The 72089-nt window shown below is 32.6% G+C and overlaps 7 protein-coding genes across 14 annotated transcripts in view; 4 read left to right on the plus strand and 3 right to left on the minus strand.

Annotated features, from left to right (window-relative positions):
• Window positions 1-5822, plus strand: part of LOC119631720 (arylsulfatase B) — a 10487-nt gene extending 4665 nt beyond the window's left edge. The window contains exon 7 of the mRNA XM_038024170.1: window positions 5779-5822. Within this exon, the coding sequence (XP_037880098.1) occupies window positions 5779-5780 (2 nt within the window). The 3' untranslated portion in view covers window positions 5781-5822. The remainder of the gene's footprint in view (window positions 1-5778) is intronic.
• LOC119631719 (arylsulfatase B) lies at window positions 2623-7988 on the plus strand. Its single transcript, XM_038024168.1, has 7 exons — window positions 2623-2747; window positions 5654-5916; window positions 6009-6168; window positions 6241-6467; window positions 6524-6785; window positions 6852-7009; window positions 7077-7988. Exons 2-7 carry the CDS (start codon window positions 5818-5820, stop codon window positions 7899-7901), a joined length of 1731 nt encoding a protein of 576 aa, XP_037880096.1. The 5' UTR covers window positions 2623-2747; window positions 5654-5817; the 3' UTR covers window positions 7902-7988.
• Window positions 7989-9871: 1883 nt separating this feature from the next.
• LOC119631754 (arylsulfatase B) lies at window positions 9872-15083 on the plus strand. Its single transcript, XM_038024237.1, is given in 7 exon segments — window positions 9872-10041; window positions 10732-11001; window positions 11065-11224; window positions 11292-11518; window positions 13411-13666; window positions 13720-13877; window positions 13952-15083. Coding segments are annotated over 6 exon segments (1770 nt in total). The 5' UTR covers window positions 9872-10041; window positions 10732-10845; the 3' UTR covers window positions 14765-15083.
• A 208-nt stretch (window positions 15084-15291) lies between these two features.
• Window positions 15292-22259, minus strand: LOC119631755 (CD151 antigen). 6 transcript variants are annotated; one of them, XM_038024241.1, is made up of 7 exons: window positions 22237-22252; window positions 20551-20640; window positions 16536-16625; window positions 16239-16430; window positions 16080-16175; window positions 15721-16011; window positions 15292-15657 (listed from the first exon to the last, which is right to left on the minus strand). In XM_038024241.1, the coding sequence occupies exons 3-7, from the start codon at window positions 16611-16613 to the stop codon at window positions 15610-15612; spliced, it is 705 nt and encodes a 234-aa protein (XP_037880169.1). In that variant the 5' UTR covers window positions 16614-16625; window positions 20551-20640; window positions 22237-22252; the 3' UTR covers window positions 15292-15609. The 6 variants fall into 6 exon arrangements, with proteins under 6 accessions (XP_037880169.1, XP_037880171.1, XP_037880170.1 ...); XM_038024243.1 differs by lacking the exon at window positions 20551-20640 and adding an exon at window positions 22088-22097 and having other exon boundaries at window positions 22237-22240; XM_038024242.1 differs by lacking the exons at window positions 20551-20640; window positions 22237-22252 and adding exons at window positions 18582-18853; window positions 18921-19129.
• Window positions 22260-28395: 6136 nt separating this feature from the next.
• On the minus strand, window positions 28396-34931 carry LOC119631767 (solute carrier family 26 member 10). 3 transcript variants are annotated; one of them, XM_038024263.1, is made up of 7 exons: window positions 34698-34931; window positions 34485-34590; window positions 31522-31790; window positions 30904-31456; window positions 30090-30833; window positions 29887-30035; window positions 28396-29827 (listed from the first exon to the last, which is right to left on the minus strand). In XM_038024263.1, exons 2-7 carry the CDS (start codon window positions 34509-34511, stop codon window positions 29263-29265), a joined length of 2307 nt encoding a protein of 768 aa, XP_037880191.1. In that variant the 5' UTR covers window positions 34512-34590; window positions 34698-34931; the 3' UTR covers window positions 28396-29262. The 3 variants fall into 3 exon arrangements, with proteins under 3 accessions (XP_037880191.1, XP_037880190.1, XP_037880189.1); XM_038024262.1 differs by having other exon boundaries at window positions 34485-34931; XM_038024261.1 differs by lacking the exons at window positions 34485-34590; window positions 34698-34931 and adding an exon at window positions 33799-33921.
• A 7999-nt stretch (window positions 34932-42930) lies between these two features.
• Window positions 42931-44278, plus strand: LOC119632007 (WD repeat-containing protein 92). Its single transcript, XM_038024674.1, has 2 exons — window positions 42931-43318; window positions 43401-44278. Exons 1-2 carry the CDS (start codon window positions 43044-43046, stop codon window positions 44254-44256), a joined length of 1131 nt encoding a protein of 376 aa, XP_037880602.1. The 5' UTR covers window positions 42931-43043; the 3' UTR covers window positions 44257-44278.
• LOC119632006 (tetratricopeptide repeat protein 27) lies at window positions 44268-46901 on the minus strand. Its single transcript, XM_038024673.1, has 4 exons — window positions 46814-46901; window positions 46388-46755; window positions 45818-46320; window positions 44268-45741 (listed from the first exon to the last, which is right to left on the minus strand). The coding sequence occupies exons 1-4, from the start codon at window positions 46866-46868 to the stop codon at window positions 44292-44294; spliced, it is 2376 nt and encodes a 791-aa protein (XP_037880601.1). The 5' UTR covers window positions 46869-46901; the 3' UTR covers window positions 44268-44291.
• Window positions 46902-72089: the final 25188 nt, after the last annotated feature.

Here is a 72089-nt window from a genome sequence, read left to right on the forward strand (position 1 = left end):
GAAGGCATCCTAGTGTTTAAAAATAAATAAAATCTTTTAAAGAATTATAAACATATATGTGGTTTTTATACGATGGGTATTGAAAATATGCGAAAATGCACCCATTTCTCTTGCAGAGAGAAAGCAGAAAACAATGACGACCCGTGTAGCTGCTAATAGGTAATAATAAAGCATAAATTTTCCATGGGAAGACAAAAATTATTGTGGGCTTAAAGAAAATTATTGTGGGCGAAGATATCAATTTTCCAAAGCTTGAACAAATTAGTCACCGTTATTATTATTACTATGGTGGGCAAACCGTACCACATCTTAGGGGTTCTTTTGTACTTAAATTTGTCTAAATGTCACGTTAGCTTGGTCATGGATGGATGGTATGACCTTTGAAGGATGTGTGTGCGACGAATATCAGAACAGAGCTAGATTTTATTTTGTGATTCCCTCAAGCAAACTATTCGTCAGATTTCGTCTCCTCGGACTAGTCCGGTGGTGACAGAGCTATACATAGTGAAAAGAGGTAGTCCAAGATTGACGGTTATTTTGAGGCGAGCTCAATTATTCTCACTAAAAGGGAAGACTTGAACCCTTTTAAAACCACTGGTGATAGTGCATCGAGTTAAAAGGAGATATAAAGCCTTTTTTAAATGCCGGGCTTAGATATAATTACTAAATATTTCGTGAAGGTATCTCCTTTTTAAATTTTACATCGATGTTTGCCAAAACGAATGATGTACAACTTTAACATTACATACGTGCACACAAGCACAATCCATTAAAGCTATCCAAAATTATTATCATTGATGTTCTTTAAAATTAACATTTCGTGATCGAATTATCTAATTCCATTAGACATTGTTAAGCTCGGTTTACTATTTCTTCCTTCGTATCTTTTCTTTCCGATGATAGTACATCAACAATAATCTTCAAGACCTGTACTGAGTTGGCAGACCATCAACGCGTGCCATGTAGCTATTTTCATTAGCTCAAACAATTTCGGTTAAACGAAAACGATTCGTTAATTAGCAATCAGAATAAAAAAGGAAAAAAAATTGATTATCATTTCTCACTCAAAGTCGTCTTCACCGATGAAATTTATTTTGCGTCATGAGGATTTTGTTAAGAAAGAAGATAATCCCCGAATAATCCTAGAGAAATTGTTAGAACCCAAAGATGCTATGTTTGCTCTGAATATTAGATTGGTGCACTCATTAGCATTGATCTAAGCTTGAGGAGACTAACATCAATTCATCAACGCAAGCCTTAGTTACTGGATTAGAAGTTTTAAGGTCGAGTAATTTCATAAAATTCTGACATTAAAGAGCCATCTAAATACCGGCAGTTGACTCCACTTGGGATTTTCTTGGGATTTATTGAAAAAAATGAATTTAATGTGCGGAAAAGGTGTTGGAAGTTCTGATGGTCATGATGGACATTGGCGCGTATTCTAGACAAGCTTGTAGACTTGCCTTTCAAAAAACTTTGTATAAAGGTATTTTTTCTAAAGTTTTTGTGTTTTCTTTGACATCCCAGATATTTATTTGAGTACCTCTGTAACCGTTGTACATACGTTGAGTGGAGATATTTAATACTTAATCCAAAATATCGGCGCACATGAGTATGCGTGCAATAGAAATGAAATTAAAAAAACACCTTTGAGAAACTCTAGGATCAATCTGTTTAGGACATTTCAGGTAGTCTAGACTAGGGCAAAACCACGAACTGTTATTTTGTAGTTTTCTTGCTGCCAGTCTCTTTGTCAAGATTAGAGATTCATGTATTTATAACCATTCTACACAATGTCGACCATTACGCAGAAACTCCAATTTACAGCAATAAGCGTAAGCTAAAATGCTCTATGAAGTACTAAGAAATGCACGCTGAAAAGATTTTAAATACAATCAAGGGAAAACTATCTAATTTGAAAATATTTTAAATCTTCTTTCTTAGGAAATTCCACATATAAGCTATTTCTGCGGTAAGAGCCCTCTCTTTCTCTCATTCAGCTCCCTGCCTTTTACTCTCTTTCAATCAAGTTAAATCTCATATATACTCGTCCATGTTGTGATCAATTTGGTTACGTACTTGTGTGCTGATTGTTAGCAAATAAAATGTGTTTGAAGTGTCTCCACAACTTTCAATTAATGTTACACCTTCGCATGGAAAGCACTAAAAATACAAAAAAAAAAAAAAAACAAAAATAAAATTAAAGTAAAAAAGAAAAGAAAAAATAGACAAATAAAATATCTAAATTAATAAACATAAAACCATAAAAAAATTTTTCGAATGAAAGGAATCATATAAAAACATTTCAAAGTATTTTGTTTAAAAAGAAAAGTGAAAACAATTGCACATTCATTTATGTAATAAATAAAAAGGTTTAGTTGAAAACGATTAGCCGCATAGATATGTAGGCATGTATTTAAAAATTTGCAAAATAATTAAAAATTAATTAAATGTGCTAAATTATCTCTCACGCCCTTCGTTTCTTTCATGTGCATGGACAAAAGTCCAACATACCTACAAAAAGTTTAATGCTGTGTTATTTGTTATTATTGAATTTTTTCTTAACAATATTATATGTGATTTTGAAATACTTTTGAGATAATTTAAAAATCTTTTGTGAGAACTTGCAGGTTTTTTTTTTTGTGTAATTTATTGGATACATCCAACGATTTAAGCAAACCGCTGATTAAATATCACACAATCGGCATCTTCTACTTCATTATTTCATGAACAATAGAGGTTCTCGTGTATGTTAAATAATTAACGAAATTAAATTCAATTTAATTACATGTATTACGCGTATTTGTTTATACATAGGGGAATTCACTGAAAAAGTGATCGTAAAAAAAAACCAAGGGAAACAAAGACGGAGAGACAGAGAGAGAGAGAGAGAGAAAGAGAGAGAGAGAGAGAGAGAGAGAGAGAGAGGGAAAGAGATACTTTTATATAATTTATCAAATCTCCAAGTATCACTCAAAAACAATACATATTCTTTCATAGGCGCGTTTGAAACAATATTAAATATTTTTATTAAGTAGCATAACCACCACCTAAAACTAGGGCGGTGATAATTTTGTGACGTGACTTGGAATATCTAGCATCTAGAATCCATCACATCCTCTTTTTACAGGATGGAAAAAAAATACCAAACCACACAATTCATATACCATAATATTCATTAAAATGAATAGGGTGTGAGAAGAAGATTCGTTCTACGAAATTTAAGTAAATATCATATATGTATTATTTTACTTTACTCGTAAAGATATCGCTAATAATTTGTCTATATCAAGGAAATAATTATTTACTTAGTTAATTATGTAATACGCCGCAATAGAATTTACTATAACTTCATTTTGCCGTACCTCAAATACATAATACAGTTATGATTCTGTGATTTATTCATTTTATATAATATGTAATATGTGAACATTAATTTTGTTAAATATTCATGTCATGTTAGGGCGAATACTTGCTAACCGACTTCGGTTGAATAGAGACTAGATCTGTAGTTTGAGTGTGGCAGTTGGTTGAGAGTAACTTTTCAGCGTTTCAAAATTTCTTGTAAACTTTCACTCCGATCCCCACATGTTTATGAACGGTAATCTCGTCCATTTTTCAAAATCTCTATAAATTGTAATTGACAACCAATTGAGCGAACATGGATAAATAGGCAAACGCGTCGGCAAATGTATCGACAGATTGACAGGAGGCGAAAAGTAAGCGGGTCAAGAAGACGAACGCAGCTACTTGAACTTTGCTCTGATCGAAGATATATACACTCTATCGGCTCTGCAATGCTAATATCTTGACGTTATAAAAAGTAGCCATAGATTTACTATACCCTCATTGTCAAGAAGACAGATATAAAAAAGCGACAGTTTGTTGACTGAGAGTCAACCTAGGATCTCTGTTATATATTTGGGTCGAATGTCAACTCAGATTTTCTGCAGATCGTAAATTTAAAATTTTTTCTATTCTTTTTACGATTTTTAGTTTTTGTGATTGCATTTGTGACCGTTCGTCTTTTATAGAGTACTGAAGATCAGAAAAGATGAAGAGAATTTTTACAACATGTATATATCTTATATATACAGAAAATAAATTTTAGACAGGTATATTAGGTCGTAAATGTGACTGGGTTAAAGCCAGGCCAAGCTTGGCAAACGTATTCTCTGCGCGAAACCACATATACTAAATTATAATTTTGCACGCTATCAGAATTTCAAAGGCAGACAAACACACCCGTGCACAATTTGCCATGTCATTGATCTTGAGTGCTCAAAGCAAAGTAAAGCGATTGTTGTATCTGATTTAATAATGTTGTGCTACAGCTATTTTACATTGTGTAAATAAAAATTTTTGGCAAATTTCACTGCGAGGAATATTCGCATTAAACGTTAAAGACTGTAGTTACTGAAGGCGCACTTTCCTTTTTAGGTTTTATAAATTTTTATATTTTCTACACACTACAAGATCTCATAAATAATATATATATATATATATATATATATATATATATATATAATATGTATATAATATGTATATATATCTAAATTAATCAAGCTTGAAGGTTTCCGCAAAAGTTCTGCTTAAAAAACCGACTAAATGGATCTGTAGTTCCATAGGTAACAAGCAAAGAAACTTTTCTGTTTCTTGGATTGTATTTTTGGTCATGTAGCATTTCTCATCAAAATTGGAATTCATTGTTCTTATAATTTATATGCATTGTTCTTATAATTTATATATACGACATTTTGGCTAATAATCTGTTGTCATATTCTTGGTAAAATAGTTACGCCATCATTTTAGAAATTTTTGTTGGAAAATTGATCTGAGTGAAACATAGCAAATGGTTAAATGATAGTTGGGACAGTGCAAGGCCTTGGTTATAATGTGCACGCATAAAAACTTCTTGGCCAAACATTTTATATACATTTTTCATATATGCAACACATAGCGCATGGAAATAATTTTCGAATCGAACATCGTATGTGTGTATTTATTTATAAACCATGAAATCATATAACGATTTATTCAAAAGTTTTTCGACACAAAGCAAGATAACGGTACAAATACTAACGTAACTTTCCTCTCGGTAATATTAATCCCGCATACAGCAGGAGGGCAGATTACCTTTTTCACCTCGTTCACCGTATAGCTCTTTGAATTATTATGAATAGGTAGACTTGTTTCTGTATCCAGGGTTTTGAATAGAAAAACAAGTGTGAATTTCAATTTGTGTATTCACAAAGCAGTCAAAGTTTTTTTTCAAAATTATATCCCAATTCTCTGTTGATTGTCGTCCATTTGGGAAGCAAAAAATATTAATTCCGCGAAGCGTCACTATGCGAGTTGCTACCCCTGGGATGAGTATCGAAAATTCGATTTAATATCCTTTGATGAGGCATCTTTGAAAATCGTATCAATCAGATGAAATTGCAAAGTTGACCTTTTGAGGAACGTGTGAAAGAATTTTATCGCTGGAACTCATTAAGTGAATTCGTTTAAAGATAAAAACGCAATTATATGATATAAGAAATGCATTTAGTGCATTAGGCATGATAATCTTAAGATATTTTTCGTTTATAACAAAGTAAGGTTATTTAATTTTATAATAAGTACTTAAAAAAACTTTTAATTCTAATATAAGCAAAAGCGAAACGCTGAAAACGTGATTTAAACCTGACAATCCCTTCAAACCTTTTCGTATAAATAAAAAAGTTAATCAATAATATCGCAATAATAGCACATAATAAATAAATGAATTAACAACAGAATCTAATGGAAATTAAAAGGGTTTCATAAACGAGTAAGATGTGGAAGTTTTTGGTAATTATTTTGTCACTATTAACGAAGGAAAGGCCAGCGGGGGCAACTAAGCCAAATATAGTTATAATAATTTCAGATGATATGGTGAGTTAAACTGTATTCTCCAATATTCTACTTAATTAATTATTTGTGTTTTGCTTTTTCTTTCGATTATTGTTTTACATGAATAATCGAAGGGTTTCGATGATGTCAGCTTTCGCGGTTCAAATGAATTTCTAACACCCAATATTGATGCTTTAGCTTACAATGGCGTTATTCTAAATAATTTGTATACGCCCGCTATGTGTACCCCTTCTAGAGCAGCTCTATTAACGGGCAAATATCCTATTAATACCGGTACACTTTCCGATTTAGTGATTTTCAAAATTTCATAAAACGACTTAAATTAACGTCTTCTGTATCTTGCAGGCATGCAGCATTATGTTTTAGTGAACGATCAACCTTGGAGTTTGCCAGTAAATGAGACAACTATGGCGGTGATATTTCAGGAGCATGGTTACTACACCAGCTTGATTGGCAAATGGCACTTGGGAATGTCGCGCAAAGTTTACACGCCCACATTTAGGGGCTTCGACTATCATTACGGTTATTTGGGTTCCTACGTGGACTACTACGACCATACTTTACTTCAAAGGGTGAATCTCTGATTTTTAAATAATTTTTTATCGCTGACATTTGCCTTCTTCTGCAGAGCGAAAACTATTCACGAGGCCATGATTTTCGTTTAAATTTGGATTCCATACACGATCAGACGGGTGCCTATGTCACCGATCTGTTAACGGAAGCATCAGTTAATCTAATAAAACGACATGACTACGATGCAAAACCTTTATTTTTAATGTTAAGTCACTTAGCACCTCATTCAGCGAACGAGGAGGATCCCTTGCAAGCGCATGATTTAGAAATTGAAAAGTTCTCCTATATCAAAAATCCACAGCGGAGAATCTATGCAGGTACGGTAGCTTTTCAATTTGTCTTTTCTTTCTATTGTAAGCTTCTACTTTTATTTCAAATTTCAGCTATGATGTCAGCTTTGGATAATAGCGTGGGTCAAGTGATCGGAGCCCTGGCAGACATGGAAGTATTAAAAAATACAATTGTACTTTTCCTTTCGGATAACGGTGGTCCCACGACGGGCTTGCATGCTAACACTGCCTCCAATTATCCATTAAGAGGAGTAATCTTTTTCTTATTAACATTACATTCGTATGTTTGTGAAAAACAATTTTTAAAACTACTTTTAGCAAAAAAATTCACCCTGGGAAGGTGGGCTTCGGTCATCGGCTGCTATTTGGTCAACGCAGTTAGAAAAGTTGGGTTCAATATGGCAACAAACATTCTATATAGCCGATTTTTTGCCAACTTTGGCATCAGCTGTAGGCATTTACTTGGATATAGGCTCTCTAAAGCTAGATGGTTTGAACCTGTGGTCGGCTTTAAAATATGGTTACGAGAGAGTTGAACGCGAAATCTTACATAATATTGACGACATAGATAACTACGTATCTTATTCGAAAGGCAAATGGAAATTCATTAACGGTACTACCCAAGAAGGAAAATATGATGACTGGCTAAGTGAAAGGATCGATAGTAGTAGTTGGGATCCCAGGTCTTTGAATTATGAGGAAATAATTAGAAATACGACAGTGTGGCAAAATCTTCATTACCTCAACATATCTCCATCTGTGGTAAACATTACAAAGCTACGCCAAGCAGCCTCAGTAAAGTGTTTGGAAAAAGATCCTGCATTGTTGCAAGCATGCGAGCCATTAAAAGGACCCTGCTTGTTCGATTTAGATAATGATCCGTGTGAACAGAACAACTTATACGATGAGCAGCATAAGAATTCTAAAATAGTTTTGGAAATGCTTGAACGCGTTGATATTTTACGCCAGCAAGTTCATCCTATGAATAATAAGCCGGGTGATCGGCGTTGTGATCCTATAAATTATAACAACGAGTGGACATGGTGGGAAGATATACTAGAAAATGGTGCTACAGAACTTGCATCATTTGCAAATAATCTCAAACTCTTATTTGTTTTATCTACTTTAGCATTATTACGTTGATACAAAGTAATCAAATAAAAATATTTGTGATACAAGAATTTAAAAAATTAAAAAAAAGGAAAAAAAATATTTTTCATAAAATTAAGAAAAAAAGCTATGTTTGCCAAAGTTAACCCGTTTTGTTAAAGAAATAATTAAAATAATTCACGAAGTGATAGACTGTTCGCTACCATAAATCATATGTTAATAAACAAATATTTTACAAAGACAATGAATACTACAAAGGTTCAATAAATCAATTTGTGACATGCCAGGCTTAACATCGGGAATACATTATGCACTGATACGAATTGGATCCCGGATTTGACTTTGCTCGTTAGCTGTTGTAAACAGTTAACAATGTTTTTTCGAGAGTTTGAGAAAACTTAAATAATCCTCTAAAGAACTGAAGAACTTTTCTAACTATATGTAAGATATCCAGTTCGTGATAACGGTTTTTCTCTGCTATTTGTTCTATGTATGTGATTTTATAAACGAAAGTGTACATTTAATACCATCTTTGAGAAATCGCTTTTATTGGTTTGTTCGTTAGTGACATTTTGCACAGGTGTTAGTAATGTAATTAATTTTTTGTTAAAATGAAAGTTCAGTAAAGCAACGTCAATCATTGGCTAATACTTTTCCCATCTCTCTGAGAGTGCACGACTTCCGTATCGAAAGAATAACTTGTCCTTCAAAGCTACCGAAAAGACCCACTTATGAATGTCTTCAAGATAAAAGTGCTGCTTACATAGGCCATAAGCCATCTATTGAATGAAGTAATAATGATAAAGAACAATGTAGCACATCTCAATTCTGTGCTTTTAACGTGATCAACTCAGCAGCTTTGCTAACAATATGTTATCGATTGTTATGTCTGTAATCTATTGTCGCCGTTACATTAAGCCTAGTGAATCCCATTAAATACGTCAGCCTTAATTTTATCAATTAAAGATGTTCTCTGCTTATTATTGTACTATACGAATATATACATATATAATATTATTTTATATATATATATTGCATTTTTTGCCATATGTTTGAAATGTATAGAAATTAACATCTAAGGGCGTAAAGTATATGCATTCTCGATCGTTTTATGAACACTTCGCTCATATTTATCTGTCTTTCTGCCTTTGCGAATTAAAAAATGTTCTCTAGCGTGAAAAACTCCTTTTGAAATCCAGCAATATTAACTCATACGTTTTTCTAGAGTTAGGAGAAAAGATGTACAATTTTTTGATTAAAGTTTAAAGCATGATCTTAAGTTTTAAGAATTTCATATGAAGTTCCTTAAGTTCTCAAGATGCAAAATCTATGTAATTATGCGGTGCGTAGTGCTGTTATCTATTATTATTTGAAGAAACACGTTCCAAGTATCGTATATTATGAGTATTTTACGTTTTTCAAGTATTATAAGTTAACGATACAATTGTATGCATTATTTGCTGAATTGTGACATTTCATCAATTCATTTAAGATTATTGCTTTACAACAAATATAGCAGTTATGAAAGATGATCTTGATAATGATGAACGCTTTATAAACACCATCGTGACGAATATGTCTGTGCAGCGACTCATGTTATTGTATGCATCCCAACATCGTATAGATGGTAAAATCTCTATTGTCGGCTTTAAGGAAATATTATTTTTAATGAATCAGTTGTAATCAAGCACTCGAGCATAACAGAGCGAAGCATTTTTTCAATTAACTATTACGATCTTCGCCTTATCTTTTAATAAATTACTATGTAATTACAATAATTACTATTTAGTGAGACGATTTTCTTTGCTTCGTATCGACATGATGTAGGTGTTCAAAGAATTCGTTCCAAACTGAACATAACTTTATTTGTTGTTTAATACCGGTTTAAGTTATGACGATTTACGTAAGAATGACGAGCAAAACGATAAAAACATTAGAAGCAACTTTAATGTTTTAAAATAGATTTTTGCTGTTAATTTGAAACAATCAGGTACTGTTAAGTTAAACACAAAAGTGGGTTTTCAGCTTACGGACATTGCAGCCAAATTATTTAGTGTACATAACTATAAGTATAGAAAAAAAATTTAAATAATTATTTAAAACGCTTGCATACAATTGCAAACGTAATCGTGTAATCGCGTAATAAGCGAGATTAAAGACTATAAATAAACGCGTACGTATTTGCTTTGGTGCGAACCTTTGATGCCTGCCAAATTAAATTAACATATAAAATTTGTATATTATTTTGCTGATTGAAGACATGTCGATGGCAGCCAAGACCAAGGCCAAGACTATTTTGAATGAATGAATTTAATTTCGTCTAACGTGTGTACACCTGTTTGATTATTATGGTCCTATTGCGCATATTTTCAGAGTGGACCTTTAAATGTAAGCTAGGTGCATAGATTGCGTACATTGCAACAACAAACGTCTCTAGAATCTTGCACTAATCAGGAATATATATACATTAGGGGGTCCCTAATAGGTATTTCTGGAATGACCAATCTATAACACACTACAATTTCCACAGTGTAAAGCAGCAAAGTTTTCAAGCTTTAAGAGTTTATTCGTTTTTTTGTAGGGAGTTACTGATGAACCTCAGTATTGTTTGCGCATACCCTTCTTTAACAATTGATTGCTTACAGGACCAACTTCCCTTTTATTCGAACAGTGTTATACGTGAAGTTTAGTATCTTTCCGCTTTTAAAATATATTACAAAATGCAATCATGTGTGTGTGTGTGTGTTTGTAAAACTGTGTGTGTCAAGTAAGCAAATTTTGCGTTTAAGTCCGTCGCACTTTAACTTGACTGTGTCTTTGTTTCTAAATCTCTAACAGCTTCACTACATATTTTACATTTCAGTGTATATGTTTAATATCCAGCGTTCGAAGAATGGTCGGAAAAGTTTAAAAAGGTGTCGAAGAATAATAATTCATTGACGGAATAGTAAATTTTATTTTCAAAACATAAATCAAAATGTCTCGTCGCTCAAGTTATTTATGTTTCTTCGTCATATCCTTTTTGCTCGTGAGTCCAACAAAAAATATTGATATTCAGAAAAGTGCCTATCAATTTCAAGAATCTAAACAAAATGCAAGACCAAACATAGTGATTATGTTAATTGATGACATGGTAAACTTAACGAAGGCAAAACTTAACGTTTGAAAATTATATTTTCGACTTTTTCCCCTTTAGGGTTACAATGATCTTAGTTTTCATGGTTCCAATCAGATACTGACGCCTAATATAGATGCTTTAGCCTATAATGGAATTATATTGAATAGACATTACGTACCAAATCTCTGTACTCCATCGAGGTCGGCCCTGCTAACTGGTAAATACCCAATACACACGGGTAAGTGCATAAATGGTTTAATTACCTTTTTTTGGGTCATTTGCACGCATTGATAATTACATCGTAGGAACTCAACATTTCGTAGCAGTAAATCAGGAGCCATTAGATGAGCCATTAGATGAGCAACTGATGCCAGCGTTTTTTCGTGATGAAGGTTATTCTACTAACTTGGTGGGTAAATGGCATTTGGGTTTCTATCGAAAGGAAATGACTCCAACCTTTAGAGGCTTTAATCATCATTATGGCTACTATTCGGGTTTTATAAGCTATTACGATCACACTTTCGATGTAGAGGTGGGTAAATTACCTTGAAATACAAAGAAATACGCATTAGATACGTACGCCTCAAAGCCACTTCCACTTATCCACCCGTTCATCTCTCTACCTGTCCTGAATATGCTATTTAGAATCTTCGTTAGGAAGGCAATTCTTTGCATTTCTATCAAATAAAAATCGGTACTTTATTTTTATACGAATCACCAACTATCATCTAATCCTAAATCTAATAAGGCAGTCTAGTAAATTGATTAAACCGCGTCCATATTCCGTCTAACCGCCGCTTCTTCCAACTTTTGTTTACGCTTAATAACTTATATAACGATTATAAACAGGCCGCCACGATCGTAAATAGGCCGCTACGGTTTGGCTTGCTAAAATTTCAAAAAAAAGAAAACTCCAAAATGTTACGGTTAATAACTTGCGTCAACATAATAAAAATATTTTCGGTGAGTCCATTTTTATTAGGTTTGTAGAAGTCTTTTCTGACTTTCCGGAGATTTCCACACTCGTATCGAGCGAGTTTCCCCCTTTCTCCCTCCTTATAATCTTTCCTGATGGCAACCTTGCCTAATGGTACATATAAGGACATTCGTTGAGTGGCTGGTCAAATTTAAAAAAAAAAGGAAAACAAATTAATAAACGACTTCGTTCTTGGATGATAGACATAGACGAGTTAAAAACAGTTACATTTGTTTATATCATATTTTAGAACCAATATTTGTTGCGGTCGTTGTAAAATTACATAAACGCCAAAATTGGTCGTCTGACGAAAACTTCGTTTGTAATAAGTGACCTTAAAGTAAGTATTCATACACTCTGACAAAAATCTATGCTAAACAGCAATAACCATAATAATAACAGCAATAACCGAATTAACAATATCAACAACAACAGCAGCACAAAAGCAATAATAAATTCATCAAAAATTCAAACATTACTAATATTTACATATTATATATTTTAGATTTGCTTAAAATGTCCTCGATCCCGCTTGCTTAATATATTACTTCCCGCTTCTCCATCGACTTGAAGTTCATGTAAAAGGTTTCAGAAAACTGCATTATTTCAGAAGTAGTCTTGAATCAAAACAAAAATAAATAAATAAATGAAGTACGAAGAAATAGTAGACATATAAGAGAGAGAAGGCTTTAATAGCGGTGAGAAATAGAAAATGTTGGAAGGTTTATCTTGATAAGGGAAATTTTGAAACGTTTATTGCAATGCGTACAATTTTTATTTCCAAATGTATATAACACAATAACGAGAAAGGAATAATGTTCGGCCCAAGTCGAATCTTCATATCTCTATATTTTGATTAATTTGATTTTTTTCAATAAGGAAAACAAACTCATGCTACTGTCAAACATCTTTAATGATTCTTCAAAATTTTAATTTCATTGTCTTTATAACACTCAAATAATATTCCCTATTAACAGTTTAGCCTGGCGGAAGAAATTCATTATGCACGACACGGCGACAAACGTAGAAAACTGTCGACATGACTTCGATTCTTGAGCGACGTTAATTTGATTTTTCGGTCTTTGTCCACCGTTTGCACCATATTCACACATAAGAGTCCGTTGCAAGGCGTTCAGAGAATGAGAAATCATTTTTCCGCAGTTATAGGAAAAATCGAAAAATTCGCTTCTGTGTATTCGCAAAAATACCCGCTACTTCGCAGCAGGATTCGAATAAATTCATATTTGAACTCGTATTGCTGAAATTGTTCTAATAAGGTTTGACTGTGGCGAACTCTTAAGATCGTAAGAATCGTAAGAATCGTTTTACCGTTTACCTATTAACAATTTATTTATATAGAGCTTAAGTGGTTGACATATGCGATCGCATTAAAAGATCACCTAGTTAACTTGCTTATTATTAGTTTATGCTATTCTTTTTGTTTATAGAAATTCAATTATACAGGCTTAGACTTTCGCCGCGATCTTCGGCCATGGCCAGAAGCAAATGGTACATATGCCACTGATGTATTTACTGATGAAGCTGTACGGATAATTAAATGTCATGATGAAAGTAAACCGCTCTTTTTGTTAATTAGCCATCTCGCGGTACATACCGGAAAAAACAAAAATCCTTTACAAGCTCCTGAAGAAGAAGTGAAAAAGTTTCCATATATTAGTAATCCAAGGAGAAGAACATACGCTGGTGAATTACTCAATTTATATAGAAATATTTCAATTTAATTCCATCTCGTGTAGGTATGATTTCACGTTTAGATGAGAGTGTTGGTAAAACTATGGAAGCTTTAGCTAAGAAAGGAATCCTTGATAATACGATAGTGCTTTTGTATTCAGACAACGGAGCTCCCACTGTTGGCTTATATGCTAATACCGGTTCAAATTATCCATTTAGAGGGGTAGATAAACAATTATATTCTTTACTAGAATATTAATATAAAAAAGAGGTTTTTTGTTTTTTTAATGACTTTAGTAAAAGGAGTCCCCTTGGGAGGGTGGCATACGTTCCACAAGCTTGTTGTGGAGTTCATTACTGAAACAACGTCACTACGTATCTCATCAGGTAATGCATGCAATCGATTGGTTTCCAACTCTAGCTGGGGCAGCCGATATAAAATTACCTAATAATTTGCATTTGGATGGTATTAACTTGTGGCCATGTTTAAATGGCAAGCACCCACCTCAGCCTAGACGGCTAATTCATGTGTTGGATGATATTTTTGGTTACACATCTTATATGCGTGATAATTACAAGTACATTAGCGGTACTACCTTCAACGGTCTTTATGACATATGGTTGGGAGAGTTGCCGTCACATGAAATTCATCGTCTCTCTAAGTATTACGTAGAAAATGTATTGAATTCAACCGTAAACCGATTACTGGGCAGTAAAAATTTACTGGGTCAACATGTATTAGAATTAAGATCACAAGCCACTGTACATTGTCCGCGAAATTCGGAAGATTTCAATCAATCAATTTACAAATGTGAGCCACTAAGAGCGCCTTGCCTTTTTGATGTTGTTAATGATCCTTGCGAAAGGTATAATTTAGCCCGCGTACACTCATCACAGATGGAAATTCTTTCGCAGGAAGTGAACGAGTTACGCAGACAAGCTACACGCAGCGCACGGATAGCAACAGCTGATACTCGTTGTGATCCCAAGCGATTTAATGGTACCTGGCAATGGTGGTATAGCAGTGCAGCCCCAGTATTTAGTTTTAATAATAATCTTTATTTCATTAACACATTCCTTTCATTTTCTCTTATACACGCTTACAAGTAACAAGAAATTGTGAAGAGATTCAAAATAATGCTGAGACCAATTATGAAAAGTTTGCAATTAATTATCATCGCCTAGAAATCAAAATTTCGATTATTGAAAATTAATTCATCAGGTTTGCCTATAAAGATATTGCGATGCAAAAGCTTTGTATGAAGAATATTCAAATACTTGAGAAGCCATTAGGTTTTCTTCTACTGTGAAGTGTATTTTCTAATTACGTGGTTCATGGGACTTATATTTTTGTAAAATGTGATAACATACATACAAATACCTTTAGTCCATTCATTAACTTGTAAGAAAACTGAAAAATAACCTCTTGAACAGTAATATATTAATAATTAGCTTGTTGAAATGTTGACTTCGTAAGGGATTTGCGACGAGATTACATTTTTAGAATTGGGAAGCTTATCATTAACACAAAATGATTGCGTGACGAAACTTTTAGGAAAAGCTGATATTCGAAGAGTTTCTATAATTAAAAATTTCCATCGAAAATTTATTTAAGAAAAATGAGAAAGGGGAACGGGTATTTAAATAAGAGAAATAATGTGAAGTGATATAAATCGTATGAACATAAACTAATAAATTTCGGCTACTTATACAGTAATTACGTTTGGAATGCGAAACCAATACTTCACAATACTAAAATGATTAATAATAATGCCAAGCAGAAGAGATGACAATTTGTGCTTTAAGTAAATTAAAGTAAACGTAAGTACATAAAGTTAAGTCTTAACAATAAATATTAGCGAAATTAACGTTGAACATAAGTGCTTAGCAATTAAAGGCTTCCGCATGGAAAATCCATTGAAAGATATTCTGATTTAAATAAACGAAGAAAAACATCATTCGATCATAGTGAATAACAGACAAGAAAATATCATTCCAAATATCTACAAAGGTAAAAAAATATTTCAATAATAAACTGGCTATAATTTAGAAAAAATTACTATTACCATAATTATGGCCACCGCTATGGCTGTGCCTCCAATGACGGCGGCATGATCTCTCATAAAGCTAGTAGTTACATATAAGCAACCTTGACTATATAAATTTGTAACACCTGGTAATAAGGTGCATTCTTTACGTTGGCCACCAAATATCTCCTGACAACACGATTCCGGTATGAGACGATTCCAATCATGCCAGGAATCAACGCCACAGCATTGAAGTCGTTCTTGCGTTTGATCCCAAGATTCAGTTATATCACGACGGCTACCATACAAGCTCATAGATGATCGCAATTTCTTAAAGTAAAAGAACAATCAATTAAATTACATGATGATATTATATCATATTACTCAGTTAGGCACACCTGTCTCATAGTCTGTTGTACTCGCTCTCTAAAAACGAAACCCAATATACCACCGATAAACATAGTAACAAAAATCAACACTACTATAATAAAATACTGAAAAATTATAATTTTTATGATTTAGTTTGGAATAAAAGATGAAAAAATAAATTATCTTACGGTTAGCAACAAACATTTAACTTCTTTGCTCGCACCTACACATCCCACGAACGATAATACACATATAGTCAACGAGGTTACTAACAAAACGTAAACTGCTCCCGAAAATAAATTTGTATCCAACAAATCATTCATAAAATTACGATCCACTAGGGTCCATAAACTTAGGCAGAATAGCGTTGCGCCACCGACCTGACAAAGTTAAGAAATAATACAGACATTCTGATATCCCCTTCAATTCTTTTGTAGTTCATTAAAAAAATAAAACCTTATAATTACTTGCGAAATTATACTTACAAAGATTATAAAATTTGAAACGATCAAACTGTACTTGACGAACTGCCTACAGCAATCCATACGCGAACCAAATCCCATTTTGTCGTCGTCCTAGAAAAAGGAAGGAAATAAAACATCGCTTAGGGGCTGTTAAACAAAACCATAAGACTTCAATTTCTAAGCGCGTTAAAGCCAACGAATGAACTATGACACAAACTTGAATGAATTATGAAATATTATTAATTGATTATTTCCCTTTCTCACCATAAAGCAGTTCACTTCAAGTTTTCAAAAAAGTTTCTATTCGTCTTACTAAACTGTGGCAGCCGTCGTAAAGTTGTTGTTAAGTAAAACTTTTAAATTGTACGCAAATGTTTGTTTTATATTAATTAGATAAATCGTGGCATCAGCTCATCAGATGTGTCTGATGATTTTTTCAACTTTCAATCGTTTTAAATGAAAAACAAAGCGGCAGTGCGAATAAATTAAATCGATTAAATTAAATAAATTCTGCACGATTTTGTTATCATTATTAACAAAATTAATGATATCAAATTATTTTTAATTCGATATGAATTCCGAAAGAGGAAAATATTAAACGCTATTCCGCATTATTGTCCTATTTTCATTTAATTTTATGATTTATGTAGGGAGAGGAAAAGCTTATTAGAGATTAGAAAACTGGTGCGTTCTGCAAGCAATGCGCACCACAAACATTTTAGTTATCCGTGGAAAGGTATAAATCGATTATGATAAGCCTTTAGGAGCTTGACCGACATTTTACGAAACAAGGTTAATGCAAATCTTATATACAAGCAAAATCTAAATGCGTTTAAAAAAGTTTGCATACATTTGTTTGCAGCCATTATAAAATTCTAATTACTTTCAAATATAGGGGAATATTCTCTTGGACCTCAGACGGAAGCTCATAAAATCCAAGCAATATAAAATCGGTCCTTGGTGGTAACTATTAAATTAATTTTTGAGTTTTTCTTAAACAAAAAAAGGAAAATTATATTGAATCGACTTCTTTTAGTAGAGAGCTACAACTTTTTCAAACTGAATGCGTAATTTCGATTCTTTCAAAAACCTAATAAGTAACCGAATTCAAGTAACGCTGAGGTTATAGCGAGTTTGGATTTAAATTTTTAACTATTAAAAGTTCACCTCACTTTTTATTTATTAAGTGGCAGATGGTTGAAAGTTCACACCTCATTAAGGATGTGCTGAAAATTATGATAATGATGTTATATAACTCGATCCGCATGCCTTTAATATGTAAGATGACTCGCACTAGACGGCGGTATATGAATTAATCCAATTTTCGGCTTATAAAACCAAAAATTTACAAAATATTGGTTTTTATTAGAAAAAAGAAAAAACTATGAATCATAAAACCAAAATCTTGAATGATTATTGAACAGGGCTGCTAGGTTATATTCTATGTAAGGCTACTAAAATTTTAATTTATAATTAATTAATAATTAAAAGCTTAATATTAAAAAATTTAAAAACTTGTCGATCAAAAAATTTTTAAAATGGTTTGATCAAACAGATAACAGCTAATGAATATGAGAAAAAGTTACAGGAAAAGCTTTTGCACATGCTCAAATGGATGTTTACCGCTGTTTGATAGTTAATGGAATAACAAGTAGGTCAGGGTTAAATGTATTTAAAAGTTTGCCAGTCAAATAATAGTGAATAGCAAACAATTACTTGAAATATTTTCATATTCTGTGAAGTTTTTTGAAGCTTTGATAAAATCAACTGCAATGGAATTTAACAAAGTATGTGTTATTTCGTTTACAACCTCTGAAGTTTTCATTTCAAGCAAGCAATGTACGTATGCATAAGCGCTTGAGTAACAAACGTTGCTCCCAAAGATCAGATAATATTTTACATACTATATACATATAGCTGATGTTTATGGTGTATCTGATATCTATTGTCAATAATGTAAAATTTGTGAAAGATGAGAGAAACGAAAGAGACTTATATGCCCGTAAACATCCTTTAGCTAAATCAAGTTACAATGAAAATCAGTTTTTTAATCGATATAAATCTTACGTAAGATATTTGTAGCTCAGCATCTTTATCTCATGTCGTAAATTATTGCAATTGACAACTTGAAGTGTTCGCTTTTCTTTCACCAATGGTTTAGTTGTCATACAATGAGCGGACTTGTGGGCGACATGTTTCACTTTCCACTTTTGAACGTAGTTTTGTGACCTTGCAAAACGCAACAATAGGAAATCACCATATACGATTCGCTGGTCATTGAATTTTGAAATAATCCATGTTATAATCGCTTAGACAGTAAATAAAAAATTGGAACAACCCTTAAATAGCAGAAAATGAAGTATATGCATGCAAAATGATATGAGTAAGAATTTAGTCTCAACTTACACCGAATATTTTAACTCCCTACAAAGAAGTTGAGCCTGCCGATATAAGTGAGTAGAACACATTCATTGTACGCAGCACCATGTACTTTGTATATCTTAATAATTGTACAAGCAAGCGTTACGATTACATTTCTATATTCTAATCTACTTTTTAATTGCTGGCCCGGGCGTACTTTTGACAATAGAGTAGCAATTTCAAATTTAAAAATCCAGTAGCATCCAATTTATATATTCCTATTATTTAGAAAATTTGATGTATCGAGTAGTGAAGAATTTAATGTAATTTACGCATATAAAAATCGTAAATGCTTTTGATTTTACACAAAAATGTGTAAACGGTTTTGCGATACACTTTTGATTTTTAGCTCTTCTCGACAAGTTGCTTCTTCTCTTTTTTGAAAATTCGATCTATAGAATGAGAGATGTCAAGAATGTAATTTCGAAAACTCTGACAGCAGTTGAGCAGGCTTGGAGACATATTAAACTAAATTGATTTTCAACTATAAGTCTTAATACGCGAGGTTCTTTATAGTCTTTTTAGTGTTTCTTTAAGTCAAAAATACGATGCATCTTTTTATGGATTCGTTCACAACAGCGAAAGTTTTTAAGTTAGATATCTGAGCTTAGATATCCATGAGCTATTATTTTCTTAAACGTTATCACTCATCTTACGTTAAAATTAGACAAGATGGTATTTTACGTGCAAACGAAGTTAATATGTGGGTTATATTTTGTTAGACATTTATTACATAACATATATGCAAAGAACTCTCGGATAGAAAAGTAGATAAGCATCGCGTCTACCAAGTCGGTGCTCACGCGGGTTCAAATCTCAGTCGGTTTGACCATACTTCGTTGTGGCTTATTAGTGAATGATCAGTCGGCATAGCACTTAACTATCCCCTACACTGCAGCCACCACCGACTTCCCCTGAAAGTTTAGTTTGAGAATGCATTACATTTTTATTTTAATAAAATGATCAAATATTATAACCTATGACTTTTTATAAGCGTGTTTAAAATTACAAAGAATATAATAATAATACTGTGAACAAGCCATAAAATTTTTTTTTTATGGTCAGAGTTTGTTTTCCTTATTGAAAAAAATCAAATAAATCAAAATAAAGAGATATGAAGATTCGACTTGGGCCGAACATTATTCCTTTCTCGTTATTGTGTTATATACATTTGGAAATAAAAATTGTACGCATTGCAATAAACGTTTCAAAATTTCACTTATCAAGGTAAACCTTCCAACATTTTCTATTTCTCACCGCTATTAAAGCCTTCTCTCTCTTATATGTTTACTATTTCTTCGTACTTCATTTATTTATTTATTTTTGTTTTGATTCAAGACTACTTCTGAAATGATGCAGTTTTGTGAAACCTTTTACATGAACTTCAAGTCGATGGAGAAGCGGGAAGTAATATATTAAGCAAGCGGGATCGAGGACATTTTAAGCAAGTCTAGAATATATAATATATAAATATTAGTAATGTTTGAATTTTTGATGAATTTATTATTGCTATTGTGCTGCTGTTGTTGTTGATATTGTTAATACGGTTATTGCTGTTATTATTACGGTTATTGCTGTTTAGCATAGATTTTTGTCAGAGTGTATGAATACTTACTTTAAGGTCACTTATTACAAACGAAGTTTTCGTCAGACGACCAATTTTGGCGTTTATGTAATTTTACAACGACCGCAACAAATATTGGTTCTAAAATATGATATAAACAAATGTAACTGTTTTTAACACGTCTATGTCTATCATCCAAGAACGAAGTCGTTTATTAATTTGTTTTCCTTTTTTTTTTAAATTTGACCAGCCACTCAACGAATGTCCTTATATGTACCATTAGGCAAGGTGGCCATCAGGAAAGATTATAAGGAGGGAGAAAGGAGGAGACGCTTTTTGTATACAGTCAATACGAATCTGAAAAATTGGGAAAGACTACTATAAAATTTGGAAACTAAATAATTCTGAGTTGATGGTGCCTTCTCCTTGTCAAGAATTCCAACTCTCTCAAACGTTGACAACGAGACGAAAAGCGAAGAATTGACGCAAATATTCGCATTCGATCAAGTTCTTTTCTTAACCGGACATAAAATTTTGGAGTGGAATAACTTGGAATGCGGAATCCCCCTATTGTAGGTGCTTTTCTTTAAAATTCAAAATATATATGAATATAGAATATAGCAAAAAATCTCAAGCTCTCCTGTTAATTTTAACCGCGTTATTGGCCTAATTTTTTAGAAAAATTTTGGATGAGATTACTGAAAATTTATTTTCGAAATCCAATCTACTCAAAACTGCTAGCTTCTATAGGATTAAAATATTTTCTGTGTTTTCTTCCTTTTGTACGCATTGTGGACAGATGACGTCAACTTGAAATTAATTTTTTTTGGGATGAATAGGCGAATACGGCTAAATTGAGGTAGAATAATACGCACTAATCAAAACCAGTTATGCCTTCTGCAGTATCCGATGCAGATGTCAACATATTACGAAAATACAAAAATTATGTGAATCTATACTGGGATGATAGATTTAGTACATTAGCATACACTTTAATACTGAATAGAAGTAGACAATACTTGAGGGAAATTGAATTATATTTTATTATTGACTCAGGCAGAATATTATTTATTTATTGCTTTCATTTTCATGAAGTTTGTACTTTGTTTATTTAATTTGCATCTAAATTAAATTAAATTAAATATTTTAGTCAGCAATTGATTATCTTTCACTTATTCTATTATGTTTTGGTTATTGGACTTCGTTTAAAATAAAAAAAAATTGTTTGAACTTATTGTTAAAATAGCAAAGAAGTTTTTTTTTTCATCTCTAACTTAGCGTCTCGAAGGTTAAGAGTTATTTTATTAAGAATTTTTCGCTTCCTTTTTATATCATTCATTTTTTTTCGTGTTCGTCTTGAATCAGTTGAATAACATTTTAATACTCTGAAAACTAGTTTTATTACAACTGAACCAACTGAACCGTTAAGCAAATCAACTTAACATTTGATTGCTGTCGCCATTGCCGTTCTTGTTGTGCAAGAATGTTGCCTTAATTCTCAAGTGTTTCTGAATTTAACAATATTTGAAAAAAAAATTGAAATAGAAAAATTATATTTTTGCAAAGAGCGGTTAACTGTTTCCATTACTTGATTTCTTCTGTAAATTTTATATTTTACAAAGGTTAATTGGATAAAAGAGAACTAAGAAGTGTTTATGTTTATACATATATGTACATATGCGTATACAAATATATATAAATATATATATATATATATATATAAAAAAATACACGCACACACATAGGCACCTCTCCCTTTTTCTTTTGTTTCACAAACACTGTTAAATTATTTTATGTACAGTAAATTTATTTTTTCTTTTTGGCTTTGTCTATTTTGTGCGATATTAATTCCGACGTGATGCGTTAAAGTTAAGCGCACTGCTCGATCTACTAGTGGGAACAGCTTGACTGTCTGATATGCTTTTTGGTGTGTTTTTTTATTAACATTTAACACAGAGCTTGGCTTTATTTTCAAAAGAGTTCGAACATTAAACGTTGAATTACTTCATACAAATCAACCACTACATGCTTACATTGCGTCTGCCTGTAAGCATACAGCTATAAACGAATATATGTTATTTACTAACTTTCATTTAAACCTTTACATACTAACGTTTCCAAAATAATAGTATGATATTTCGGGTCTTTTTAGTTGAGCATCAAGCGTAGCGGTTATATCCATGCTTGTCAGAGTATTTGTAAGTATGCAACCATGAGCACAGGAATATTGACAATTTCAATTAAAACGTTCAGTAAAGTAAACCGTAATTGTAAGTTTGCTCTTAAAACAGTGTTGACAAAGTGAAACATAATTAGTCAACAGATTATATTTATCAACACGCATTTTACCTCACCACCCACTTTCCCTTATCATTCCACCCTACGCTCTGTGAGGTACAGCACATACTAAGCTTATGAGAGATATATAAAAGTCAGAAGAACTTAAGGTTTCCCATCGGTCCATAATACATGCCTGTCTATATGTCCTTGAGACATCTGCCTACATATTCTTATGTCCAAGATACAAATCGTATCTTTTAAGATGTTTAGACGAAGCTTGGTACCCTTACCTCGACAACTTAGGACCAACTCTTTTGGAAATGAATTGGATTGGACCAGTTTTCGAACCATTCTCCGTATAACATCTTATTATGAACAGCGTTATGTGTAAAAAGTTACATTATTCGAAATATTTCCATCAAAACCCGCCGTGCATAGTATTTCGGAACTATAAATTGATGTAAAAAATTTGCATGAAACGCAATTATTGGAACCCTCTTCCATATAACCATTCCCACAAAAATAGGTGAAGAATAATAGAATCTTTAAAAAGAAAATTAAACTTACTTAAGTTGGGCCACGCTAGTTGAAGTTTTGGGTGTTCATGAAAAGTATACTTTAACCTGAAAGAAAAGCATTAAGTAAAGCATATTACGAAAGTGACGAAATAATTGTATTAAGCACAACGGTTCAGAATATTTCTTGGTGGTCCTTCCTACAGGAATAAAAAGTTTTTACCTGTTTTTCCTCTATAACTTTTATACTTTCTATACTACTTTTACTTTCCGTAAAATTACAGATCAATAAAATCAGCCAAAGAATATACAGTACTTCAAGATTATCACGCCAAGTGGGTATGCATGTGAATGGACATGGAATTAAATTGTGAATCCAGATGCTTGAGGGCTTAAAGTGAACGAGTAAGCAGAAGGGTGTACAAAATACAAGATGAGGGTCCAGATAAATATGAATAGTCCAACTGAGAAGAGATGAAATCAATATTTTGCTTACTATAGTTATCGTTGTGAATGCACCTTACCCAAGAGTGACATCGTCATACTAAATATCTCATTTCGTTTGTAGGTCCTGAGAATTCCCCTAAACTCTTCCGTAACTACAATAGATGAAAATTTTAGCGTGATATGTCAAATTCACGCCCACGATAACTAAAACACTACAAAGCTAGAAAAAAGAAACTAAAAGATTATAATCGCTCGAGGTCGACCATTAAACGCATTAAGCCAATTCGTTTAAAGCGATTCTTCACCTATTTCCACCAAAAAATGTTGAAAAGCGTACTTTGTTGCCACATAAAAAGTTATACTCTGTGGTAATTCGTGTATGGGAAGAGATTTGAAAAAACGCACCTACGTAGTCCAAACATAACACAATGAATATGTATTTCAAACAGTTATACATTGGGGTCTACAATTAGGATCATACATTAGTAACAATTAGATCTTGTTGGCATGTGAAGACTTATTTTTTACAAAAACTCTTATATGGGAGGAAATTCAAAAAATTGATCTATTCGATCCAAAATTTCCACATTTATTTGGTATTCCAAAATATGGTTTTTTGCCGATTTTCGTTTAGGAAGACAACAAATAGAACATTTTTGCAAATAATAAAAATAAATCGTCGTATGGGTCGTCAAAGTTCCTCAACATTGTCTTGGGGTTAGGCCAAAACACATCAGTGCACGGAATTTCATCAAATCGATTCAGAAAATGGGTAGAAAATGATTCTGAGTCGACCGCTATAATAAAAGGTGGATTTTAAGTCCTTCCAAGTATTGCACATATCTGCGCAAACTTAATTTACCATTATTTCAAATATTATCTGCTAAATGCTACTAAAATTATTAGTTTAAAATTCGACTTTAATATATTGAGGAATTGCCTGCTGTATCGATTAGCTCCATCTATTAATTCAGTTAAAACACTTTTTAACAAGCAATTAAAGCTTAAATATATATGAAGAGCGTTTTCCATCTCTACTCGCACGAAGCATATTTCTATTTCAAATAATAATGGCAGTTGCTTGCATTGATATTCGCAAAAATTAAAATAACGGCTTAAAATAATATAAAGGCATTGAAATGAGGTAGAGAGGTATGGGGTGGCCACTAGTCTAGTGGGTATGTGCCCCATCGACAAGTTTTAGCGCACTTGAGATTCAAACTCACAAACTTTGACTTGATAGTCGCGGATCTCGGCTCCTCGGGTCTTAGGCCTTGAAACTGAGTTCAAATTTTTTAATTATAATAGCATTCTTACTGAAAATTATTACTTTTCGCAGTGTCAGTCTCATTGTACAATTTTCTTTATATAATTCATCACAAACATTTCTTATTTAACTTTAACAGTTTAGTGTTAATCTTAACATTAAATATGTATTGATATAATTGAATAATTCAGTTAATTATGAAATTTAAGAAAACAAAGAGCAGTCTTTTAAAAATTTCAAATGAATATTTTTTTGTGCAACCAAAATAACTAAATTGTGAGCACATTGTGAATATATAAGCCGAAGACGTATTCCCCAGACTGATTAACATTTATTCTTAATTTTTTGCGCTTCCTCCTGAAGGCTTTGAAATGAAATTTCGCCAGAAATTCAGAGTGAGCCTGAATTAAAGGAATTAAATTATAGATGGGTGATTAATTTTACACGAAATGAATGCAATAAAAGTAAATATTAACTTGTGGAATACACGTTATATTTCATTTTTTTTGCGCGAAATGTTTTAAGTTATAAATTAAAGTTTCCCAGTTGTAAGTGATTATATATGTCTTATTATTATATTATTATTATTATTATTATTATTAATTTCGCCAGAGAAATAAATTCTAAGACTAAACTCTTAAAAGCACTAGCATCTAAGGCTATCGGCTTTTATTAAAAACTCTACCGCACTTGAGATTCGAACCCACGACCACTGAGTTGCTAGTCGAGACTCTTGCCTACTCGGCCACCCAGGCGGATATGTCTTCTTACATTTAAGCTAAGTGTAGAAATCGCTTCCATAGCGAACTGACAGATCCACTTACTTTAGGGTGCAAACTACCTCACCGTCGTCGAAAAGCCGTGAGCTTCAGTACATCGTCAAGAAATCTCGTTCGCAGGCGTCAAGGTTGGCGAAACAAAATTTCGATTGGTGATGGAAAAAAAGTGTTCAAATAAGAAACGCTGTGTTGCAATGATCAACGTTGGAAAAGTTTAACAAACTTAAAATGTCTCCATTTTCCCATGGGTTTGAACAAGATAAGACACAAAAAAGATTCATGGATGTTGTACAAGATAATTGCAGGTTTTCGAAATTTCTTAATCAACCAAATACGCAATTTTTTAAAATGTGCATGTTTTCGAAAGCGGCCACCTAGTGTATTAACCATATTCATAGTGAATCCACGCAATCGACGACTAGCAAAAAGCCATGGTAATACTCACCCATTCTACATATAATTAGGAATTATTGAGAGTAAATTTATGATTGCCGGAAGGTTATGAACGACTTGATTCACACCGTTCCCTTTCAACAAATTGTTGTTGTTTTCTTTGCGAAGGATATTCATTTCATTCATTTGTCCTTGCGAATATTTCTATCCTAGTCAAGATTAGATCTGCTTCATTGGAACCAGAGGAGAAGTAGGATAATAGTATGCAGCAATTAGAACCAAAAGCGCGGTCCAGCATTTACAATCACGTCTTTAAAGATTTTATGTCCACCACCTGTATACTTCTCATTTATGGATTATCTGCAACACGTAGGCTTACATAAATGAAAGAGTCAGAGCTGCGACCCCAAATAAAACAAGCGTAAGTAGGGCTTGCCTTTTTCTTTATAATACAGTTCACCTTAAATATATTAAAATTTCTATAACAAGCTTAAAACTCGCCTTAACCATAGCAAGTTTTCGTTCATAGGCTAACTAAAATCACCTACAATAAAGCCGAGCCACGGTTTCCAATATTTTAAACTTCCTATGCATTGTGGGCAGCCAATCAAATATGTTTTTAATTATGATGTATACCACATACACGAAAGTAAAGTATGGTACATACTTAAATGTTCAACACCTCAGTCTAAATCAAGCCTACGTAAATTCTTTCTTGTTTGATGTTCGAATTTTAGATAGTTATAGCCAATATTTGCTCATCGCATGAACGTGATTATAAAATAGTAAGCAAGATGCAACTGGCGATTATTATAATATCGATTTACCTAAGTAAATCGAAAATTGAATTAAATGTCGAGAAGACACAAACTGTCTTTTTTACTCAAGAAATGAATAAATCTTCGAATTTTTCCTTACCCTTCCTTAACAATTCAAGGCCAAGTAATTCCTTTTTCTGATCACATTTAATATGTGGCAGTATGAGTATTTGCGAATTCGGCATAAATTGTATGCCTTTCATCCAGATCCGTCACTTCTTTCACTTCATACGTTATTTATAGCTAAATCGTTGTTATTCGTAAATATATTTGCAAAACATTTGTTTTGTATAACTGAACAGAACTGTTTAGTTATTTACTTTAACGATGTCAGAAAGTCGCTCACTGTTAATATGCTTAAAGAGCTACATTTGAGCGTTTATGAAATTTTCTTTTATATTTAAAATTCGTACAATTATTCTTAGTAAAATTCTAGTCTAAAAAGAGATAAAATCATATATGTCTTGAGTAGTGTACATGTTAATGGCAGCACCACATGTGTAATATTACATATCAGGAGGAAAGAAGTTATATTTTCCTTTGTGTATGAATGCCCCTCACCAGTGTTTATGCGCTAATTCATAGCTAAGTAGGGTAACGATCAAAGTAAGCGATATTTCAATCCAAATTAGTTTTAATTTGGCAGTAGTTTATAGGATATTGTTACCTTTCCTGTGATTTATTTGTATATGCTTCTTTTTTGGTCGTTGTATGACAATGTTACTAAGAAAAAAATGTTGGTGCCAATTTAGAACTTGAACTTAAAAGATCTACAACTTTTCATACCAAAAAGATGCAAAAGACAAAAATTTTTATCTTTGTAGAAACTGTCGACTGATTTAGTAACCTCTTCTTTGCTTGAACTGACGAGAGTAATCCCGTTTTCTTTTCTAGATAAAAGTTTTTGTATTTTTAGCAGAAGCATGAACCACTATTCTCAAATTCTAACAGCTCAATATATAAATAAGAGTAAAGTTCAAGTATAACAAAAATGTGTAGGAGAAACTTAGTCTTCCTGTCTGGTAGCAAATATTCCTTCCATTAAAAGACCGGCCATTATCCGGACTTTAATGTTTTGGTTTACGTATAAATTATCTGCAGGACTCGTGTTTTGTTTTCAATGTTTGATTGCACATCGACCGTTCTACTGGTACGTACTTCTTATGTACGCTCAATGTTATGGAATCGTTAAAATGTATTTTTTTAATATTTATTTTCACATATGTTTAACAAAAAATGCACTTTATCTATTGTAATAATAAAAAGAAAATACTTTATATTCTCGTAATTTTTCATAAAACTAAAATTAATTTACAAAATTTGTATTCATAATATAAAATTGTTCATTTAGTAGTTGTTTCCAATCATTTATCTTACTCGAAACTAAGCTGTCATGTTACTAGATTTTGCTGATTGTGTGACCGTTCCTTATCTTCCGATTGTTTGATTTTTGAGACGGTTATTTAAAAAAATATGTATTGGACATTGCTTTTTTTAAGAGAAATTTGTGTTCTTTCTTGGTTGTCTAAAGCTTGTATTATAAGTAGAAAAATACCTTCGTAAATAGTGATATATTTAAATTTCCCTTATGTCAGCATCTTTTTTTTAGAGTACTTTATTTCTATCGTTTAGTAAATAATGAAACAATTATCTTTCATTTCAGTCCGTCGCAGTATTGAAGCAACGGTTTATTCTTTCAAAGTTTAATGAGAACTTGAAAAAACAACTTTCGTTTTTAATGATGATGTAATGAGCAAAAAAACTTTAATTTAAAAGTTATAATAGTAGTTAGTCAGGACAATAAGAGTTAAATTTAGCAAAAAAAGGAAAATGTATTCTCGGTAAATATGAACATGAAGTACTGCTTGAAAGCTTGAAAATTTTATTCAGTGACTGCTAATATTTTGAAAAATTTAATTTTTAATGAAGAAGATCAATGGCGAGGAAAAGTTGGGATGGTTTTAAAAGAAAAGCTCTCTTTCTTTGCTAAACGGAGTAGAAATTTGCCTGAGATTAAGTAACAATTTACAAGACATACGTATGCATACATATCGATATATAAATACATATATAAATATACATATCTATACCCTACACTCACATATTGTCTATTTAACGCTGCGACTGGCAACTCTTACAATGTGGAATCGTATTTCAATACGTACGTTAATATTTTTCCATACTTTATAATACATATCGACACATATAAACATAGATCAAGATTAGATTTGACATATGCATAAACTTTTCTTTGGTAAGGCGTATCACGCCTTGCGACAGGCATTAGCGTATTCTACAGCATCGTGTAGAGTGGGAAAAATTTCAAAAGGTCCTCCACCGAACGCCATACTATGCACAAGGCTATCATATACTCGGTCCGCTGGACTGGCTATAAACATGCGTATGCCATATTTTTTTAATTCATTCATAATATCACTAAGCATTTGGCCACCGGCCATATCGATGTGGGATAAGGTACTAAAATCCAAAACCAGGAAACGGAAAGAAGTATTTAAATGGCTATGCGGGCTACCATTAGTTAAAATAGTGCCATTTTGAGCAACAGGTACATAAGCGCTTCTTTTACTTTTACCAATATCCAATTCTAACGCTTTATATAAAGCATTACGGTACGATACTGCTGTAGCAAAATTGAGAGCTCCCGTATAACGGAACATTTTGGTCTCAGGCACTTCGAACGCGTTACGATGATTACTTATGTCTACGTAAACCGCTGATGCTTCAGGTATGTAACCTAATAAACAGGAATAAGGTCTCAATCCTTTAATGTACAAGTTTAACAAAGATATGCACACACCGATCACAAGTCTAACAGACAGAAAAAATAAAATGAAACAGCTTGATAGACAAACAATTTTTTCACTCACCCGTAACCGATGTCAATCAATACCACACCGATAAATGTGCACAACCATGTGAGAACCTCTAATTTGCCCTGTTTAGAGAATTTCTTCAACTCCTTGGCCTGCATAAACATAGGTTTTAAAGCGACTATTATAACTCCAGCCAAAACGCACTAATTAAAAAAAGCGTTAAAAACAAATATGTCAGTTAATTCATTTTAGCTTACCCTCGGCAAATAACGAAAGAATGGTCCTGTCCAAAATATAGTCATTACAATCAATATAGCCGAAACTAAAGAGGCTAATTGAGTAGCTCCTCCCGTTTGTTCTTGTATTAGTGATCTGGTTAGCGAGCAAGCCAATGGTATACAAGAGAAAAATCCTCCCACAATATTGCCTATTCCCATTGCAAATAGCTCTTGATTTGGACGAATTTCATATGAATGCTTTTTGGCAAAAGTGAGACCCAGTGACATAACAATTGAGTAAGTAACCACTGCTATGGCCAGTGAGTCTGCTATTAGGTTAGGTATTAAACTTAGGCGAGGTATTGCTGGGGTTGGCAGACCGGTGGGTACTGGACCTACTAATTGAATATCATAGTGAGACTCCACTGCTAATAGCTTAGACACAATTGTGCCCCCTATGACAGCCATGAGCTCGGCGGGTACAGGAAAACGACATTTTTTACGTAAATATGGTTTAATTAATTCATTACATATCGTCATAAAGGTCATGATGGACAAGCAAAAAATCAAAGTTGCTACATTAGTGTGAAGTATTTCCCTACATAAATAGATGAGGGAGTAAATAATTTTAAATAATCCTTTATGACGGGGCACGTGAAGACCAAAAGCATCTTTTAACTGAGTTATAACTACATGGCACGCAGCCCCGGTTGTAAAACCGTTTACTAAAGGCTCACTAAGTAAAGCGGATATTGTTCCTAAGCGCAGAAAGGACATCAGAAGCTAAAAAAATGCGATAAAATAATCATTATTTAGAAAAACATTCAGTTTAATATAATCAACTAAAATTTACATGCATTAATCCCACCGTAAACGCTAAAGCCGTTACTACTTCTATCGGCGTTATAATTTCGTTACCCACTAGCGATAACTGTGCTTCTTCCGATGAATAAGTTTGAACTACCGATAGAGTCATTAAACTAGCCACAGCAAAAGTACCGATTGATATGTGTCGCGATGTGCCGAATATCATATATATCAGAGTGGGGAATATAGCCATATAAAGACCACTACCTGGCGATACCCCCGCTAATAAACCATAAGCCATGCCATGTGGTATATGCATAACGGCCACAGTAAATCCAGCTAATACGTCACCTAATAAATCACGTTTCATGGAATATTTTGGTAGCCATTGGAGTATCGGTATAATGCCAGTGAACATTGCCGAAAATGACAAGCTATGCCAGCATTGCTTTAAGGCGTATGGTAAACTTTTATCCCTGGCTCCATAACCGGTTTCCTTTATTACTACATCATGACTTAAGACATCACGATGGACATCGTATCTAGGTTGAATTTTCGGTTTAACATTTATTATAGTTTGTGTTAACGGCTGTTTAGCACTATAAGGTAAATATAATTATATTAAATTTGAATTAAAATTGAATTAAAAGTATTTTTGACTTACTCTTTATTGGCTTCAATATTTGTTGACATTTTCGGAGGTTTTAAGTCTTTAAACACCACATCCGTATAATGGTTTTGAAAAAATTGCTGTTGGTATTCGAAAAAGCTCTTAGGACTATTAAACAGCGCGGGATGCTCTTTTTCTTTAGTTTTGCTATCGTTTTTTTCTTTGTTGCTTAAATGTAACGTAGTAATAGCTTGATTACTAATTGTTATGGAGGATTTTCGGTTGGGAGCATATGCCCTTAGTTGTAAAACGTTCAAAAATTTCTGAAAAAGAAAATGCTTAAAAAATGAATATCGTACGTGCAGAGATTAAAGGTTGAGTTCATCAATGATTACAACGACGTTAGAAAATCTCTAGTGAAACTGATAGATACCAGGCAAGGCAGAATGTCTAACTTGCTGCAGAATTTAGAAATTATAAGTTGAAAGCAAAAATATTTATAAAATGTATCTTCATTATGAAATCTGGAAACATTATTGTTCGTACAGAAATTTTATCGGTTTCTTAATATTTGTCAAACGATTTTTCAGTATTTCTAAATCTGCACTTGCCTGAACTCTCTTCTAGCTCTAATAGTGAGAAGTGATCACAACTATTGCTTTTTGAATTCCGCTTTCCATTTCACTATCGTTATGCGATAATAAATATAAATATTGTTAATAAACCTGAATAATTCGTCCCTTAACCTTTTGGAATCACAATTACAACTCAGAAACTTTACTGGAAAAATTACTTCGGTTTTAAAATTTTTCCCTTTCACTGTAATCCGGATATGTTAATAAATCAATTAGATAATATCGTGTCTCTTTTCATAATTACCGAAATTTTAAAATAAAAGCTAGCTAGCTTCAGACCCATAAATACCTTGCTTGGTTTTCGATTAATTTAACACGTCTTAAATATGTTGCTCTTTGGTTAAACCGATGTTACGTGTGCCTATGGTTGGATATATTGAACTATATTATTTGTATGTTCCGTGTTAACAAAGTAGCTTACATTCGTGCACAAGCGGAGCTGCTGTAAACGCTAGCTTCCAATTACTACGAAAATGTATTTCCCTTTTTTTGATTTTATGCCTAAATAATATCAAAAAAGTATAAGCAATAAATATTAAAGCAAATGAAAATATTATAGTTGGACTAGGCCGACTTTTAAATACTCAATACCACATTGTGTAACACAGTTCTCATTTTTGCCACAGAACACAAAAATTATACCTTCTATTTATATGAACTTACTATTATGGGATTGCCTTACTTTCCGTAAGAGTGGTTGCGCCCAAGATGTATACAAAGTTCAGCGCAGTTAACTTTTATATCAGATTACTATTATAGATTACTATTATAGATCGATTTTTCTGCGGTAGATAACATAAATTTTCCCGAAAATCTTTATATAGGGTAGGATCCAAAAAAAGGGGTACGTGGTCTAAATTTTCTAGAGTTAATTTTTACATCGAATTACTATTATGGGTCAATTTTCATCATAACATCATCATAAAACTTAAACTTTTCTGCAACAAAACAACAAGATTTTCGTAAAAATCCTTATATGGTCTAATATCCAAAAATTGGCGCGTGTGGTCAAAATTTGGTGCAGTAATTTTTTTATTATTTTAAATTATTATTATGGATTTAGTTTCATCATAACATATTAAAATGTAGGTTTTTGTGCCCTACAAAGGATCAATTATCATGAAAATCTTTATATATTGTACGATCCAAAAAACAAGCCGTGATGGTCCAAATTTGTACAGTTAATTTTTTTATCTTAAATTACTATTATGTTCTGATTTTCATCATGAAATATTGAAACTTAGATCTTTTTGTCATATGATTTTGACTTTTCATTATAAGAAGGGGCTTCAAAAAATTGCGGTAGCCGTTCCAAAGTTTTTATACCAATTTAGAATACCTAAGTACTGTTATTTAGCCACTTTTGTCGAGAAATTTTGAAAATTGCAATTTTTTCCACATAATGACTTTCCAAAATAGAAAACTGAAAATGGAACAACGTTTTGATGCGAACGTATGTGAGAATTAGTGGGAAATTGCCGTTTTGCAAAAAGTATTATTGTTTTATTAGAAAAAGTCTGATTATTTTAATTATTAAATTTATTAAATAAAAACTTTCAATGATTTCATTTGTCAAATTAGACAAGACCTTTTGAAATGGCAGGCCAGAAAAGAGAGCACTGGCTGTTATAGTCCCACTGAACATCAGAGTTAGTTCAAGATTTGTTATGATCAAAATAGTAAATGGTGGCAATACCTGTTTACATACTGCATAGCAACGGCAATGACTTAGATTTACAACGAACATTTTGGCTCTTTCCAGTTTCGATATTCAAGATGTGCGTCTAGAGGCTCTTTATATCATTTTGATCTTAACATTTGTATTTATTAGCTTTTAAAAGATACAGAAAAATCAGTTATATTATATTAAAAGGGTTTAAGCACAATTTCCGAGTAGACTTTTAATAAAATGGAAAAAACTTGTTGAAGTATGGAAAATGTGTTTTAATTATACTCTTAAGAAATATCGATCTAAAATTTGTCTTCATTATTTATCAGCACCACTTAAAAACCGTTTGATACAAAGAATAAATTTTCGAAGTTTACATACATCACTGATATGATAAATATTGAAGATTCGTCCAAATTATAAATCCGTTATGACAGGTAAGCCGGATTTGGTGTCATTCACTGTCGTCGTTATTTAGCCTCCTAAGAAGTTGATGATTATGCGCATTCTTACACAATTACGGATTAAGTAACTTGTAAAAAGAAGAATAAAAGGGCCGGAGGGGGTGGGGAATTGCAAAAAGAATTACTGGATATGTGGAATTCTAAAATATGCTTTAATTTAGCAAATCTAGGATTAATTTGAAACTCAAGCTGGTTAAAGCAATCAATCGATTCTATTAATTCCTACCATGTATGCAATAGTATTCATACCTTTTTTTTAAAGAGTTTATGTTCCATTTTAGCTTTATTGAATCATCAAGTGCGAAAAATTGGAAAACCTTCTTGTTTAGCGCATACGTAATCAGTAATTAAATCACTAAGGCAGACATTGGAAAATATTGAAAAATTACTTAACGTTTTCTGCTCGTTGGGTTTAATTAAATGAAATATATTTTCATTTTAAACATTAAAAAATAATTTTACTTTTTAACGTTTTTTACTACACCTCACTTATTTGGTCGTCCTATGTTAACGCTTACAGTTCAAATCTAATAAACTTGATGGCAAATTTTTTACGTATTTTTAACTGACTTTTAAACATTTAGTTGGAAAATTTTTAGTCACGTTGACAATTTCCAATAATGATATGAACGCAACCAAACTGCTGCAGAGGTATTTTTAAAACACCAATAAACCAACACACGCTACATGTTTTAAGACCTAATTTGTGAATGTGTTCGTACACGTTAAGAACAAGAACCCAACACTTTCCGAGTACATTGTCAAGTTCATCGTAGGCTATAGACAAACTAACTAGCAAAATTGTCTTATTAGAAATCTTTTGTCCCCACCACCTTAAACAGATATTAGGTTGGAGGAAAAGTTCAGCAGCATTTTAAGATAATTAATTAATATTGTCGAATGTTCGATAAATTTAATGATTTAAATTTATCATAACTTTTTTCCATTCCAATCATTTAATTATTATTTATAATGATGTTTATAATAACTGTTTGTCCTTGCTCATGATACAATTATTGTTTTCTATTACACTAGAAACAGACCTTATTATCCTCGTAAAAAGTATTCTCATACAAATTTTGTTGGAGAAGTCGTATAATACGCGCAAAATTTGTTTTCTAGGTAAAGAAAAGAGATTTAATGTGATCTCTCGTAGAAGTATGAGAGAAATTTTAAGAATTTGGCAGATGGAGATAATCATCTTACATGGATCGGAAAAGACCGAAATTTTCCTCCAATCTAAGACTTGTTTATTTCTTAAAAATTGTGAGGATATTATTAACATAGCCGTCGACACTTTAAGGCGGCATAGTTTGCTAAGCCTCATATATGTCAAATTGTCAATTTTAGTGAGGGATCTGCATTTTCAATATTTGTTCCAACCACTTTATATCTTTCAATTGTTACGAGCATGTTTGTGGATAAACTACTTTGTGCCCGTGTATAGTATGACGGGGAAAATCCCATTAGGTTTTATCTTTCCAAGGTGGATAGAGATGTCAAAATCGGCTCAGTGTTTTATGCTGATTAACGGTTACATATGGTATGAGGTCTTGATTGATTATTTCTAAATGTTACAAACGGAAAGAGAAAATTATGGTGACCCCTTCCTTGTTGATTGTTATAAAAATAAATACATTTCTACAAATATTTATACCTGTATATATGTATTAGGTGTTTGCAGAAGTGTTCATCATTTTTTCATTTGAAAAAGGCTTTTAATGAGAAAAATTGGTATACGCCCGCAAGTCGATTCACATAGTACGAACGTATTAATATTGTCAGTAGGTATAAACCAAAGTCGAAATGATGCAAACATAATAATTGAAAAGTGACCAAAATTAAAAACTCAACAAACCAGACATTTATCCAATCGATACTTTGCACAAAAATGCCTAACATTTCTTAAAGCAAGAAAAAAACCAAACAACAAAAAATCTAAAAACTGGGTGTTCCCCTAACCAGCTTCAAGAGTACTTGTGTGTGTACGTCTTAATTCGATAATTACATTTATTACAACTACAAAACGGTAGCGGATGCTAAGTAAGTAAAGTCTACATAGAAAAGACGGCATTTAAAGATGAATTTAAATTGACTACCATATATGATAAAAATGGGACATTTTTAATGGATACTAATAGCAGACTAAACTTTTAATAATCGAATAAGATGTTACATACAAGTTATCTTAAGTTAAAGTGTTAACGCGGTTAAAAAATGCATTTTTACACAAGCATGAAAAATTTTATATATAATTATCATTAATGCTTAGCCGTGGGTCGAAAGAAACCGATTTGATACAATATATAATTTCCATGCATATTTGTTTTTAAGAGGATGATCAATCATGTCGATATGTCCTAGCTTGGTTTGCTTGCCAGGTAGATTACGTTTAAATGAGAAATGTTTTAAATTTCTGCAATCATTTGCCATAGCGTCTAATAACGTTGTTAGTCGTAAACTATGGCGTTCCCAAAAGTTATGAATTCCACTTTGGACCAACTTTGCAATATGCGCGATAAGAGATTTGCATTGATCTTCTTATTGATCACTCTTTGTAGAACATATTTACCAAGGACACACACACGTTTAAGGAAATTAAAACAATGAAAGCAGCCTGGCCGCTTGAAGCATGCTTCCATTGTGCAGTCATAAAAATAGCATCAAACTCTTAATACATTGTAATGTACCGATAACCGAAAATTACTTCTTTGTAAAACAATTTTCATAAAAAATGAAGAGCAATTATAATATTCAGCAATTAAACTAAGCAAGACCTGCACAAACGTACAGAGAAAAATAATCGAAGTTAATTGGTCTTTGCCTTTCTGCTCTTTTTACTGAAATCGTAACACGGTTCGAGCATTCGTTAAAATCCTAATAAGGCTTTCATATCTTACCTCGACGTGGAAATTTCAAACAATATATCCTTTTTTTATTTAAATATAGACTCTCTTTCTTTCATAAGACTTGTGTAAATTCCTTTTTCAGTTTGCTTTCATTTGACTACAAGGTTAATTTAAGAACAGTGATAAATAATAGATTTGTTAATGTAAGCATAGCATATTTTTAAATAAATAACAGAAAAATAAATACGTGAAATTTTTAACTTGTACAGAACTAAACAGCAATTCTTAGTCTGCAACAATAGCAACAATAAGAAATTGTTCATAACTAAAATATTATTTCAAATATTCTAAGATAAGAACAGTTAAATGAAAGGGAAACCCATTTATTTTTGTTTATTTTAATTTTTATTTAAATTTATTACATCGCGCGAGCTTCAAAGCAATTGTTCTCTCTTATTATCATTTGATCATATAAGATATATGTTATCCGACTATATAGTTCAATTTTGATATCTGCAAAGTGCTTCAGTTGATATATTTTTAATCAGGGCGGCAAAGAGCAGTTATATCGCAACGAGCAGACGCGCTCTTTCGGATATTTTATGATACTTTATATAATGATACTTTATAGTGAGTAAGCTATAATACATTAGATTTCCTAGCGCATTGAATGGATCCCTTCCTTAGAGGTCTCATTACGCAATTGCAGTGTCTTTGCTAATCCAAAATTTCGAATATTTTTCGTGTAGTCGACCTAACGGCTGCAATGTGAAAAAAAGATTCTGCTTTAACGTGCACAAAAAATTTTTCACCTCATCTTGTGTGCCCGATGTATAGAAAATAACAAAACGTCTCTAACCTTTCGTTTGTGTTAAAGGGAAAGTCACACTACCAGATCCATCGCGGATATAATACCTCACGAGCCTTTTTGCTTCGAACTCCTATTGCAAGATTCCCGTAAACGTTTTACCTAAATCAATCGCGATATACAGAATGAAGTTTCGTAGGGAGAGATTCTTGAACAATCTAATACTATATAACACAAATTTTGAAAATTTTAGTGGGCTTCGGCAGCAGATTTCTTCAAATAAACAACAAAAGTGGAAAAATGCAATTCTGTGCGATTCATATGATTAGCGCCGGCATACGCTGGATAACTCAATAATATTAACTGGAAAATTGTTATTTTATTAGAGGTCAAAACCGTCGAATTTAAGTCGCTGACTAAAGTTAACGCAACCACCTACTAATATCTTCAGTAAGCATTGTGTATGGTTTTTTGTGATGATTGAGCCATAATTGAAAAGCTTAGTTAATTTCAAATCAAGAATCGTCTGCATGACTCCAGCTTTTCCCCTAATGCTTCTTTATCCAATATTTAGTAAACTCCATTCCGTATGTGGTGTCAATGTAATTAAAATCTCCTTTTACTATTTGGCCATATACGATGTATAGTGTCAATGCATGTAATTCAATTATTTGCAAAATGCTTGATTTAATTTCTTGGTGATTACGACGACAAAGAACACTATATTTTGCATCTGAGCGTATTGTAGCCAGATTTAATTAATGACCCGTAATGATCCATATATGTAATATGTTATATATCATCTTAGCGAGAGTTAACGGTGGTATAGCGTTTAATTCTGCTCTTCATTATAACGGCTGGCTATGTATTTCCTAAAAATGAAGTATTTGTATTGTTGCTTATACTTCTCTTTACAGGGTTTTGTCACCATGCTTATATTTTAAAAGGGAACTTGTAAATTATAACCCATTTTAATACATATTAGGGGGTCTCTGTCAATAAAAGCATTAGAAAATTTGATCCGCTGTTGTTATAATATTACACCAGTACGCCAACTTGGTACTGCAATATACTGCTATATTGCAGCTCACATTCTATTCAATTATAGGACAATTCGATGTATCTAATTTGTGAAAGACAAGGAAGTACTATTGACACCCTGTAAGTTTCTAAGAAACGGGGATACTAGAATGACTACACAGGCGTGAAACCCCAATAATTAGATTTGAGCACAAATCGTACTGAAATTCCACCGAAGCATCCCGACGTAGAGCGCCTAACCTCATGGCCATAGTGTGTAAAAGTTTCAAATTTTATTCGCGCAAGCACAAATTGAACACAAATATTCGAGCTTTAATGCTACATTTATGATGCGAGAAAAAATTCAATGAGAATGACACTCAACAACCTATATAAAAACAAATAAAACATAAATAAATAAAAATAAACACAAAATAATGCAATGACAATGATCTTGAATTCTGTTTTTTATTTTATGACTACTGAGCAAAAAACTTTTTTATATGATGATATAAAAATTATAAAGAATGTGTGTATGTACCTATTTTTATTGTTTTGTTAATAAAGAATAATCAAACGTTTCAAATTTTGAATTTAAAAATTGAAATTTATATTAATAAACGAAGTAAACGAACTAATTGTGTATGTGCTTATTAAGGTTAACTGCTTTAGCATACGTTCAGATACTTAGCTTTAACAGTTGATATCACAAAGATGTCTGATTAACACTATCAAAATATATTTTTGAAAAAAGGCAATTGAGACTTCAAGAGACTTTTTGTTTGTTTCCCTTGATGAGTTAATACTCAGATCTTGTGGTCTGTATCACTGTCAAGAGCAATAATAGGTGAAAAAAAAGAGGCACAATGGAATAGCGTTTATATACGTTCAACTTAAAGACCAAGATACGCACAAACATCAAGACTATTTTCAATAAGCGAATAGTCGCGAGAGGTGGACAGGGCGACCCAGTAATCGTAGTAGTAATAGTACTCAAAGAGAATACTGAAAAAGCCCATTAGTCCTATTAAATGGCATTATTGATGCATGGGTCGCTTTTAACGTCGTTGCATAGAAGCAAAACAAAGTAAATGTGTGTGACAAACTTTTCCTCTAAATAACAAGTACATTATATTTTTTTTTAGTGTCTATTCTAATGAAATGGTGGGCTAACACAAAAAAAAAACATATCTGACTTATATAAGTACGTATATTTTCAATGAATGTGACATTTCTAAAAGACTAAGTCATGAGCGTCTGCCCATGGGCAACCAGAGGTGTACGATTGACAACTAACACTTTGCAGACAAACTATAACCAAGAAATGGAGTAATTCGAAGATTAAAATAAAAATCAATTCGCTGGCTTCCAGCCTGAACCCAAAACTTTTCCAACAGTATAAATTTATACAATAAACAAAGACAAATATTTTACTTCTGCTATTAAACGGCGATCATAAATTAGCAAAAGTGAATGGCCATCACCATACGCATTATACAGTGTATCAAGAAATTATTTGTACATTTTAAAGACAATTACAACGAAAGACAAAGTTTGTCTTCCTCTTTGATCTCGATTACTTGTTTTGAAAATTTAACTGTTATTGGACTTATTTGTTTCTTTGCTAGGTTTTCTTTGTCCCATTCAATTAAAACAAATCAATTTTTTGCTTCACAACTTTCTGATTACACTGAAAAAATGAAATTTTAAATTTTCAGGTTTCGTCCATGGTGAATATTGATTAGAAAGTCTTCCTGTTAGACTTTACTGATCAGAAGTAAGCATATGTTATTAGCACTTTTCACGAGGGAAAGGTAGGACCAATCATGACCAATCCTTTTAGTATTATAATTGATATTCACTATTTTATAATACCGCAAGGAAAGAACCAATTATAATATTAATATAAGAGTTAAACGCAAAAATACAAACTAGTTTGTTTCCAGCAGTTGACAGAAATGAAATGTGGACAAAGAGATTATCACGTATTATAAAAACGGCCATTAATATATTTCCTAATATGTATTTATTGGCATCACTTCAAAGGACTATCAAAAAAATAATAAAACATTAATTTGAGTCATTTTAAAAAATCTCTTAATTTTTCTTTCTTTTTGTATACCTTTTAGCTTCTTTATATTTATTTATTTACTTTTATTCACAGTGTACTGAAAAAATATTTGTAAGGCAATCGACAATAAATTTAATTAAACAATTTCCAATTCATTTAATAACAACAATTGTCTCGTTTATTACACATCATCGAAGGTTGGATTATATTAGATTTGTTCTTCCCTCTGTAAAATTAAAAAATGCGAAGGTTTTTTGAGCAAACTAAAATTTTACTGGCCATGATCGTCTAAGCGCTCGACTCTGATTGATAAGGCGTGTCTGATGCTTCCTCAATTAAGATAGAGTTTTGCATTTTTCATTGACATTAGATGAACACAACTTTTCTTTTGATATTCGCTTTGAGTAGTCCTTGTCTTGAATGCAGTTTGCCTAGTCACGAGTTTCTTCAATGCTTCCTTTGTACACCGTAATTAATAAACAGCTGTTGAAACTTTACCTTTTTGAACTTTGTATTTCATTATATATTTATTGATAACCACAAGTAATACATATATGCTTATGGGCGAATCATTTGCTGTAATAATATATGTACACCTACAAGTTTGTTTAATCCGTCACAGCCAAAATCATAAAATGTGATAACACTATATCTGTACGAAGTCATGTTTATCGGTCCAAAAGTTACTTTATTGCAAATAAACTCGCCATGCTCGCTTTCAAGTATATCTTGGATTCTCACCATCTCAAGCAGCGTCCGTTAGGTGCAGGCATCTTGAAGCCTGCACATCTCACTCTAAACTTTTAGACATTAATAAATATTCAAGTCAATGTTTAAATTGACATGTGCCACAAGATCATAAATTTGAGAAAAATGTATTAAATATTACTATAAGGTAAATCAGGTCCTCTAAGCTGAATGTGATAAATTAGTCCGGATATTTGACTAAATATTCTGAAAACAATCGACGACATTTCGTTGATATTCATTAGTTCCGTATTATTCTATAGGACGCTTATGATTCAGAAGGCCATCAATATTAAGTTCTTAATGAACAATACTATACTGTTTTTGAAGTGCGCATATCTACTTTTTTTTCGATATGTTTATATATTAACCAGAAGAGTTTTCAAGATAATGTCGCCAATTATGGAACATATGATTTTTTATGACTGTGTAGGTATTTAACTGTAGGCATGCATGTTACTAAATCATTCGCATTCACAGCGAGATATGTTCACACTAAAATCCTAATTTCATAATTAAACAATAATTTAAAGATATAAAAGACATACATTCGTTGGTAATGCGTTACTTCTTTATGTTTTGATGCGATTTTTTTACTTTCATCAAATTATTTAAGTGTGCGTATGTTAACGCCTGTTGCCAATCAATTCATTTTCGTTTAGATCACGTCCGATAATATATTTATGCATGTTGTTGTTATTGTCATTATTGATATCGTTCGCTTTTTTATAACACAATCATTAGTTTTTACGACTTCTGGGGAAAAATTTATTATTTTATTTTAAATAATTATACACTAGCTTTGAACACAATATTTTTTCTTGTTCACATAAATTAAACTATTGTTGTATTCTGCTTTATTAAAAATAATTACGTAGTTTTCTTTGTTTACGTTTTTATTATGAACCGATTAAACAGATGTGAAAGAGTTTCAATGGAGAGGAGAAAAATCGAAGGGATAATTTATAAAATTTTAAAAAAGTATAGACGACGTATTTATATTATAACACACATATATATCACAGAACTGATTCACTAAACTCACTAAATTTACTAATAGCAGAACAGCAGTGTCTCCATAAAGAAAGCAATAAGTGGGATTATTTTAGGTCACAAATTATTGTAGGGCATTTGATTTAAACGATTACCCCCACAAATAACTTATGCCTTGCAGCTACTACAGAAATAAATATGAATACTCTACCTATTTTGTTACTGTCAGAACAGAAAGAAAATCTAAGCAACCAAATAAATTATTTTCTGTTTGTAAACGTTTTTGAAAAAATAAGTGAGTAAAATATTCAGATCACGTTATGGACAAACCACAGATTATAGAACATATGAACCAGTCGGTAAATTATACAATATACGATTGCAAATGGATTCCTTGTTCAGCTAAATTCGTGGTGCTAGGTTCAAAACCGAATTACACAGGCATTCTGGACATATATGAATTAAATGAGAATAAATTAGAAAAAGTTAAAACCGTTGAAAAGAAAAACGCATTTAAATGCGGCACATTTGGCGCCGCTTCTTTACGTAATAGACACATTGCCGTAGGTGATTTCAATGGACGCTTGCAGGTCTTGTAAGTATTTACAAAAATTTAGACGCATGTACACAAGTACATATCTGAGATATTTTAATATATATTAATTAATATTGCTCAGAGATTTAGAACGCCCTGAGATTGCAGTTTATAATGTTGAGGCTCACTCCACTATTGTAAATACTATTGATGCTATCGGTGGTAAACAAATGGATTGTGGTGCTCCGGAAATCGTTACCGGTGGTCGCGACGGTTCGGTCAAGGTGTGGGATATACGTCAGGGCAATGCTCCTGTCGTTGATATAACGCCTGGTGATCATCCAGATGAAAGTACGGATAAAATTCAAACTAAACGTGATTGTTGGGCTGTTGCATTCGGCGATAGTTACAATAATGAAGAACGAATCGTCGCTGCCGGCTATGATAATGGAGACTTAAAGCTATTTGATCTTCGACAGTTATCAGTACGTTGGGAAACTACACTCAAAAACGGTGTTTGCAGCATAGAATTTGATCGCCGCGACATACCTATGAACAAGATGGTAGTAACTACTTTAGAGGGTGGACTTTTGGTGTACGATATGAGAACCCAACACCCCATTCAGGGTTTTGCTTATTTAGAAGAACGCAATGCTGGGCGTTCCGTAGGCTCAAATGGTGTCATCTCCGGTCCCAAAGCCACCGTTTGGTGTGCCCGTCATCTACCACAGAATCGAGACGTTTTCGTTACAGGAGGTGGTACAGGCTCTTTGCGCTTGTGGAGTTATGAATATCCTGGGAAACGTTTAAAGGAATCTACAGACGGATTCAACGAGGGCGCAATGGGTTCTTTACACATGTTACAGGCCACTACCGTGTCCACCCAACCTATACATTGTTTTGACTGGCATCCAGATAAACAAGGTCTAAGTATTTGTGGAGCATTCGATCAGACATTTCGAGTTTTAGTAACCACCAAATTAAATTTAATTAATTAAAAGCTTTTGTGTTTTAGTAAATTTTAAAAAATATTTTATTTGGATGCTCTTTGTTTTATATGTTCGGTGACTTTTTCTAACAACATACGTACTTCTTTTAGTTCCTGCAAATTTTCAGGAAACTCCACAGTTTCTTTTTCAATGGCTCTAAGACACGCCTGAGCAGCCAAACGAGCTGAATTCAACTGAGAAGTTATCATAACCTCACTTTCGTCGCTTGCATGATCCCCAGTAGCTTTCAAGGAGTATAGACTTAGTTCTTTGCAAATCTGTAAAGCCTTCAGGGCATATGGCTGTTTGCTGGACCATAGCAATTCTTTCGTGGTGAAAGCTCGGAAGCCCTTTACTAATTTTTCCGCTCTCTTAAGAGGAGTCTGGGACAAAAGGGCTGCTAATTCCCAAATTTTGGCCTCTGAGCCGTGTCGGACACATTGGTGACCCATTAGATCGATAGCTTTTTTCAATAAACGCTCAGGTGCTTGACCTTTTGCATCCGGCTTCCCTTCGGCGATCGCTGTTATTAAAACACACAGAACTTCTAAATCTAAGAAATGAGCTTTCAACTCTGATAACCGGTTGTAAGCGTTGATAGCATCTTCAAAATTTCCCGTGTCCACAGAAACTAACATGAAGTTCTCCCATACTTTCCAGCTGTTGAAGTTACACTTTAAAGATTCGTTTAAAACTTTGTGAGCACGTTGCTTATCTCCCAGTTTTATTAGAGCTTTCGCCAAATTATTCCACGATTCAAAGCCCATCGGTTCCAAGTGGGTATATGTGATATACGCATGTACTGCCAGTTCCCATTTCTCCAGCATAATCGCTGCGTAACCCATTCGCAACCAAATTTTCCCCTGCAAGGAATTTATTTTTACGGATTGTTTATAATGGGGAATAGCATCTTCGTATTCTTTCCGACCAAAATGGTAATTGCCCCAATGAGCCTGAGCCTTACCGCTGGTTTGGTGTGAGAAATCCCAGGCTCTTTTGTAACATCTTGGATCATCGGTAGCATCCCCTAGTAGACAGTACAATAAGACTGTAGGCTTTTTTTGTAATTCTCGATGTATAACTTCCGCTGCTTTATGCCGCAGTTCCAAAATGGTATAACAAGTTACAACTTGCTCCCAAGCTTGAATTTTAAGGTATATATCTAAAGCAGTTTTAACCATACCTAATGATATTAAAAGTTCACAAAGTTGTAATTGAATATGCCATATGGGTTGTAAGAAACTCGCGAAAGCATAAGAAAATCGCTCTTTGATCGAATAAATGTTCTCTGACAAAAGTTTAACACTCTTCTCGCATTGTTTCCAACTACGTTCTACAGTACGTCGCTGGTTTGACTCTTGCAAGCAATTTAAAAGCAAAGTTGACTGACGTACTTGTAGTGGCCCAAATTCTTGGTAGAGTAGAGTCTGAATATATGGTTCCAGTTCTTCGTCAGTCAAGCGATCTTTTGGCGTGGAACGTTTTAACTGATGACTGTTTCAGGGCAAAATATAAATGAGGAATAAAAAGATAAAATGCATTTAATAAACTTAAGAAAATATGGACTTACACTTTAGTCAAAAGTAAAGCCTGTAAAATGCTAGGCAAGGTCACTATATCGTTATGCTGAGGATCAATAAATTTTATGCGCTCTAATCGGGTATCATCTTCTAATAGCAAGAGTTTAGGTAATTCAACATCTCCATTGGTATCTGCGGGTAGCGGCAGAGAGTTAGCACAGTTATTTTGTTCGACCTGAAGGCAGAGTTGGGGTAATGGCTTTTGTTGAAATTTGGTACGTGTGCCTAAAAAACCAACCACTTTCAAATTGACTTCAGAGCGTTCACACAAATTTTGCAAGACTTCTTCGGATTTTTGACATCTATGAAACTGCAAATACGCATTGGCTATTTCCAGCAACAACAAAACCTCGTACTCTTTATTTTTTATTTCATGTGCACGTGGCAGTAACCATTCAGCCTCATCTTTTACCATTTTGTACAAATTTGAAGTTAACCCATCCAAAATGTGCTGGTGAATACACAAGCATCGTAAATTCCACCAGTGAATTATCTAGGGATGGTATAAGCAATTGTATAATTTAGTAACCAAAGCAACTCACTATTCTTATTACACGCACCATAGAATCTTTAGAATTTTCTAAAAGTTTTTGTAATATTCGTCGGGCTGTAAAAAGCAGTTCTGGAATGTTCACATTAGGATTCAACTCTTCTCCATTCTCTTTTAATTCCGTCACAGCGTTTATATCCAAAAAATTCGCATTTTTGACAAATTCTTTAAACTCTTCTAGTTGATCGAAGGGACCCGTAAAGTTATTTTGCGTGAATATTAACAGCAACTCAATAGCTTGCAAAAGTAATCGGTCTATTTCTTCTTGAGTCAGTGCAGACCTGTGTGAGCTTTCCCACCATTGCTGTAAGGACTCCTCCAAATATAGAGGAGACCATTCACAACGCCATAACCGTTTAAGAGACTCATTTTCTAATTCTATGTGAAAATGCATTTATACGACTTTCTTTTTTTTTTTTTTTTAGAAAATCCTTACCTTTTTCTCTAATTTTATCATTAAAATTGCACAAATAAAATATATTGAAACACATTTTTTAAACTTCAAATTACATTCGCAGCGTTGCTGCAAATAAAACCTTTCGTACCGGATCAATTATGGGGATATATTGCAGCAAATTACAGCAAAGAATATCATTATATTTCACATCAAAAGAAATATGTTTTCCCGCTTCTATTTTGCACTTATCCAAAACAAAACTTAGCCTAATAAATGTATGCAACGTTAGAGCATTTTTAAATCCTTAACAATAGAAATTTTGGTACTGCTGTAGCTTGGCAGCAGTGATTAATTTAGTTCAGTGTTGTCTTTAATGGGTTAAAATTAAATATAATGGAACGATATATTATAACTAGTAAATTATGTCTTTCATCAACATAAGATTTTGTAAAATTTTTTTTTAGTTCGGTTTGGGTTCTACAATGAATTCATCTTGTTCATCAATCAATATATACACCAAGATTTGCAAAACTACAGATGTTATCTGCTGATAGAAACGACAATTTATAAATTGGGTTTGGCAAGTTGTATCGTTTTTTATGTAAACAATTAAATAAACTAAATAGAAAAAACGTAAAAGAAGTGTAACCTACTTATTTTAAATTTAATAGTTATTTATCTAAATTTATTTTTATCGGTTTATTTTTTTAATTCTTTTTTACAATCTATGATTTGAAATTTTGTTCTACAGAACATATTATTTTACAAAAAATTGAGAAAAAGGAATAAAGGCGAGGTATTTAAAACACAAGAGGTATTTTTCAAATACACTATTGTTACATTGTAATATTTTGACGAATAATTTCAAACTTTTAAAACAATCAATAAAAAAAGCATTCAAATAAATTACGAAACAATCAAAAAAATATTTCTTTTTATTTTAAACTCTACTTTTCACTCAATTGATCGTTTACGTGTATGTAAGTTTCTTATTCGTATTCCACAAGTCATAAGATGCTTGTTTATATTTACATCGATTTACTTAAACGGATATTTCAAGCGATATGGTAACGTAGTTTTTGCTCATTGGTTTTTCCCTTGTGAAACAAAGTACTTGCTGACTTTTATGCTACGTTGAAGACTTTATCGTGAATTGTTACCTTTCGTCGAAAAGCTTTTTTCAACTTTAATAAAAGTTTCGAATAATAAATTTCACTTAAAGCGATGTTCCTAAAAGATGCTTCCTCAAAGCTTCAAATGTCAGATTGTAGTAAGATTGTTTTTCTATTCCATTATTCCACTGCTTGGTTTGTGTTCCAGATCGATGCTGATTTTCGTCGTTATAATAGGCTTAAATTATAATGCAGGTATGAAAGAGGGCAGAATATGCAATCTCCGATAGATTGTTAATACAACTTTCATAGAGTATTCTTGTCTTTTTATTCTCATCACCAAAGGATAAGGGGTGTATTCATTGTGTCAAAATCTTTGCAACGCCCAGAGGGAAGCATGAGAGTCCGCCAAAAAAGATATATATTCTTGATCAGCATCAAATTCTAAATCGATTTAAAATTGTCCGTCTGCCTGTGTGTGTAATGTTCGTTGTAAACATTCTCCTGTCCGCAAAATTAAAGCTATCAACTTGAAATTCGGCAGACACATTGGAAGTCCTTGTACGCAGGTTGGTATTCGAAATGTCTCAAATTGGTCGCAGGACAGACCCATAGCACCATGTAAACTGAGAACACCTCTGTTTTGCAAAAGGAATGAAAAATTGGTTTTTTGCTCATTACTCATAAGCTAAAGCAAATGAATGTACAAAATGTTTAACGCATATTTTATGGGCGATGCTGTAACATTCGCGCACAAAAATACCCAATATTATAGTGTATCAAAATTTAATGGTTTTTTCAATACGCGCAGAATCAAGCATCAATAATTCGAACTTAAAATTCTTAATGCGGTAAGGCTTTATTTTATGCTGTCAACTACAGCGATAAATTTTTGATAATATTGGTGTTTATATGAGAAATTGAGAGGAAGAGGGTGTGTGGACTGATTCTAGCCCACATATACAATACTATTTCACTTCAGAATATTCGGAAGTAATTTTCTATTTCCCGTGCCAGGCTACTTATACGTAGTTAATGAATTATTTAAATGTTCACACCTTAAAAATAAATCTTGAATGCACTTTTAATATAATTGAGAATGCACTAGGTAAATATCTCTGAAGCCTACGAATATATAAAGTTAAGTATATTCCGGTTGTGACATAAAAGTGAATGATGGAAAGTATAAATTATAAAATTGGAGTGAGCGGCGATTTTCAATACAAATGAAATTTTAATCTTATCTCGCAATGCTGAAATTTCGATCAAGTAATGCGATTTAGTTCCTTAAACCAAATGTGAAGCCCAGAGGTTAAAATGTTATGTATTAACAGATATGAATTTGCGAACTGTTTATTTGTTATAATTATAAAAAAAATGTAGTGGCAAGCGTTTTCTGTAACACTTGCCAAACAGAAAATGACTTCTGTCTATGGTTGGCTTGGAGATGAGTGTCTTTTCTAATAAACATGGAAGGAATCCAGTTTCTTAAGTAATTCCCTTTACTTTATGTTCGAACGGGAACCATTTTAGTTTTTATGCGTATTTGCAGTTCAAAGACCTTTGCATGTAATCACTTCAGTGCTTTAACTCATTTTGAATATTTATCGTTTATTGCTTGCTACAAATGTGCAAACATACATATGCATAAGTATATGTTCTGTCTATGTGCTAGCGTATGGAAATTCAACTTGACCGTTGCATGCTTTTTGTTATAGATCTTTCCTTTTTTTCTTGTTTTTGCTTTTTTCTTGAAATTCAAAGCCTTCTATGGCTGTATGCACAGACCGTACATGCTCCACTTTCATTAACAGTATTGTAATAAGATGCGAAAAAAACAACAGAAAATAATGCATTTTCAGCGAAAGCGAAATGATACCGAAACAAAATGAAAACAATAATAAATAAAATATGAAATAACTATAATAAACTGCTTATTTTTATGAAATTCGACTGTTGTGCTTAAGTTTTCTGGGTGTAATTATTACGACACGTTAATATTGGCTTGAACTTGATTTTGTTTTAAGTTTGTTATTGTTTGCGAATGGTTTTCAATTTTGCTAAAAATGGAAGCAGGGTAAGTTGAAGACTTGCTTATATTTTGCAAACTGAAATGCTGGACACAATTGTGATTTGAAGTTTATGCCCATGGACTAACATCTATCGGTATCTTTTTTCGAGACGAAAAAAAAGGCAAGGCGGTTAGTTGAAGATAGGCGTGTATCAAAGGCAATTTCTCTTTAAAAAGTAGTTACTTTCCCTTGAAAGAGTATCCTTGCGACTCCCGCAATGAATATGAAATCTAAAGATGGTTTCCCTTCATTTAACGGCCGTCTGTTTATGGTATACAACTTCCTTATGGTACTTTTTGACATTTTTCTTCATTAAAATTAGTTCCTTTTATATATTATGCGAAGCTTATGATGATTCCGTGGCATTTCTTTTTATGACCTTGTCTTTCAAACTTTACAACTACTCCATGAAATTCTCATCAACAAAAGTAACGGTCTTTATGTTCGAATCAAGACAAGTTATCTGCTTATGTTGATCATTGTCGTTATTGTTGTTATACTATCCTTCAGCTACGAAATAACGTTGTTGAAGAAAGAAAGAAGAAGAATATCATGCTGCGTCCTCTTCGTTGATCGCAACCTTTAAAACACCGACATTTACGGGAAACTTGGCGAGCATAGAATATATTTCTTAATCAGCAATAAACCATAAGTTAAAAATTTTATGGTACTTCCGCATGTTCCTATATCCTTTACGTAGAAGGTAGTACATAGAGCGGAAATCATTGCGGACAATCCGGTTGTTTAGACCCTCTTCGTTTTCGTCAACAATTTTTTACACCTGTTGGAGAAATTATGCATTCCTAGTAGAGTGTAGGTGTTTTTTTGTGTTTTGCGATAAATTGCACACTGTCCCCTCATGCTTCCGATTCATGATCAGCGTCCAATTCCATGTACGAATAAGCAAGCGTAAGTGACAACTTTAGTCATTTCGAGATCTATGTGCTTCACGCGTAAAAAAGATCAGTTCTTGCTTTATACTTTACATTCCTTCACACAGCGATGCTTTGAAAAGAAAGAAAAACAAAAATTATTGTTTTCCAGAAATAACAGTAACGTATATGTGAATGTTTTTAAACGTGACACTTACTTACCAACCGTGTACGCGAACTATTATCCACGCTTGAAAAATAAATACTTAATTGAGAGTTTTCTTCGTGCATGAAGTCGTTCATACGATGCTATATTTAAAAAAAGGCGAACGAAAGGGGAATATATTCTTTGAACTCAGTTTTAGTTAAATAATATTTAGGTTAAAAACAATTTTAGTTTATTTCATGTTTAAAGTTCTAGTTGTTGTTGCTTTGTTTGTAATATGATCCCAATTATTAAGAGTGATAATTAAAACTATACGATTGCTATTTCAATTTATTTTTTTTGTTAGTTAGTTAATGCCCTTAAATGCAATTAATTACTTTAATTTTATTAGGGACGTTGGTTAAAATAAATGCATATTGAATGCGTCACCATCACTGTCGCTCTCGCTGTTACTGTCACTGTTGCTGATGCTGTTTGTTGTTGCTGTTGTTGTCTCTGAATACTAACGTTAGTGTGTGTTGTATGAACGAAAGATCTAAGTACGCAAGTAAAAACAATGAGTTTAGTAACCTAACTTTCTGTTGTATTTGCTAGGTATAAATAGAACCAACAAACAAACAAGTAAACAAACAAACAAAAAATAAAAAAAACGAATAACTGATATGAACCTGAATTGTTGATTGCATTTTGCAGTCAAGGACATTCATAAATTGTATTTTTACGGTTTTGCATTTTAATAGATCAATATTTGAACAACATTTTTTGGTTGATAACATGCTACTGACGCAAATGAATTATAATGGCTTTCATGGAATTTTTTATTTTCATTTTATGAAATATCGAATTTACAGCAAGTCTTGTGTACCCGTTTATTATTATTGCGTTTTTTTTTTTCCTTTTTTACTGCATATAAATCGGCAGATTAGGCTTTCATGGTTTATTCGGTGCATATTTTAAATAAAAAAAAGAGAAACTTAGAAGTTTATTAATGATTTGCTATATTGGCATGCTTGAAATGAAATTTGCACTTAGACGTCTGTCTGATTAACCAAAATCCGTGCGGTCAATATTTTGCAAATATGTTTGGAAACACTCTAAGATGCGTGTGATTTGATTGGTATAAGATGGCATAAGATACTTTGTAAAGTATTCATAGTCTATTATTGCTTGTTACATATATAGCCACTAAATTGGCATGTTCCGATGCTCTGGCATCGGATACCAAAAAAAATATATAAGTGAACAAATTTAATTAAAAATAAAACAGGGAAGAAAGTTATATTCGCTTCGTGGCGAAGCTTTACTATGCACAGTGAGAAATCCAAATAAATGCAAAAAATTGCAAAAATTTGTATGAGTTTATCATGGGTATGCGGTGCTCGTATCGATATATATTCTATTGTGGGTATGCATGCACGTGAGTAACAAACAAAAAGTCGAAACTAGAATGCTTTTAAATATTGTTGATGAGTATAAAAATCGCAATATTGAATAAAACGCAGTATTTTATACATAGTCCCTGAGCTAGCGGGTGGGTAAAAAGAAAAAGTAAAAGAAAATCCAACAAATACATAATTTAACGATAATTGCTTTCACTCCTATTGCGTTTCTTATTTTTTCAATTTTTCATACCGCGACGATCAGAGCAGAGCCGTCAAGTATATTAATTTGCCGTTCGATTCGCATTATCCGCGAAAGTATATGCAAGAGCCACGTCCTATTTCTCTATTGTGCGTCTATTCATCATCTCTAGGTTAAGTTGTTCGAATGAGATCCAACTCAATCAATCACTGACGTGCCCGTAATAGCTATTGGAAAACCTTACTGATGGCTTGAAAGAAGAATTGTTTAATAAACCGTCATCTATATGATGCGATGGAATACATCGTTAGGGCTTTTGGAATAGTGGAAGCGCAAAGAGGTTACACGATAAATGATCACAGTTAAAAAACTTTTTTTTTTGATATGGTGGGTATTGAAGATTCGCCTTAAGGGCAAAAAGTTTTCGTAATTGCTTTTTTTTTAGTGTCGACACGTGTATTTTACGACAACGTAAATAGTTTTGGTTTTGCAATTATTACCACGGTGACATTGTTGTTGTTTTATTATATTATAATCGGATGATTGCACACACATCTATATGAAAATTACAGGGAATACCTTATAAGACAGTGGTTGCCAGCCTTTATGTTACTATGCTTCCTTGAAAAAACTATTTGTGCTCGTATCTCTTCGCTGGCTATTTCTTTAATAGAATGAAAAATATGGACAAATTTTAAATAATAGAAACATCTATTTTAAGAAGTCTTGAGTGGCTCGGCTCACTGATTGAAAACCGCCGTTATAATATAGTGCACCCATGCGCTTTGTTATGAAAGACATTAGATATTGCGATGAGTTTGCCTGGACGGGCAGGCCGTTGCTATGATAATGCGATAAGAAAGTGTTCCTAAAACAGAAAATCAAAAACGTTTTCTAGAATTCTTGCTTGAAGCTCTTTTCGTCGAGAACATACCATAAGAAGTCAAAACTTTAAAGTCGATTAACGCCTACTATTGCATACCGTACACAAATCCACATAAAGCAATTCTTTACCAATCTACTGCGTAAAATATTAAGACATAAGTTATATTTTTGTCATGTAAAAATCTACGTTTTATAAGGACGTTTATATAAGCAGGAATATGAAAGTTAGATCTATGTGGTTCAAACTTGTAAGTCAAATTGCTTTTTTTTTTTTTTTTCTACATAAACTCTCACCATAAGATACTAACAATTATATCTTATTGCACTGCACAAGGCCTACTTGCGCTCTTCATCATCTTTATTACATCGATCGATTCAAGATAATTGTCATTCTAAATCGACTAAGGCAAAAATTTTCAGCACCCTGCCACATAGGTAATTCGGGGAAAATTGAAACTTCATCTGAAAATTCGCTCGTAATGAGGGCACCACATACAAGAACTCTTACGAAAAATAAGCCTTTATATTGCAAAAATTTCTAACGTCCACTATATTATCATGAAAATTGATTTATAAGGTTATGTTTGTATTCAACTTAACTTTATTAAATTTGTATCAAGTTAGTTCAACTTTCTTGCCGCCCCCGCATATAAGCATTCTCACAAAAAATAAACACTTACGGACCAAAAACGCCTAAATTATAATGTTTTGTAATGAAAAGTCGTCCATAATAGCAATTGAGCTTAAAATTTAGTCGTAGGAAATTTGGGTATTATGGGTCTACTTATTAGATATAGAGGTTGTCACGAGAAGTGGGCCGAGTTTAATTTGTAGTTTTTCATGGCGAAACTTGATATTTTGGCTATCTTCCAACGGGGTACCCAGTGAGAGTAGAGACGTATAGGGTGCTTAAAGTTTCAGGACTATAATGTTCTTATTTGTTCGTTTGGGCTAGTTTTGAATAAGTAGCTCCTTTCATATAACGATCTTGTGAAAATAGAGTGTTCCATAAGGAGTGGCTCTAAAGACAGTTATATAGAATTCGTTTTCAATGGCGTTCACCCTTGGATCGAGTGGTGTCAGTATGCGAAATTCCATCAAAACATCAGAAAAACTGCGACCTACAAGTTCAACGCAAGAAAATAAATTGATAGAAAGAAGCGGATGGACACACGGATAGAGATGTTTGGAATTAACATTTTGGGAATATTTCAATTATGCTATAATTATGCTATAATTGAAATATTTTGAAAAAGACTATAAAACTGGTTTATAATTACGAACGAGCAAACCGCTGTAGCAAAGAAGTTCACTAAAAATCGGTAAAATTACGGTTAACCTGAATGTTTTAAGAGCGCTTATTTAAAGAGGAACATGTGACTATGTCACACTTTTTCTTTTTTAAGAAAATAAGAGAAGAAAACTATATTCGGCTGTTGTTGAAGAATGTCTTAATTTTAGTTGATTCTAATTTTACTTTTTTAAACGTTTTTGCAAAGAGGCCGCTCTCACTTTTCAAATTTTCGTTTGAAATGAACGTAATTGGTTCGATCGAGGTCGCTAATTAACCAAAGCTTGCAAAAGACTTCCGATTGTAATCACTGCCTTAGTATAATTTGGAAATTATCGAGCACAATATTGGGAAAGTCCTTCAGTCCATTGACAAACTTGTTCTTATTTTCACCTATATATTGCTTATGTAAGATATATAAGAAATTTTTTTAATTTTATTTTAACGTTGCTTAATATTTAAGAAGCTACTTCAGAGCTTTCAACTTAGCAAAAACTACTTCGGAATTACTTATCAATAATTAAATTGGTTTCAAATTTTATGAAATAAATATTCTACTGGAGCGGTTTTTTTTTGTATATTTTATTAATCTTAATTTTATTCTATTCTGTAGTAGAACAAACTAATCGACATTTTCAAGGTCAGTTAATCACATTTCCTTATAATGTTGCGCAATAAAGCAAAGAAAAAAAAAAAAAAATATATATATATATATATATATATAAAGACACATTAATAAGAAATAATGGAAATTCGACTACAAGATTTAAATGAACGCCATATATATGTAAATTACTACCAATCATATGAAGGTTCAAGATAAATATGCAAATTATCGAAAACTATAAAAAATTAAAAAAATTGAAAATTTTTGTGTTAATAATTTATAAAATAAGAATATGTTTTTCTTTTCTTCATTTGTTTGGTAGTATTTTTATTTATTTGTAGTATTTTTATAAAATAACAGCTTGCTACACATTCTAATATATCTATAGTCGCGAAGTATGTGCGACGACTGGGAGGACTTACTACTCAATGTGGTGCACACATTTATTTGGTGGAAGGAGAGGGAACCAACTATTTCAAGTCACGCTACTCGAATACATTTAAGTGAGCGACATACGGATTAAGTGACGGTCGCAAAATTTTTTATTCATCAAAACAATACGTTTGGATATGATTTGGACATCACTAAGCATGTAAAGTCGCGTAATTGAAAAGCGCCATGGGAGCAACATAGACAAACTTACTCCCTTCTTTGTGATTCCCTTGATGTGGTGTTGAGATATATAAAGTAAATCAAAAGTGGAAGAATAGCAAGGAAGACTGCCCAATTTTCCGTTACCATTGCCCCCACCATGTGCCGAAATGAACGTTTTAAATTTGTTACTAGATTTAACACATTGCGACGCGCACGATTAATACAATTGAAGCATTTAAGCGCGTTCAAGATTCGGGCAAAAGTTTTGATTATTAAAATCGTGCAGGTGCTATCGGAAAATCTTTTTAAAGAAAAGACATATTTTCTTATTTTGAAGTTATATCGCCACATTTGCAGTATTATTTCGTAAGTTTCAACTGTCCAAAGGTTATAATATCGTGATGGCGCACGCTGTTTAAAGATTAATCAATCTTTTTATGAGCAGCACAGACGAATGACGGCAAAACTACGTAGGCCCATTAAAGTGGATCTAGAAAGCACACAATCGAAGACCTTGTGAGAAAATTCGAATCAACAATATAGTCGGAAAGTGAAGGTAACCAAAATTACAAGTGATCACAAAATTATTTTATCGATTCCCGGAAATTGTGCGTCTCTCTCCAGTCAGTGCTTTAAGGAAACACGTGAACTTGCAGGCGCAATAGATATTGACACGACTCAAATTCGAGGAGTAACGACGACCATGCGACACCAAAGCGCTGCCTTTAAGCTTGTGCTGATGTCTTCTACACATGCGGTCGTTGGGCAATACGTTTAGACGAGATCACATCGTTGTAGTTAATACGTGTAGTAATAGCGTGTTATAACTCGCCATGGACCTCACAGTTTTTGCAAAAGAGTTTGCAGGTTTCAGATGCCAGTTTATCGAAATAGAAATCTTTTATTTTTCGTCTTCGGACTTTATTTTGAGTACATTAATCCCTAAAAATATCGACGTTTTGCATATACCTATATCTCCTAACAGAGATAGTTTTAATGTTCTCTCTTTACAGAATTGCCAAATTCGCAACAATGAGGATGGAAAGCTCAATTAACGAGAAACAAAAAGGGTTAGTATCAAAACTTATTTAATATATGAAGAAAAAAATATAGGGGCATACCTCCTAATGCAACTATTAATTAATACATCGCAACCGTTAACTATTCTGGACATAACATGTCTTGTAGCAATTTCTTTGCAACCTGAAGAACAGCGAGGATCAAATAATCTCTTTGCCCTATAGCTCTAGTGTTAAGAAATTATAATAGCAGTACTTCGTCAGGTGCTAAGTACAAAGAAATGCTAGTGCTGTTATCACTTCACTAAAATATGCTCCATATGGAAATATATAGATCAAGAATTGAAACGAAGAATAAATAGTTGCGCCTTTAGGCTTACGACACAGATCGATGCTAATAATTTGTTAAACACGTAGCGCTACCTTCTCTCATTCGCTGGAACGTGCGCAGTCCTCTTTTTCTTTTTCATTTTAAAAGCATTTGTCATAAATGTATTTGTTGGTAATATTATTATCGCTGCTGCTGCGGCTGGTTGTTATTGTTGCTTTCGTTACCGACGCTGTTTACCTTGATCTTGGCAAAATGATAAACTTGGCCTTGAATTTTTTTTTTTTTTTTTTTATATACATGTTTTATTATTAATTTTGTTATATGACGGCTAAAATACAGATTGACCGATGTTGAATTTTGTTAGTTGTTATTGTTGTTCTTGTCGTTTTACTGCTTGCATATGCTTTTTTGATATTTTGGTGTACTCTTTCTGTGAGACATTTGGAGAATTTAGAGACCATATGTGAGTGGTCTTCTATTACTGTCTGGGAGAATATGATCTGAAAAGAATATTTAAATGGAAAAGAAATTCAAAAATGATATTCGCTTTGGAACGAATTTTAAGCACCGTCAAAAACCATCTAGCTTCATCAAATACACACACTCATTGTTTTCGTGTGAATGATGTCTCCTATGACTTTTAACGGAATAGAGTAATGATGACGATCTAACTACTAACTTATTTTAGCTACTGGGAGCACATTTACATTACCCCTTAAGGCATTGGTGGATGGGTATATATAAACTGGACATGATTAGATAAATATAGACAGCAACAGAAGTTTGTCTACTGTGTGGCATCTTTGCCTCCTAAGGTTAATTTGTGGGCGTGAATAAAAGGTGGCAAAGGTGTCTAAAAAATTAAATTAAAAATTTATTTAAATTCTTCTTAAGGCAGAGATTAGATAGCTTGTGAAAAGGGATAAGCTAAGGCATTTTATAAATTGTGTGTAATCGGCGCTGTATGATATTTCAATTCTCAATGCTTTTGATTATACTCGAGGTCATCATATCTTAGGTGTTCATTTAAATTTTCGATGTATATTTAAATCGTTTTGCGTACTAGCGTTTTATAGCTTTTCGAAATGTTACAATATGAAATACTTTTATTTATTATTTTGTTTCGTTCCGACAATCAAACATCGTCTACGCGTTGCTAATATGGACGACGATGTATTTTAACAAAAAAAAAACAGACGACAGCCACCTGTGTATTGCCTAATTAATCTAAATTAGTCTCAATTTTCTTTGGCAAACCTGTAACTGCACAAATCATAAAAGTTGCACATTTGCAATTTGGAAACGCCTATGAGATGCGCAAAGGCAGCGAATGCATATAAGTATCTAATCAATTCAAAATTTAAAGTTAAAAACCGAATTGCCTTTTAGATGAAGAATGCCCTTCCATCTTGCATAAGCTGCATAAGCCACATTGTTTGGAAAAGTTTTGATTAGTCAAACACTATCGCTTACCTTAGTAAAATGCTTCTTTCAAGCAAAATCGATTACGGCTTAATCAAATGATCGCCGCAATTAGTCTTCTAACCTTACCAACCAGAGTCTATAAGTTAAGCATGGCTTTAAGAACGCAATTATATTATTGTGAAAGGAATCAAATGATTGCAATCCCTACGCAATACGGGCCTGCAGCAGTGTTGCAAAAGGGAACTGAGCATTCTCCTCAATTTTTCCCGAAAATTTAGTTTCAAAACTTGAATTTATTTTAAATGAAGTGTATATAAAGAACACTTATAACGCATATCAAACATCGTTGATTACCGTCTATATCTAGATCTTTTAAAGCTTTTGGTTTTATGAACAGAGAAAATGAATATTCATTTTTATCAGAAAATTAATTAAAAAATTTCAGACTAAGAGGCTCGTCAAGATTTTAAGATTCATAGCATTTGTACCTTATTTATTTGTAATTTAATTAAGTTTAGTTCCATGACATTACAATAATATTTGAAAAATTTAAATTAAATTTTTTCTCATATTAAGAGCATCGTAAGTTTGACGATTACCTATTGTGGAATCTTTAATCGTGTCTTGCACAAAGTTTTTATAAGATATGTCAAACATTAAAGCATTATTAAAGCATTGAAGTGAAGCAAAGGAAATTTCGATTAGATCGAAAAAGAATCGAAAAGGTGCTAATATCATTATTATGCCCTCAAAACTTATATCAGATGAATGAAATGTTTTATAGGTCTTTGAGTGTCTGTCTGTGTTTTTCCCATAACCACAAAAAAATTTGAAAATTGATCTTATATTTCCAAAGTATGTACGACTTTAAAATTCGAGAGCTTTTAGCTTACGAGTTTAAGTCGTCTTTTAAATTTTCCCCTAATAGAACCTTTGAGCCAAGTTCGCAAATCTACTGAATCTGATCAATCGTTCAGCTAGTATGGTAACGATAATAGTTAAGAAAAAAATGTTTATATTAAGTATGAAGGTCAATTCATTAAGTCTCGACGTTGTAGTAAAATAATGTTGAGTTTTCAATAAAGCCGACGGCCTTAGATTGTTCTAGGACTTAAGTCTTTGAATTTATTTCTCTGGTTAAATTAGTAATAACAATAATAATAATAGTGACTGTCAATTCAAATTGTTTAGGCGGAAACCCTCGGAATTGTATTTTTGTAATCTCAAGAACGTTCTTACCGATAGTAGGCCGCGATAACGTCTTACGACTGCTTCATTAATTCTATTCATCATTATGCAAGACCTTCTAATCATAAACTTAGTCATTCGATCGTATTTCGGATCGAATTATGTGACAATTTTTTCTTCTTGAAGACCAAATTATTACGGTGTTCACGTAGATCCATTGTATCAAATTTATGATTTTCGTCACTATATGTACAAATTCCTTGACTTCTAACAAACATTTTTTTTATCGTAATTTTTTTTTAAATTTGAGCGTTGTCAAGTTGAAGGAGTGCGGACAGTGACGTCTAGCGGTTGATTAAGTGTTTGTTTCTATTTTTGATTCCATTATGCAAGACTGTCGTTTATTTTGATTGCTTTCAAGTTTGTTTATAAAAAATTCGTTGATAATTTAACGCTATTGCCGAACGTGCATTAATGAAATACTTTTAGACTTTGACTACTGAGATAAACAAAGCTATACGACGAGCAAAATACGATCTTCGACGAAGGATATATTAAAATTTTATTTATACCTAAACACGTCATGAAATTCAATTGATTATAAAACGCTTGCACAGTGAAAAAAAAAAAAATAGAAAAAAAGGAAAGTAACGAAGAACAGTTCAAAATCTGTAATTAAAAAACCGGAAGCACTTACATGTAATATATTGGTTTTGACTTCTAAAGGTAAATAATTAAGAATTTTAACGTAAGCGTATACAGCTCAGATGTGTGCCTGCGTACGTGTAAATAATTTTACTTGCGGAGAGAAATGACAATGCAAACATGAATAATTGCAAAGACAAAAATAAGGAGAAGTAGAACAGTGAAATAGGTAAACGATGGTAGCAACGGTTTTCATAAATTCATGAGCAGAATACTGGTAAAGTTATAGTAACAATAGCAAAACCATCCGGGCCATCTACGTTCTTATTTATATTGTAGGCGCTAGCTATTCACTAGAGCCTATTGCTCATGTCACCCATGTGCAGATGGCATTGTGTTCAATATATATTGAACGGTGACTTGTGTATTGCGTTAATCTATATAATTGAACCTTTATTTACGACTGAGACAAGGCAAAGTCGAAATAATTTGCCTATTCTTGTCATAACATAAAACAAGCAAAGGTTAAATCTTGTGATATAAAAGTTTATCTTTCCTAAGAATCAACAGATGAACGAGGGCGTTCCGAATAGGAAACAAACTGATATTCACTGTAAAATATTAAAAATTTGTCCTTGTTGCAATATAATGCCGTATATATATACACACCCTACACCGCCTTTTATTGTATCAATCAATTCGAAATCTTTTTCTGCGGTTTTTCTGCTATGTGTCTGTGTACTATTTATATGGAAAGGCTTATTTACGTTAAAAGGCTTATATGAAAGGAAGTTCAAGAAGTTGTTCGATCCTTTTCGAATTTTTTCCTCATTCATTTACCATGATATTAAGACGGCAAATTTGTTCATATTATATAACTGATTCTTTGATGGTTTATAGGAAATGCACAGACAAATATTGATTGAAAATGATTCTGAGTCGTTGAATATATTAAAATATAGATCAATCTCAAGTATTTGCAAATGTTGCACACGTTCACAGAAACTTACCTCGAGCAGCAAATAATGTAGGCTATAAAGAGAAAATCTTGTTTAGCAGAAAAATTGCAATAATTTTGCCATAAACTGTGCTGTATGCGGTAACATTATACATAGCACATCTCAACTAATTACCGCGTTTATCTGATGAATCACTTAATTTTTTGCAATTCCTTTGAAAATTGCAAAGAAAAAACCATAAGGGACCCTGAACACAATGAACATGCATCAACATACATCAAAATGAAGCGCGATACAAAAAGGATTTAAAAATTAAAAAACAAAAAACAATTATTTTTTACAGTTCTTTTGTTCGAATGTTTTATTTTTGGTTCACGTTCGATATGAGAGAAGAAAAATTACATAAATATATTTATAAATAATGAAGAAATCATATCTGGTGTGGGTAAAGTATGCAAGAGCGACCTACCACTAGAACAAATAATGCTCAAAGTAACGATAATGAAATGCATACAGACGGCAATGATTACGGTAGGTAGGTAGGTAAGTGCTGTAGTAGTTTAAGAAGGTAAATTAAATAAAATGAAAAAAGTGAAACAAAGCTATATTCATTTTAAGGCGAATCTGGATGCGTAATATCTCAAATATGTCTACGTTGTGTGAATTCTGATCGGATCAGTTGCAACCGTTTTTAGCATAAGTCTCCAGTTCCATTTCCAATTTTTGGCCACGCTAGATCGAACATGTATCATGGAACCCATAAAAAAGCAGGGAAAATCGCTACACTAGGCCACGACTCACCATTAAATCCTCCACACCTCCATCCCTATACAGTTGTTCATATAACGAGTGTACAAACTAAATCGTGGTATGAGAAGTGATCGAAATAGTTGTCCGATTCGAACTATTTTCAACGATGTCAATCCTTGGGCCAAAACACGTCAATGTATTAAATTTCGTCGGAGTATTGCACAAATTGCCGCAAGAATAAAAGGCAAACAGACGGACAGACAAACTTAGATCGATTTGAAGTGTGACTCTGAATCGATCGGTGTAATAAAAGATGGATCTATCTCAAGTTCATCTGAGTATTACATACATCCGCACAAATTTAATACATCCTTGTACTAAGAGTGATGTAGAGTATAAACAAAATATATGTCAGAATTGAATTTCCGCAACCAGCTTTTACATGTTTCAACGTATTATGGACGAACGGATGATCGATTTAAATCTTCACTTTTATCAGCAGTATTTGCATTTCAAGAGATCAGTTCTATACATTTCTAGACATTGCACATAGAGGAGCAATATCTGCTTCCTCCTTTTGTACAGCATTTTAATGCAAAAAATCAAATGTATGGATACAATTTTACACATATACACACGAAGACAAACTTCGTGATCACCACGATGATTTGTCAAACGTTTGGCATGTTTTATCTGCTCAATTTAAATGAGAAAACGATCGGAGCAAATATAATAATGTCAAAATGACGCAAAAAAGGTCACCAAAAAGTTTAAGCAAGATAAAAAAAGGGGATACAAATTTTATATGTATATATATAAAAAAGAAACCAGTGTGTATTCGTGCTTGATATTTTTCTTTTTTTCTTCCTAAAAATGTGCGCTAAAACTAGGTCAAGTATAAGCTGATCGGCTAAAAAATAAATGAAAACAAAAAAGAGAAAAAGTGAGTACAATACGCCATAACCCCAGAAACCAAAAAAACAGCGTACAGTGAGAAAGAATTATATCCTAAAAATTTAAATTAAGACTTTACTCTTGAGCAGTACAACAAAAATATACGAAAAAATTGAAGTTATGTTACTTGCAAGCAAAGTCGAATACTGAATACCTATCATTTGTAGCACAAGTTTTTAAATTCGGTTATGCAATGAATTTGCGTAGCGCTTGCTGCGTGAAATGCTTCTCAGACCGACATGACTACTCATATACACACATCAGATAAAAAATTTTAAATATCGCACTTACTTATAGAGTACATGTTGGGGAAATGTTGAATATATATGCGGCTTTAGGTGACTTAACTATTACCCATCCTTATTATATAATAATGGTTATTACTGAACGTTTCCCTACTTAATAAGCGCCAGTCTCGAAATTGTTTGCATCTCTATTGCTCCACATGCTATGGTAATCACGAAAACCGAAAACAGAGAGATTTATAGACTAAAATTAACCAATTTCGGTGAAAATTTGGCTGGAGGATCCAAATATACGAGAGCTGTTGAAAAATTCCCAAAACTATTATAAATCTTAAAACATATTTATCTCCAACCATCCCATTATCCCATTATGGGTAATACTGATGTAATATTTCACATTTTACTAACACTTACAATAGTTAATTAAAACTGAAGCAACTTTAAGACATTTTCTTCATGTGGTACATATATGTACATGTATGATTAGCCTTACGATAAATTTAACTTTTTTACACGATAGAATTACACACTTTTAAAAGAAATTGGCAAGCATCTCAGACAACGCTAAAAATGTTCAATATAAATGTTTAAGCCTGGCCTCAATTGGGATTACAGGGTCATTAAGTTTTGATATTAACTTTTCTTTTGTTAGATCGGTAGGTACGTATGTTTTTTATTTTAATCATAATAGTTGGAATAGTTCTAACGATAGTAGTTCTAACGATAGATAATACGTAAACAGCAAGCGGAACGACAAACTTAACACACTTTCATAGTAATGGTTGAGACCTGAAGATCCCTGCTCTATATTTTCAAGGTGCACGCCTATGCAGATAAGTGTGACTGTGTGTTTACGTACATACGAGTGAATACAAAACATACCTGCAAAAATCACAACAAAATATCATTAATTTCAATTTAACAAAAAGTACCAAAATATAATTTAAAACAAACAATTTAAGCCGCAAAAAGAGAAAAAAAAAACTGTTGAAGGTTTCTGCCCACTTAAAAAAAAAAAAAAAAAAAAAAAAAAAAATTAAAAATCGCTTAAGAAATGTTTGTTTGCATATATGCGTGCAAAAGGTTTGACATGTATCTAGCATCCGCAACCACATAAACACGCTGCTAATGCATACATGTGTAATAGTGTGTACATTTCCAACTAAAATGTTTTTTTTTTGTTTTTAGACAAATCGAAAAGTCTGTGTAAATGAACATGAATTTATTGTACGCGTCCGCATCTCAACCTAATTACGAGCCCGATTTTAACATTAAAGCCATATTTTTAATGTTTGTTTGTTTTTAATTTTAAGTCTTTACTGACCTTTGCTAATATACAGTTACCACAAGTCATATACGCGATATATTCAATCACAGAATTTATACCAATGTACACGAAAAAGTTAAAAAAAAGAAGAGGAAAAAAACATTTATGTCTAATACATCAACTATTAAATCGTACGAATTCGGATCGAAACAAATATATTATACTTGTACTGTTTATTAAGCGAACATCTACATGCATAAGTATGTATGTATGTACGTGTATATGCATGTGTGTATTCAATGAGGTATTAATAAGTTAATATAATATATACACACATGTACTGCAAGGTGAATGAAATGGGGTTAATGTTTCAATGCTTTTATTATTATTATTATTATTTCTTGTTTTTCAATGAATTTCAATTCAAGTTGATTTACACATACAAAAATCGTTCAAATAAAAACAAATTTCACATAATTTTTATTACACTTTTAAATGAATTTATGGATGATGCGAACATGAGAATCGATCGAAAGTCTCCCTAAAAACTCTAAGAAATTGGACCCATAAAAATGAATTAATAAGGTTTTCCAATTCGTTCATTCGAAGGTTTACTGGTAAGTGAACGGTAAACTTCAAATATCACAATCGTTTCCTTGAATTTCTAGGACATGTGCCGCAATGAATTAAATATATGGTTGGCCAGCACATTATTTAGTTGAAAAATTAAGCAAAGTTGGTTCTTAATAATTATCGCTTTATATATAATTAAGTTTTCGCGTTTGCAGATGGATCGGGCGAAATGAAAATGGGAACTTAGTTATGTTAAGATGTCAAATTTTTTTATCTGTAATAATGTGAAATATTCCATTTACACACACAGTCCATGCTTTCATGAACACAGTTTAAGTTGTCTTTAATTTATTAAATTAAATCATTACAGAAAGGAAATCTCAAGATTAATTTCGCAAGAGGGAATTGTAAATTAGTAAAATGAGACGTTAAGAATAGGGAAAAAACGGAAATAAATAAATGAAAACAAATAAGATATGTATTTATTTTACATTAAACCGAATCTATTGTGTACGCACATCTCAAGGTTCACCGTATTTTATATATGAATATAATCTTTCGCATGGATTTCGCAATTCATTGTAAAGTGAAAAGTAAAATAACCTCTGGATGTATGTGGAAACCAACGATTATATATATTTTATTGGATCGTGTGAATATACTTGTATATGTTATGGATGGCCTCAATCTTTCTTTGTGATTAATCTGACAAAGTTAAATAAAGAGTGGCGGCAGAATAAGATTCAGCATCTTTAACCTTGACAGTAACTCCGCCAATAGATTGACATGTGTAAACAACGAATTTATGTTCGAAGTTCGTTTGTTTGTAGCAAGTGAGACGACTGAATTAGCATATGCCCGTTTTCTTTTCTTTTTGTGGGCATAAAACATGTAAATGCAAGTATCAAGAAATGTTACGAAAAGAGAAAGAAAAGCTATAAAAAAAAGTGTCCGAGTCCACCGCAAGTTAATAAAGCAAAGGGCACATACGCAAAATGCCATTTAAATTAAATTCAGCCGTACATCAAGAGCTTTCTTTTGTGTCCGTATGACAATACAAAACGGTGCATGAAACCATAACACAGGAAATGATATTGTAGTGAATGAAGAAGAAATGAATACACTTAATATGATAAACAAGAACAAAGGCAGGCGACGGATACACAGACAGAGAGACAGACGGACAGGGAGGCAGAAGTAAGTACAATAAGTGAAGTAATGAATGATTATACCGTTTCAGGCTCAAATTGACCTTGAGTGGGTATAATAATTTTTGTTTTACTGTTACATGCATCACTATTCCATGGGATAATTTGTATAGAAAAAGATTTAAAATCGTTTGTGCTCCCATCGAAAATAATTAATTAATAATATATCTGCCCGACGTAATGTAGTGTAGTAGTAGTAATAAGACGAATGAATATAGAAATCAAAGTCAAAAGTCACCAAAAAATTTTAATCAAAAAAAGACGTCTTAATTGTTGAAAAAATTTATAAATTATATATATTGGATGAGAGGAGGAATGAGTGGTGACGGACAAAGAAAAAGGAAAAGAGAAGGAAGGAGAGCATAACGAAGACTTCAATTAAGCAAAAAGTTAAATTGATTTAAAAAGACTGATATGCTACACAAACGCACACATATACACACAAAGATTTTTTTGAATATACGCGTTTTAGTTCTATTAAGTGATAAGAATATATAAGATTGCGCAGAAGTCATAATCTCATATGTCGAGTTAGTCAGGTACGCCTGTTTTATTTATTAGTTAAGAAATAAAGTGGAGCTTGAAGTTAAAAAAGAAGAAAATCTTTCCTAACTCATAATTTGCTATATATTGTGATAAATGAAATCCTTTTCCTTAATATTATTATTATTATTTTTTTTTTTTGAATACAGCAGCCATAATCTTTTTGAAAGTCATTTCGGAACGGTCGACTTCATGGGGCGTCTGTGCATCAAGTCGCCATTTCGAAGCCATCGCATAACTCTGGGTCTGTGATCATTCGCAGTAATTCCAAGTCTTTCATCAACAGTAAACAAATTATGCTATAAATGGTCCTAATCACCATCATACACCTTCAAATTTGTTTGACCAGCTTTAATTAATTTGCAACGTCCAATGAAATGAACTTCATTTCGACATGAATCATTAGTTGAGCACAGATTTTTCATCGAGATATTGTGGCAAAAGGATCTCTTTCATTTTCATTTGAAATTTTTTGTGCCGCCGGGCAGTTTATATTAAATTGTTTACTGGTTTACTGATTGTGTTTGAAATTTACTTGGATTTTCTGATGGTTAAGTGCTATCTATAGTAGACATTTAGCTAACTTAGTAAACTTACGCATTAGGCCTTGATCACTTCTGCCCTTGAGTAAGTTGTTTCAATTGAAAGATCCTCTTGTAGAAGGGTTTGCAAATATAGTCAAGGTGTTCTCGACAGCCATTTCTGTATATACATATATTCCAAGGCGTTATTGAGCAGTGGATACACCAAGTCAATGTTATTTTTTTTTGAAAACATGCTTAGCTTTTCCATATATATGTAATTCATTACTTACATTCTCATGGGCTTATCCTGTTGGAATGCTTTTAACCTGCTTTCCAAAAATAAATCATAAATTTAATCAATGGTTTTTCTAGTTGTTGCAGATTTTAACCTTCACTTTCATCATTAGAGTCATGTGTAAATGTTAAATGTTTAAATAAGAGTATCTATATTTTTTACTTTATTTCGTAAAGGAGCATCGCCTTGCTAACGTATTCCTTCCATTATCAAAACTTTCTCCCCGTTGAATTTGTTATTAAATTTTGAGTTTTTTATTCTTCTTCTGAGCATAAGCAAAAGTGTAAACAATTATCTGAACTAACTCATTCGAGCGATTCATTAGGATTTATAATAAGTTCATACGAAGGACAAAACTCCTAAATAGTGATGTATTTTCTGCTGCGAAAGACAATTATGTGTCAGTCTTTTAACTTTTTGAATGAATTAGTATTAATTTTTATTATATAACCCATTTGATGCTGTGTTAAAGACCGTTGTAAATTTTTATCGACCACATGTTTCTATATATTTGTAAAGTTTTACACGGAAATATTATGAAAGAATTCTTCGTAATGACACGAAGATCTCGCATTAGATAAAATCAGTCTGCATTAAAACTACATAGGACTAAATTTGGTATTGGTGACTGGCATTTAAAACAATAAAAAGCTATATGGACAGAGTCAAGAGAATTCAATCGGAATATTCGAGCAAACAAGGTCAGAAAGAGTATTAAAATGTGGTAAATAAAAGTTCCTAAAAAAAAAGTCTTTTGTGAATAAATTTTCTAACAATTATAATGTGAAGCCCGCGTTATTATAAAACTCACAATTCAGTGATTCAAAATCACACTCAGGATAAAAACGTAAAAAAATGTACGTAACAGTATTATAAGACTTTATTGCTCTTTCGTTAGATTGACGTCAATTACCAGATTTCTCTATTCAAATTTTAATGGATTGTTGCTGATAAAGTGTCAACTGGTTCTGCATTTAGAGGAGAGCCTTTCTTACTTCCGCTCACTGAAGAAGAAGAATATATGTTGATTTTGTGAAAACGTTTGCAACGCCCAGAAGGAATAATCGGGTTCTCTATAAAGCATATATATTTTTGATCACTATCAAATTTCGGGTTAGTCGAGATATGTCCATACATTGAATCAATAATTTATATGGTAAATATTCTTCCAATCGCAAAAATTTAAATATCCGTGTTAAGCTTAGAAATAGCTTTCTTTCTATGGAAATTCTTGCAGGCAGGTCGAGTCAAATCGGTTATAGTGTAGCATAATTCGAGAACATCTTTCATTCCAAAATCGGATCAAATTGAATTTTTTTCTCACGAGTCATAAGCCAGGTCAGATACAATGATACGAATTTCCTCATCTATCTTTAAAGTGATCCTGTAGTACCTGTATAGTCGATTATGTGGACCCAATATTATAGGGCATTGAAATTTTTTTTTCTTTTCAGTTAAAGATGTTAATATGAAAGATTCGGCCGCAGTCAATTATAATTTTCGCGCTTGTTTATGATTAATCCGAATTTCCATAGAAAATCTCTTAAAACTTAGCTATTAATCCTCTCGTAAAACAAAAATTTTATTGCCTTTGGCTTGTAAACTTGTGAATCTTACGTAAAAAATATCAGAATGTTACAGCTGACTATTTTGCGAATAATATTCAATATCTAAGTCGCAATGAATGGCAAAGAATTCCTTATTAATCGAGACATTAATTGACATAAAGAAAATTGTCAAAAAATGAGAAACTATCAGTGAAAATATCATTTTCAATTCATTATTAATCGAGGCGTTAATTGACACACGAGAAAAAGTTGAAGGAGAGAAGAATATCAGTAAAAGAAATATTATTAATATGAACGCACTTGAACTGGTTGGCACTAGTAGTCAGTGAATGAATCATTACATCTGTGCTGGACAACAACAAGAACAGCAACAGCAATAATAAAATGTTATCGTGTTAACATAGAAAGAAAAAGTTATAACGAAATTGTAAGAAGAAAATCAAATTAATTTTATAATTTAAAATTATAACGAACATTTATTATTTAATTATATCGTCAGGTATTATATTAAAGGCGTTTGGATGTGCATATGTAAGAGAATCTATTTACAGCTATGCACGTATGCGACTGATGTAACTCGCATGGCATTGACAATACACTTTGACTTTGACTGACGTCAATGTCAGGGTCAATAGTAAAAATACAAATAAATAAATTCTTTTTGTTTTCATTTTAACCAGAGAGAGAGTCATTCGTGTTGTTTTTGTTAAACGTAGCAACAAAACCGGCCGGCTTCCTACACTATGCTTACTTATTATTTATATATGCATGTATCAGGTAAATAAAAAAAAAATTATTATAAAAAACGGAAAAAAACCCAAAACTATTACGTTTAATGCGCTTTGCAGAGAATACATTTTATATGTAAGGTTTTATATGTGGCGCCTCAAATTATTATATGAATGCACAGAAAGCATTCAGAAAAGTTGAACTTTTTCTCTTAGTCAAGTTTGAAATTTCTCTTCATTGTTAGATAGATACCCGCTGCCTGCTTTCTCCCATAAAACGTTTTATTGCTTCGCAGTTTAAAATAGCTTATGCTAGCATGCCCGGCTATTATATGAAGCTTTCTTTTATAGTTTAATATGAAGGTCAATGAGTACCTTCATATTCATGGTCTGACGTACAAATAAATTTCGTTCTGTTTTATTTTGCAAACTCATTCACCTGAAGCAACCTCGTTTTACGTGAATTCCTTAAGCGTCTGCTATGCGTTGACCGGTTACTGTAAAATATGCATTTAGTTTGCGTTTACAATGTGTGAAGTCCTTGATAGCCGTAAAAGTTCAACTGCTAAAGTATATCATTTCAAGAATCTATTCGGCTTTTCAATGTAGATTACAAGTTCACTTACATATCGAGTGCGTTACCATACTTACTTTATATGCATGCGATTTTTTTCATTTCACCTCATGACCTCCATTTGCTTTATACCTAACGTAATCGCACGATTTGTTAAGTTAATTATATTTCAATGTTAACGTTTCAGCTAATTGGAGGCACCATAATTTTATGACACGCTCAAGATCCGTATGATTTAAAATTGATTTAAATCGGCTTACTCTAGCTTGAAATCATGGTGCATTTAATAGTCCGAAGAGAGGCTGAGTGTCGGTTTTTAAACACATCAAAAATAGGCTCCAGCTATCTTTAATAATAAATAATTACATATTTAAAATGAACGAGAGAGAATATAGTTTCGTAGATGCATTTGCACCAAAAGTTACAATTTGTTCCTTTTTCCCCGCATTTTTCTAGAATTAAACAAATCAACAACATATGATTCTTCGTACTGAGTGAAAAAACGATTCCTTCCTGTTTCCCATGCATAGGGCGAACATACAGTGGCGTTTGGCAAATATAAATTAGAAAACTTTTAGATATGTGCACTCGATAAACACTCACACTACGCAAACTTAATGAAACAGAAATGAAAATAATAGGTCATGATGTTTTAATCGAAATTATTCGTAATTTCCATTAATTTGAGTAATTAGGCTTATTTTCATTTGGTTACGCTAAACTCTCGAATACCCGAACTCTCTATAGTCGAACAACATATTATATTAAACTATAATGGGTGAAAGTATGGAGTAGTTTTTATGCTGGGCGAATTGTAGTTGGATCATATTTTTTCAATAATTCCTGCTTGTGAATGAATCACGTTATCGAACGATGTTGACTGATTTTTTTCGTTTCAACTTAATGCTATGGATGCTGATGATTTGTCAGCACTATGATGCCATCTGCGAAACAGCTCATAAAAAGTTTTAAACGACGCCTTTTTGCGCAAGCTGCTGTCAGTTTCTGTACATATTTAAAAGTGGAACTGGTACAATTCACTTCGGCTGAGGTTGATTGAAAACATTACGCTTATTTTGCTTTCAATAAATCGTCATAGAAAAGCTTATTGAAATTTCTCCTGTGTGTCCTTTGGCTCTTTCTTTTACACCACCGCAGACGTACTTTTGATTGCCGGCTGATTCGTTTTTTTATCTTAGTATATACTCTTCGTTGTGACCCTTTCGATAATTGTTGCCATTTCGCTCTCATTGCTATTGTGTTATTATCATCTAACAAGCTCGCTTCACGGTCGTTGTTTTGAATGGATTAATGCTATTATCGTAGATCCGATTCGTTT

Source organism: Glossina fuscipes, unplaced genomic scaffold (genome assembly GCF_014805625.2).
Source record: "Glossina fuscipes isolate IAEA_lab_2018 unplaced genomic scaffold, Yale_Gfus_2 1, whole genome shotgun sequence".
NCBI classification, from domain to species: Eukaryota; Metazoa; Arthropoda; class Insecta; order Diptera; family Glossinidae; genus Glossina; species Glossina fuscipes.

Excerpts from the sequence above, each read along its gene's own strand:
- LOC119632006 (XM_038024673.1), bottom strand. The coding sequence starts at position 46,868 with ATGTGTTTCAATATATTTTATTTGTGCAATTTTAATGATAAAATTAGA. Across the intron at positions 46,756-46,813 it reads TGATAAAATTAGAGAAAAAG|AATTAGAAAATGAGTCTCTT; the intron begins GTAAGGATTTTC and ends ATTTTCACATAG. Across the intron at positions 46,321-46,387 it reads AAAATTCTAAAGATTCTATG|ATAATTCACTGGTGGAATTT; the intron begins GTGCGTGTAATA and ends TACCATCCCTAG.
- LOC119631719 (XM_038024168.1), top strand. The coding sequence starts at position 5,818 with ATGTGGAAGTTTTTGGTAATTATTTTGTCACTATTAACGAAGGAAAGG. Across the intron at positions 5,917-6,008 it reads TAATAATTTCAGATGATATG|GGTTTCGATGATGTCAGCTT; the intron begins GTGAGTTAAACT and ends GAATAATCGAAG. Across the intron at positions 6,468-6,523 it reads ACCATACTTTACTTCAAAGG|AGCGAAAACTATTCACGAGG; the intron begins GTGAATCTCTGA and ends CTTCTTCTGCAG.
- LOC119631767 (XM_038024261.1), bottom strand. The coding sequence starts at position 33,849 with ATGTTCGTTGTAAATCTAAGTCATTGCCGTTGCTATGCAGTATGTAAA. Across the intron at positions 31,457-31,521 it reads AATATTGAAGCCAATAAAGA|TGCTAAACAGCCGTTAACAC; the intron begins GTAAGTCAAAAA and ends TTTACCTTATAG. Across the intron at positions 30,036-30,089 it reads TCTTTCGTTATTTGCCGAGG|TGCGTTTTGGCTGGAGTTAT; the intron begins GTAAGCTAAAAT and ends TTTTTTAATTAG.
- LOC119631755 (XM_038024238.1), bottom strand. Across the intron at positions 16,012-16,079 it reads TACAACAGACTATGAGACAG|AAATTGCGATCATCTATGAG; the intron begins GTGTGCCTAACT and ends TTTTACTTTAAG. Across the intron at positions 15,658-15,720 it reads TAGCGGTGGCCATAATTATG|ATATTTGGAATGATATTTTC; the intron begins GTAATAGTAATT and ends TTACCTTTGTAG.
- LOC119632007 (XM_038024674.1), top strand. The coding sequence starts at position 43,044 with ATGGACAAACCACAGATTATAGAACATATGAACCAGTCGGTAAATTAT. Across the intron at positions 43,319-43,400 it reads AATGGACGCTTGCAGGTCTT|AGATTTAGAACGCCCTGAGA; the intron begins GTAAGTATTTAC and ends AATATTGCTCAG.